Source organism: Simochromis diagramma, unplaced genomic scaffold, assembly GCF_900408965.1.
Source record: "Simochromis diagramma unplaced genomic scaffold, fSimDia1.1 OVJJ01000669.1, whole genome shotgun sequence".
Classification (NCBI taxonomy): Eukaryota; Metazoa; Chordata; class Actinopteri; order Cichliformes; family Cichlidae; genus Simochromis; species Simochromis diagramma.
This window is the reverse complement of record NW_024387458.1, coordinates 5,317,591-5,378,538: the sequence shown is the minus strand read 5'-3', so window position 1 is coordinate 5,378,538 and position 60,948 is coordinate 5,317,591. Positions and strand designations below refer to the sequence as shown.

Here is a 60,948-nt window from a genome sequence, read left to right as displayed (position 1 = left end):
AGTCAATTTTAGCAGGTTGAAGGCTGACAGCTTGTCGAACAGGCTTGCTTTTTCCCCCTTTAAATGAGTTGAGTTCTTTGATTTTTCACTCTATTTTCACTTTTGTGTTCACTTGCTGTTTAAGTTTAGGCATCAAATCAGTTTGGGTTAGTAAAAAGTCGGGGTTTGGGGCAAAAGATGGACTTCAAGAACACTAAAAAATTAAGGATTGGGAGTAATGAAACAATCTCTGTAATGCTAATACTCTCTTCTGCAAAAGGACAACTTGTGCATAAATGAACGACACCAGAAACACTGACAGAAAGATTTGAGTGATGTCTTGCGAATGTCCGGAGAATAGTCTGGGATTACTTGTGCATATGATGACCTCTTTGTATCAAACTTTGACCATTGCACCATTGTAACAGTGGTTATATGTGACAGAAAATAAGGAAAAGCTCAATAGGCAGACTTTACTGTTATAAGCACACACAGGTGTATGCACAACAGGGAGCTTCAGTTTTTGCTCAATGAGATCTGTTGTTGCCATGGCATTCTACTGCATCTGCTTATATTGCCATGGAAACGCAAAAGTGATGACTGGCATTGGGGCTGTAAGTGAAATGGGTCAAGAGCACCTGCGACGAGTCAAACAGTGAAACAAAATCGGGCTTTACGGGGCGACCACAGCAAACCCGGCTTAGCCTGAGCTCTGGAGTCACAGCTGGGAAAAACTCTTAACCTACTAACAAATAAAATGTGTGTCACATTAACGTGTTGCTCCACTAAAGCACTCACTTTAATGTTCAGATGTAATTCTGCTAGGTGACTTAGTGGTGACAGGAAACTCTGCATTGTAAACAAGTCAGACATATTCTCTGAAATAATTGGGGTGATGTGCATTTTGTTAAATCAAAGAAAACAGAGATGAATAATTGTCTGAGAAGCTTGTAATCAGCTGTGCTCAGCAAACATTTCCTCTCGAGTAATTTTAACTAAGTGAGATCAATCTTTTGTGGGCCACTGGCTGAACACGACTGAGTGCACCTGAATTGTTATGACTCATTAACCCACTTTAAAAAAAACGAGTCATTCACCGTCGCCACCAAGAGGTTACGAAGAAGAACAGCTCGGACTGCCAAGGCTGTGGATTTAAGCCCTCCAACTCTGCTGCAAACCTACTGAAACACAACAGATCATTTTCCATGGATAATTTACTTTTCACTGGTGTGCACTGTGTGTAATTATTGTTTGGATAAACAGCCCCCTTTCTGTGCCTCTGAAAACCCCAGGTTCTTGTATTTAAGAGTGCTGCATTAATAGCAAAGTAGCTCCATCTTGTGGTTCTGTGTGACCATTTGAATCAACGCTGTGCTTCAGTACAGTGCAATAAAAATTATATCTTGGGCTATCAAACCAAATAGATTTGCTTATGTTTTTTTCTTATTAACTTAAAATTCAGATCCTAAAATCACATACAGTTGAGCTGTTTCAGGTTTTACTTCAATTAGAAGGGACACATACATTAATAGGAGCTAAATATAGTCACAGATAGCCCCCCAGGGCTGCACAAACAGGCTGTTAAAAGCTCATGCTGACATCTAGGGGTGTGCTGAGCTAATACTTCTGTTAAGATGTGTCAGACATATTCATTTGGAGGATGGTTCGAAATAGCTGAAGATGTTATTACACCAAGACAGTAACTTTTCTGATCATATTATAATGATGGACACAACCTGTGCCAATAAAAAACTTAAAATACAATAAAATCAAACACAAAACAACAGAAAAAAAATCTCCATCAGATTAGAAGTACATGAATGAGTTTAAATAAACATAAAAATAAATAAAACAGAGAATATATAGTAGATGTTAAACAGGTGTTTCATTCTACACGATTATTGCAGTTATGAAAGACTTCTTGTGTCTGTTCTTGTGGCAATGGAGCTGAATCATCCTGTTAGAATTAGTCCTAATTGTTATTATCCCACATATAACAACACAGAGCAGCCACGCCTTCAAATGCACTGAAGAAATGGTTTTTAAAGGTAAAAAGTACTAATGTTTACCATCTCTGCAGAGTTAATGCTGATGTAGAAGGGAGCCAGGTCTGCACTTATCAAACATTAAACAGAACGCAAGGATTATTTCTGAAGTTGAAGGTGATTTCTTTAGTTTTGAGTGTGTTCAGTGGGCTGTTTTCTCAACTCTAAGCTGACAATTTCAGGTCCAAACACTGTAGTATCCTGACCACATTTGATTATGGTATTGTTGGGGTGGGCAGCACTATACAGGAAGTGTTTTGAGGAAGACAGAAATCAGTTCAGTAGTGAGAATAAGCAAAATTACATTCACAAACAACAAAAAAATAAATAAATAAGTAGAGCATAAGAAACACTGACTATTTCCACACTTTTCCAGTTTTGTGAGAGTTTGGACCACTTGAGTGTTCATAATTAGTAAGACTTTGACTTTTTGACATGGTTTCTTTCTTTCATGTTCATTTCAAAGGTGGTGTTAGCAAACTAGGTTTGTGTTAGAGTTATGGTAAGGGCCCGTTGTAGAGTATAGTAGAGCCTGGTTTCATGGCAACACATGAAATGGTCATTAAAAACAAAAATAATAACTAAAAATAATTACACAGTCACCGGGAAAGTGGACCTTTAAAAAGTCACAACCATTGTGTTTAACCCAATTCAGAATCTTTTTCTAATCCCAACCCTACCCAAGAAGATCCATGAAATGAGCCTCACTGCCCTCTGCCTCTTCTATGTGGATACTGACTACCTGTTTTAGGACGTTAATAGAAAAATATTTGGACCCTAAATTATATTCACATTTAGACTGTGTCCAGAAATCAATCATAAACTCATGTTAAGTATGGACAAGCGGTACTTGTAGTGCTTTGAAACTTGTTCAAAAAGGTTCTAAACTGATCTAGTTTTAGCATCTCACAAACCGTACTTGAAGGCAGCATCGTCTGCGCGTGCAACTATCATCATTCTCATATCCAGCTCCCGTCTGACCGCTGGCGGGGTGTGTCTCCTGGAGATAGCGGTGGCGAAATGAACCAGCGTCAAGTGAGCATCAAACAGACAAGATTGTACCGGAACTTGAACCTGTATTGATGAAAAATAAAAGTACTGGCTTGCCTTTAACTGTAATTAAACTTTTAAATAAATGAATTTGAACTGAAAGACATCGACAAATCTGCAGAGTGTGAGATCACAATTTAAACTAAACTTGTAAAAACTTAGATTTTTGTGCTACATGTGCATTAGAGTTCAGTACTTATTTTATAAGAACTCACATTTAATTGTTCTTTTCACTTGAAGGGTGTGTTTGAGGCCATTGCTCTATGCAGGACAGTCAGTTGTTACTGCCGAGACAGTGGAGATACGGCTTGAATTACTGTCCCTGCCAACTGCAACCTCTTCCTTTGGAGTACAACAAGGGTTATTAAGAGATCCTCATATCTTATTCTTTGCAGAAGTACGTTTCAGGATTTAATACTGTTGCACAAAAAATAAAATGAAACTGAAACCCTACTGCAGATTCTTTCAGAAAAATAGAATCTTCCAAAACTCCCACTAATATTCAAGATGTCCTTTTTTCTACATAGTTCTGTCTCAGTAATCAGGGTTCCTTGTTTCTGAAAGGTAAAGGCCATAATGGGCTGCAACTATCTGTTGATCTCCCCACCCAAGAAAAATTACATTTTAAATGAAGAAAAAATAAAACAATAAACATAAAAATAACATTTAATACAATGAAATGAGACCCAAAACTGAAAAAATACAGGGGGGGAGAGAGAAGAGTATTTTTTCATCCCCCAACTACATTTCTAAGAAATATTAAGTGGCCTGAAAAAGAACAATAAAAACTAAAAGACCACAAAAGAAAATGTAAAACTGAAAAAAGAAAAGCAAAAAACCACAAGCGACGATCAAACTGAAATAAATCTATAAATAAGAAACAATGAAGAAAAAAAAGATATTCAGTATAGGGTTATAATCTAAAATATATGCAATTGAAAAAAAATAACACAAGAAAATTAAATAATAACTTTCTAAATCTGGCATTTGATGCTGAAAAAAATGCACTGCAAAAAGTAAAGAACAAATCAGTTTTTAGTTTTTTTATTCAAAGGCATGTATCTTTTACTTTGAAAGTGTGACCAGAAGTCCTTCTAAAAACTGCTTCGCACTTGTCGCCGACGAAGTGTGAAGCTGTAGAGCTCGCGCCTCTTCAGACTCAGACACCTTGGAGACAAGAAGACAGCGCGAGCACGACTCACACGCGGACGTATAAAATGCTGTTGAACAACGAAACCAGTCTGACGAGTCGGGCTCTGGCTAAATTCTAACATTACTCTGCGAGCAGAAGAAGAGCCATGAAGAAACACCTGAGTCCTACGAAACAGCATCAACAGCCGCAGCCGCCACCACCGGCTGAAGTCCCGGTTCCAGCCTGCGAGGTGACCGTCCAGCAACTCAACGAGCTCCTGTCCGACGGCAACGGCTTTTACAGCCTACCGACACAGCACTTCAACGAGGTCTTTCCCAGGATATACATCGGTAACGCGTGAGTCATTCACCATTGAATCTAACACGTGATGCCGTTGTGACACTGACAGGTAGGGCAGCGTGTATTTCAGAGACACTCCCTACACATACTCCGACCAGACGCGACCATGACAACGGTGTCGCATGTCGGTTAGCACGCGCGCACGAGCGGTGGTCCTCCGCTGTCATCATCATGGAGGAAGCGACAGGCGGTTGTTGACAACAGATAACCCCGAAATACTAGCCTGATTTCAGGGAGAAGTCATTAGCCAGACAGTTGAATAACAGATAACACTGCAATATCACGACTATCTGTCAATATATAATATTATTGTTATTATTATTACAAATCTACGTGTGATCTTCTTTACCTTTAAAGCAGAGGAAACCAACGAATTCAGAACACGAAGGACGAAACTAAAGAGGTGTTTTTACTCAATGAACCCCTCTCTGTCATTAGTATCATTGCCATGTCTTCATCAAGCCGCTCCCCTTTCAGTCCCGCTGGGCTGCAGGAACACAGCAACCGTCACCACTCTTCCCCCACCCCCCATCTTTCATTCATTATATGAAAAGAAGAAAAACATTTTCTCGCAGAGCAAATTGTGGAAAAAAAGAGATGTGAATTCTTAGTCTAAATTGTGAAGATGCTCTTTAGACAGGAATAAACAGGAATCTAGTCAATTTATGCCATATATAAGTTAATTCAGCAGTGTCAAACACATTTTATCTCTTCCTATTAAAAAGGATTTCTTGCTCCCCACCATAACCAAGTGTTTGCTCATATGTCATTGTGTGATCTTTTGGAAACTCCTGCATATCTCTTTAGGCTGGCGCTATGTTAATAAAATTATATTGCATTAATTCCTTTGTTTACTTATAATGTTAACAAGTACACTCACCTAAGGCAAATGGAAACTGCAAATGACTGCAGCTAAGATACTAAAAGGAGGTCATGTGTCACATTCCTTGCAGAAAATGAATTCATATTTAATATTTTTCCTGCCAGGTAACTAATTAATCAGGTAATCTCCCATCTCTGTAAAGAAATGTGACGTATATATGTGTCTTTCTCACAAAACACAACACAAAATTATTTGCAAATACAAATCTGTGCATTAAATAGTTGATTGTAAACATCTATTGGAAAACGTCCAAGACTGAACACAGGCACAAACCAGACCAGTGCTTTCTTTGTGCATAATCAAATCATGGAACAAAGGTAATAGAATTAACTTGATAGCAGCAGTATGTTTTTTTTTTTAAATTTATTTCTTCCTGTAAGAGATGCTGTGCACACACACACACACAGACCCAGCGTATATGGAGTATAATGTATATTTGTTTATTAAACAGGTCCGCAGCTGAACCATAAATCCATGGTTGTTTGTTGTTTGCTATTGGCTTTGTAATGAACATGCTGACTGTTTAGGAATTTACTACCCAGTGTTCCAGTAAAGCCAGTTCAGATTGTGTATGAGATGTACTGTAAAATCTTCCCACTGAACCTAGAGATAAACAGAGACGGTCCTCGTCTCACTACTGGTATTGCTATTTTGGGCTTTTTCTTTGCCTGTAATAGCTCTTTTACAATAGATGCATCGCAGCTCTGAACTTTTCCAGACCTTATTCGACACAGCTGCATGTGGAACTGTTGAATTTACATTAATGTGTTTTAATCTGCCAGCTCTTTACTACAAATGTAAGTTACACTCTGGTGAATTTAAAATGAATGAGTAGAAATCATCTATTTTATATCTTACATGCTCTATCCTAAGAGCTCCCTTGCCTAAACCAGAGTATTTCCAGTAGTGATAAAGTGGACTGTCTCCTACTGTGTGCTGCATGTGAGAAAGAACAATATCAGATAATATTCTGAACTGATTCTTGCCAGTTGCATATGCACAGTTTATGAATATTTTATGCACAAATCTGTGATTCCCCAATGTTTTCTTACCTGATTTGGTTGTTTGCATGCTGTGAGGCAGTTATTAATACTATAACATCTCTTGTGGCAAAATTTTAATTTATTTACCAATAAAGCATTGTTACCTAGCAAGAAGTTCCTGAGTTCAATTACACCACCAGGCCTGGGTCTTTCTCTGTGGAGTTTGCACGTTCTCCCCATGTTTGCTTGGGTTCTCTCCGGATACTCTGGCTTCCTCCCACAGTCCAAAGACATGTAGTTAGTGAGATTGGGTTAATTGGTAACTCTAAATTGCCCATAGGTGTGAATGTGAGTGCGAATGGTTGTCTCGCTATGTGTTAGCCCTGCAACATAGTGGTGACCTGTCCAGGGTGTACCCCGCCTCTTGCCCTAAGACAGCTGGGATAGGCTCCAGCCCCCTGTGACCCTGACAAGGATAAGCGGAAGAGGATGAATGGATGGATGGATGAATGAATTGGTTAGCACCATCAACAAGGAGGTCCTGGGTTTGAATCCACCTGAACAGAAAGCTGGAACCTTTCTGTGTAAGGTTTGCATCCTCTCCCTCTGCATGTGTGGATTTTCTCCAGGTACCTCTGTAATTTGAAATTGGCTGTAGGCGTGAATTAGGGTTGGGCGATATGTAAAAAATTTTCCAACCGGCAATCGTCAGTCCAGTAATCGACAATGGGCGATATATTCGCGCATGCGCAGACTTGATGGGCGGAGCAATGTAATCATGGGGGGACTGATTTGCGCGTTTACAACACAGAAGAAGTCCAAACCTGGACGAACTAATTTCCCAAAAAATTAGGGCTGTCAGCATTAAGGCGTTAATGCAGCATTAACGCGGCTATCACGATTAACGCAATAAATTTTTTTTAACGTGCTCAACCCATCTGGAGCGCAGAACAAACAAACTTTGGACAAAATGCCCGAAATACGTTGACAGAGACATTTCAGAGATCCTGACTCAGTCTGCGCTCCAGATGTTAATTGTTAATTGCATTAGTCGTGATGACGGCGGGTTAACGCTGACCGCACTAAAAAAAATTATGAAGTCGCCAATTTGGGATTTCTTTGGCTTTAAACCAGATGAAAGAAGTAAACCTAAGGATCTAACCAAAGTGGAGTGCCGCTTGTGCAGACGTACACTGTGAGCAAAGGACTCTAAACACGACTAACTTGCATGGACATGTACATGTCCGCCATCCGCCTGAGTATGCTAGGCTATCACCAGCTTCTGCAGGTCCATCAACAAGCATTTGGGTGCACTCTGAGGAGGGTGCATTTGCTTGAAGATAAAAGAGGGTGCTGTTAAAATAGCGCTACTATTTTTTTTCTGTTTGACTGCTTCTATTAGCTCCATCATTATTAGCAAAGTTACTCTTAAACACCTTACTGTTGTTACTTTTATTCCTCGACTGGTTGGTGAGTGGTTGCTGGCAGTCTCTAGGTGAAACTGGTCACAATAATGGTCCTTTGGTCATTACCAGATTGCCACAGTTTTGTGTAGTTTGCATGGAAAACTGGGCTAATTTGCAAAAAACCTCTTTATGTGTTTAAAGTGTAATTTTGTTGCTATTAAAGAAACAAATTTAGTTTCTTTTGCATATATTTTGCTGTGTGGTAATGTATACCAGCTTTTACAGAGCAGCTCTTAATGCCACCTTTATGGATTTGTGGTAGAGAGAACAGATTCAGGGATGCCTCAAAGAAACTTGTGGGTTCAATCACTGCCAGTAGAGTGGTGGAGGAGCCGAGCCGGACAGAATACAAGCACATTACTGTAGCTCAGTGCTACAACACAATCAATCTGGATGTGCCAATCTGTCCGGCCAAGTCTCCAAACAAAGTGCTGGCAGACCTGCGCTCTGCTGAAGCTGATCAGAGAAAACTGTCAGCATGAAAGAGCGACTCTAAAGTGCTCTCAGCTTTATGATTTCTTTTGTCGAAGAGATTTTGATGTCTGATGAACAAACTAGGTTTGAGTTTTCGGTGGGGGGTAATTACTGAGCTATTTTATTTTAAAGCATATCTTAGAGCTTAGAAAAGCTTGAAAGGACAGTGTAACATAATGTGATATCACACATATCTCAGGCAGGGAGAGGTGGTATTGATTGTTGATTAAAGGCTGTGCCTTGTCCACAGTTTCCACCTCTGGGACCCAGTAATCCTCCCTGCTCATCTCATTAGTTGTACCTCGTTATAAATCAAATTATGTAGCTGGCCGGTAGAAATCCATTGGATGAAAACCAGTGCATCTATTAACACAAGACTAGCATGTGGTGCATCTCGCATACGCGTTTTTTACGGCGCTCGACTTAAATTAGAAAGTGATCTGTCCTTGAAAATGTTCATTAAACTTTCTTATCATAGGTACCCTCAGGAATTGGACCCATTAACCATTTTTAGGTTTTGATATACAGTTGCCTGTCAGATTTTAATTTTTTTAGGTCAAGACACAGTTTCATTTACACAATAACTGTTCATTTAAGATATACAGTAGTCACTCATGCTGACATTTGATGGGACAATGTACAGCATTGCTTTCCCTTCTTTATTTTCATTTAATAGAAAAATCAGGGATACTTATACAGCTGCCAAAAAACATCCCATTTTCGTACTCTGTAAGGATTTAACATTTTCAACAGACCATTAAATTGTAAGTTCATATTTTTTTTGTACATACATACATTCGCTCATTGTGCATCACTTTAAAGCTCACAGCTAGTCGCTTGGTTTCCTACTTAACCCTCTAACTTATTTATTACCTGTTCATTTGTCAATTAACAGTATTCCTCACTCTCATTGGTAGTTGCATTCAATTCTCAGATTCCGCCCACTTCACAATCACAAGAAATTATTTTGCCTGTAGTTACCTGCCAATTGCCCATTAATACAAGTTTTCTTAGTCTTTGAACTCAACTGGAGTGACAGTTCTTTCCTACGTTGGTGTTTTGACCACACATCTGCATTTGTTGAGTCTTTCTGCTGATTTATTCAGTTCTTTCACTTAAAATAATGTATACAGCAGACACTCAGTAAAAGTTTAAAGTCACTAATTCAATAAACAAGATGTTGACTAGAGCAGCACTTGTGTTTATTGAACTAGTCAATGTTTGCATCCATAAATGGATTATGAGTCTACTTTGCCAGCTTGCAATGTTTTCAGTTCAGTTGTAGTCAGCACTCTTAAACCACGGTGTGCAGCTCAGGGACTTAAGGTGTGGTTGTTTGCTTTGAGAAACGCTCTGGCTCTTTGTGAAGCTGGTCTTTAATAATGGATGTGTTGGGACTGCAGATCCCAGGGTAAGGAGGCCGGGACAGGCTCGGCAAATAGGAAGGAAGCCATCGGCTGTGAACCCAGTTGAACCTACTGTGCCTCTGCATTGTGTTGTGTAGAAGTACAGTATAGGCCTTTACACACTACTACCCTTTACACACAAAGAGATACGCATGCCTACGCTTTACTTGCTTCACTTTTTTTTGCATTGAAGTGCTCATAGTGTGCATGCATATTGAATCATTTATGAGCACTAGCTTAGTCTAAATATACACAGACTTTTTGTGAATGAAATGAAGATATTATTAATGTGTAGCCTGGATTTCTGAATCTCTGCCCTGTAGCTACGATGCTAGCAGACAGGCTGCTTCATCCCTCCTCCTTTGGTTGCAAAGTAACATTGTAGCAGAATTTCTTGTTAGGTGTTGCAGAGAGGGTTTTGCAGCCTCCACCTCTAGGGAGCTGCCCAGGGTCACCTCACCTCGCCTCCAGGCTCACGTTGACGTTAAGCCTGTATAGTAAAGCTTTGTCAGAGTGAACGATTTACAGATTCTTGAAAATGGTTTTTAAATAAAAAACAATACATATATAAACTTATATCATGAATAGTATTTGTAAGGCAGGCTACGAGGTCAAGCTGCAGTTAGTGATGGGTATCATTAGGAATTTAGCAACACTATCATTGATACTACAGTCTGTATAAGTCAGATTATTGCTGCTTCTGAGTTATTGCTATGCTCATTTATGTTTGTTTAATTTCAGAATTTAGAAAAAGCTACTCTCTCTTCATATATGTGCAATAAAAAATAGTAAATTTTAATTTCAGCTATAATCTTGGCTTCTATTATTGATCTTAATTAAATGATCTTGATAAAACTGTCACTCTTGTCCTATTTGCTATGGATCCCTCACTTTTCTATGTGTTATACATAAAGTACACCGCTTTCCTTTACAGTGTCAATTTCACCTCTTTCTAGAAGCACCTAAAAACATGCTTGTTGTTTAGTTCAGCTCCAGATGAGATAACTAAATGAGAGAATTCAATTAACAAGCTATGTCTAAAATCATAATGAGAAAACTTTATTGTCCATTGCAGTGTAGTAGAAATATGTCTTAAGCACAAGTGTATGCAAATAAAACTGCAGATATATGAACAAAAAACTTTATAAACAACACATACCAAGGCAGAATTATTACTCACAAAGTTTAATCTGTGGAGAATTGACTGGTGCCTTTATTTCTGGATTTCTCAGAGTCTCTCACCCATTTTCACTCCATTGTCACTGTGCAGATTTCCTAAGGCACGCGAGCTTTCTTTGCCCCCATCTGTAACTCCAGACATTTAGTGATGGCAGCAGGCTGGCAGGCGACAACTGTAACCTTTGTGTTTATAGCCATAAAAACACCACAATGTCAAGAACCACCTCTTTTTTTCCCCTTTTATTTGTTTTTAATTTTATTTGCATTTAAAAATAAGGTCAGGGTAAATGAAATTCAAGAACTGCATCAGGCTTATTAAGTTAATGATTATTCATGTCAAATTATCACCATAATATCAAACAAAGTAATCTTTAGCAGACTTATGACCAAAGAAAAATTATGTCTGGCCTCCAAAACAGCTCACACTAATTTCAAAGTATATTTGATATTATTTGTGGTAGTCTTCATGTTCCTCCAGGTAATTTCCTGTTTTACTTTGAAGTTTAGTTGTTTAGATGTGCCTTATTTTGGTTTTAATTCATGCATTTGTTCTTTTCCCTCTTTTGTGATTGTCATTACTTTCACCTGTTTGATTGCATCCACCTGTGTCCTGTTCCCACCTGTCTCTTAACATCATTCACCCTTGTGTACTTTTATAAACCTGGCTTTCCCTTTAACTTTGCCACATTTTCTTCTGGCTTCCTGTACCTATTTTTTGGACTTCTTTTTAGCTGTTGGACTTTCTGTATTTTTAGATTCTTGTATTAACTACTTTTTTCTCTTTTTGTTTTTTTTGCTACCCCGTGCCATGCACTTGAGTCCAAAATCAAAACTTCCTTAACACAAACATTTCTCTAAGAATCAATGAACATTGCATAAATACTTATACTGTAGCTGCAGTGTTTGTCCAGATGCTTACCAAAGCTTTGGTGTTATCAGCTCTCCTCATGTCCCATGCCTAGCTGTGATCTTGTTAGATCAGCTGCTCTCAGTGCCAGCTAACATAAGCTCATGGCTCAGCTGATAGGTTTCACTGCATCCCATTGACAAATCTAACATAAGATGTGCTATTTGCACTGCTTTGCTATGCCCATAGGTGCTGGTTCTTCTGCAAGCTACTTTGAAACCCACCTCCAACCACTCATCACTAAATCACCAAATACAAATGACTGCAGATAGAAATAGCAGTCATCTTATAAATATAGTAATCTTTAATGAAATATATTTTGCTTGCATCATAACTTTGCCATAATATGTACAACAGCTTTTATATACTTCCAGTTTTCTTCTCCATTTCTATTTCTTTCCTCTATTTTTTGTGTTTTCGATTATGTGCAATTTCTTTTGTTTTAAAAAATTATGTGCAATTAGTGGCACTAAATGTACCATAAACTTGGAATACAACTTATAACCTAAATACGCAAGGAGGTTTTTTGTTCAGAATCAATGGGCAGTGCCTTTGGCCAGGTTGGATGTGGATGCAGGCATTGGGCCAGGCAGGCTGGAGCAGCCAGAAGCTTGTACTGCTTTGTTATGGTTTGTTAGCTGTGTGGGACTGTTTGCTTTGTATGGGTCTAATGTGCAATAACACAGCTCTAAAAGGGGATGTGTATTAGAGCAGGAGGTAAGCAGAAAAAGATTCATTGTTTCCTGGAAGTAGGGTGAATGATGATGGAGGTGAAAATACTGGAGCAGAGCTGTCTGAGAATAGAGAGATTGTTCTTTTTGTCTGTTGTCCTACAAAAAATAAAATAAAAAAGACAAATACATCGGAGTCTGCAGACTGAAAAATAGACACCTTTATAGGTCCTCAGCAGTTTCAAATGGTGCCCATTAGAGCTGGATTGGACTTGTTGGTGAAGAGGGTAGTACACACTGCTGTATGAAAACCAACCATTACTGAGAAAAAAGACTTTTTTGGGGGGGGACTATAATCGAACTCACAATGGCTGATGCTTTAGGCACTCAAATAGCCAAATTTTCTTATTGTCAGCACAGTACAACAAGCTGTGCTTATGTGTTACAGACATAGGAGTAATGCTTACTGAAAATGAACCTTTACTTAGATATTCAAGAGAAATAAAGGCAAGGCAAGGCAAGTTTATTTGTATAGCACAATTCAACAACAAGGTGATTCAAAGTGCTTTAATAAATAAAATAAATGATCTAAATGATTCCAATATTCATTCAATTAAAACATTTCAGATATATTAATTGTATTAGAGCGCTTCATGCCCCCCACAGGCAGTATTTTAACATACACCCAAGGATGTTTAGCAGTTTGTTTGTTTTTTTTATCCATCAACTTGACTTCACTTTGTTTTAAACTGCTCAGTAGCTAGCCCAAGCCTAACACTGGTTTACATTACACTGACCAGGTCACTGTTGTGGTGATTACCTGAGAGTCTCATTCTGTAGTGTGGACTGCAGCCGGTAACAGGAGTCCTTGTTGTGATTCTGTAGGAAATCCTGAAATAAATGCGGTTATTTTTCAAAAACAATTATTCCAAACCTTCAAAATGTAGTGCAAGTCTGGCCACACAGTTTACGTTAGCTAGATGAATATATAGGGTAAGGGAAACGGTGTTACTTTAGTGTTTAATGAGCACATGTGCTACCGTTAACATGAATGATGGCATGTTAGTGAATTGTATTACATTATTAAATTAAATTTTTTAATTTTATTTTAAATTTATCACTGCATATTTGTTTTTCTTTTCTCACTTCTACCATCTGTAACCTTTGAAGCACTTTAACCCTATAATGCCCGTTGTATCATATTTGATATGAGTTTCTGAGACCTCTAGCTCATCAACATGATCAATACTTGACATAATTTCAAAATGTTATAGACAAAACTAAAATTAACACTGTTGTTAACAAAAAGTTGCAAAAAATGCCCAATGTATTCTATGCGATACAGAAAATATATAATAAATATACAATAAAAATATATCATACACAACATGATATAGCAAAATAAATTGTGGATTTTGTTATAAGGGTTAATAAACATCTCAGTTCCAAAAAAATCTGAATTTTCTGGCTAGTTTTTTGAAGGGTTGGGTCTTTCAGGGTTAAACTGGAAAAAAAGTTGCTGAGCGATTATAGGTTTGATTGATATTTGTAATTAGACCTCGAGTCATGAGAACTCTACTTTGGAAATAAGTTGAGACAAAAGGCACTTTAATGTGACTTTTGTTTGAAAAATCAGTACGAGGGAGCTGCTGTTGTCTCCCAGCAGATACTCAGTATTTGGCTGTTCATCAACAAATGCAGCGAAACACTGTGTGCTGCATGTGGTGTTATTGCGACCTGTTTGTCAAAATACCACTTTAAAAAAAAATTGTGCTGACACACTGCTTTGCTGTATCTGTCAGGTGCTGTTAGTACTGTTATTTGTCTCAGATGTCTTGTTCTGTGTCTGCACATTCATCATTTTATTTCAATTTCAGAGGCTCTGTGAGTTTAGTCCAGTGCCTCTAAATTGAAATTAAATTGTAGACTGGTAAGCATATTTGATCAGTTTTTTCATCTCTGATCATTAACCTCTTCTCGCCTTTGCAGGTTTGTCGCTCAGAATACAATGCGTCTGCAGAAACTTGGTGTGACACACGTCTTAAATGTAGCAGAGGGCACCTCCTTCATGCATGTCAACACCAGTGCGGATTTCTACGCTGGCACGGGCATCACCTATCATGGCATCCAGGCCAATGACACAGAGCAGTTCGACCTCAGTGCCTTCTTTGAGGAAGGGGCTGATTTTATCGACAAGGCCCTAGCGCACAATAATGGCAAAGGTGGGGTTATTTTGTCGTGTATGTTTTATCTATTGGACTAAGGAGCTAAATGTTAACTCTTGAAATACATGTATTCATTTTTAGTAGAATATTAAAATAATGGCCACCAAACTTTTGTGTGCAAGTGATCCACCACTTAGCAACAAGTGTACAAAGTGGTAGGACATCTTAACACTTTGCACATATAACGTTGTTGACATTTTTTGCTTGATTTGTAAAAGGGAAAAAAAAAAAAAAAGGACAGACTGTGGGATGTTTTTCTTACTTACGCTTATGTGCATTAAACTGTGGACTACAAGCTGTCCAGAGACCAAAGAACTTCCCGTTACAGTCTTGTGTAGCAAAGAAAAGCACCAAATTCTGTTAAATAGCTGTTTGCCAAATTTGTAGTCGGTTTCTTGAGAAAGCACAAAAATAATACATCATTTCTACATTCTTCAGACTATTTTTATTTAGTGAGGTCCTAAAAAGCTGTTCAGGAGCCATAACTAGAGATAACACCCACTCAATGTTTGAAAAAGCCCATTGTTTTCCCTCTATTGACTATATATGGTGCTAGGAAGTCTGTATGCTTATATATGCACAGGTAGAGAATAGATTGATTGACTATATTACATTACATCAGTATTAGTATGTGTTAGTACCCCAAAACTTGGGTAAAACTAGCACCTAAATATATCCAGCACCTCAAAGAAATGTATCCCTTATGCTGGATATTTATATTTATTTAACAAATGGGAGCACTATGCCTTTCTTACTTCAATAGCTCACACTTAAAAGTAATTTGCTCCAAAAGTTGAGACATGAAAACAAATTCCTCTTGTTGTTTGTCTAACAAGATCCAGTCTTAGTTCCAGTCTTAGTACTCCTCATTGTTGTGGATCTTAAAGCAACAACAGGAGATAATCACAGTGGCCCTGAACACCTCTCGCTAAATCTGACACACTCATGAGTCCTGCTCCATATTCCATTACCCGATCACATCCCTGCACATCAGCATCGTCACAATGTTTGATGTGTAGCACACCTGTAAGATGTTAAACGGGTGCTGTAATACTTTGGGACTGTGTAAAAGAACAGAACAAGTACTGCAGTAAAAAGTTGTAAGAAAGGGGAAGATACAGAAATCACTAGGGAACTGAGTCTTGACTTTCATACAACTTCTAGGTCAGGCATACTATACACCATTTCAGGTGTGCAAACTTTGAATTTTGAATAGTACGAATCAAAAAGCAGCTGTTTCAAATCTGAAACTGAGCATCTTAATTCCCCGAATGTTTTTTGTCACAACAGTGCTGTGGTAAATCAAGAATGAAGAGCTCCTGTGGAGAAGAGCGCATAAGAGATTTAGCATGTCTCATCTCTGCTTGGTGGTTTTGCCGCAGTTTGACATTTGTGCATTGTGCCACATTAAGTGTGACATTTTGTGACCCTCAGCTGTAAGCTTGGAAAAGGTCCAAGGTCCAGGATTTTAATGAGGAACTGCACTGATGCATTGCTCCTGTGAGTTTTCCATAATGAAGACACAAGGTTACAGTGTGCAGATCTGTGTATTTTCCTCCAATCAACAGAAAATCAACACATTAAAACCGCAATGATAAAAAGTAATTTAACGGCATCAACTGTGGTGATATGGAGAAATGGTTGGATTCATGATCTAGAATTAAAGGATGATAGATAATAATTTATGCTGGAATGTATATTTCAGACAAAATTTATATTTTTTAAATTAATTATTAATTTATTATTTATAGTTATTTAGCTTGACAAATTGAGGGCATGCAGGGGGTGGAGGGTGCTGCTCCGTCTGCGTAAGCAGCCATTGAGACTGTATCGGACATGCCTCCTTGCTTTGATTGGTTGTTTTTAATTTGGGTGTGGTAGTTTCTTGCAGATCACGTTTGAAGCACTGAGAGGAGCCTTAAGAGCCTGATGCCTTTTTTTTTTTCAGTGGCTCATGCAATGCAATGAAAATGTGTTGCTGCACCGAGCAAGTGGCAGGACATAGTTTAGGAGCTTTTTTTGAACACCATAGTTCAACAAATTTGGAGTGTGTTGCCAATAAAAAGGAGGCATCCTGCTGGAAAAACTTTTAAAAATTCTGCCTAATCGTTCTGTCCTCTGCAGCTCCATCAAACAGTACGCTGAACCTTTAAGGTCAAAATGATGGAATGAATACATGCCCATACTTCTGCACCATGCATGAATCAAGTGCCTGGATCCAGAAGGTTAGCTCAATCTGAATTCGTTTATATTTTCCTAAGAGCATCGGGATGAGTTTTTCTCATTTTAGTTTGATTTTTGAAGATATGCAAAATGTGGAAGTTTCTTCCCACGTCAAAATTCCTAGCTCCTGATATGATTTCAGATAAACTCCAGGAGTTGATCATTTCTTATTTGGGCCCTGAGAAATTGGTAGGCACATTTTTCCATAGAGCTGAGCATTGTCACTACAAACATAAAATTACTCTCATAAGTGGTGGAGGCATGCGTGGATAAATATACTGTGCATGTCCTCGTGGGGAACATGCACAGTTCCCCATGAGGAGCATTAACGTAAATATTTTTTTAATGTTGTAGTGAAGGGAACATGATTAGAAAACTGTTTAAATATTTTGTAATTAAATCGTATGTTGTTTCTGTAGATCCAGTGCCAACTGTCAATATGGTGGATGAATAGTATACAAATAGACAAAGAATGGGAGAAAGGGTCAGTCAGGGGGTGTAAAGTGTACATAGCTGTGCCAGTGCTGCAGTTCGGACTGGATGCTAATGCTGCTAGCTTGGTCTACAGGAGGACCGCAGCATTGAGAGAACGATGCTGACTGCACCCACTGACAACTCCTGTTGAGGAAAAGAGTGCCCAACAGTGGATAGAATTTAATGTTTTTCCAACAAATGCAGATAAGACTATTAAGTCTAATAAAACAATAAAATACAAGACACAGTAAAGACTGAGGGATATTGGAGCTGGACAGTGATGAAGCAAGTGAGTTGAGAGCCAAAGAGCGTGTGTGTCTAACAAGAGGATACAGTGGAATTAGAATTGATCTGTGGCAGACATGGTGATTTGGTATTGAAGAGGTCACGTCATTGGCATGGAAGTGTTCCCGGTCGAGTGTAAGAGAGGAGCCAGTCAAAGAAAAAGGAGAGAAGAGGGAGAGAGAGATGTTGGGGATAAAACTATAGTAGAGACAGAGAGAGGTGTTGGGTTTCAAATAAAGTGCAGAATCTGCAGATCTGACCTGAGCCGAGCACATCAGCTGCTCTGTGAAGGTTGCCAAGTTAAATCCCTTGTGGCGTTTTAGCCAGTCTGTAATGGAAGTGTAAGTTAGACAAAGGTACACCTTAAAAATGAACACAAACACACAAACTGGCATGAACATAAAAATACAGAACAGTAAACACACATGTATTTTGCACACACAAAGACGACATTGATTCTTTGCTGTGGTCGGGATGTGGGTTCACCTCAGCTGGTGGAAGATGATTGACTTTGCTGAGTCTGCAGCAAAGGTCATGTCTTATATATGCAGCTTCTAGAAGAGAAGCTGCTTTGCTGGACAATCTTGGTCACAGCATATGTTTTCCAACTACTCTAACAATCTCTTATTTTCTATTTATTTGTTTCTGCTTCATTTCCTCATTTTCTTCCACCTCCTACTTTTTGTCCTGCAGTCTCAAAATTACCACGAGGGAAAACTCCTGTTTGTGCTCTGGTGCTTTAAGGACACTGTATACTTGATACGAACCTGAAAAATCATGTTTTATTTCTGTGTTGAATGTTCACTTATCTTAATTTAATGCCCCACATGTGAGAAATAAAAAGAAATAGACACAATATATTTGATTTGATTAATGATTTGCATTAAAGGGGACTTTTTGTGTTAATTTCAAACTCCAAATGTGTATTCTTGGACTCGACTAGAGTAGCTTCGCATGATTCATGGTTTATTTTAATCCTTACTTATCTTGTGGTGGCCCTTTGTACTGACGTTTACTTCATTCTCTACCTGAATAACTATTTTGCCTCCTTTATGATTGGCTGTTCTTCACAATCTATATGTTTAAACAGTTAATGGGAGGGGCTTCATTTGTCACAGTCTGTGCCTACGGTGGCCATATAAGGGATAGCCATTCTCTTAAATCTCAAACTCACTTGCTGTTTAGTTTAGCTCAAGCAAAGATGGCCAAAAGAGTTTTCAGTCAAAAAGATCTATCTAGAGGAAGTTCAAAGAAATCCCAATCAAGACAATATACACAGATCAGTAAGTCCATGACTTCACGAATAATTGTCATAATTGTGATCATAGTTTTTGTGGCAGTCAAGCAGCCTTTAGCGTCTTCTGTAACAGCTGGTCATTGTTCATGAATAAAGATAGCCAGGGCAGTCCGACAAGTTTCATTTATATGCTTCTTCCAGTGTCATACCGGGAACAGATATTTTTGACGCTCTTACAGAGTGACAGTTACAGGATGTACTAGTTTATGCTTTTTCCTGTGCAGTGGATAACAGATAGCAGAGGAGCCACAATGAGGCCTGAGAAAACTCTTCTATGAAAACTATTTCTCTGTGGTGTGTGTGTGAAACCAGCCTCGCACCATAAACAGCTTTCATCTTATTGTTCTCTGTGTCCTCCAGGGAAGGTGTATGTACACTGCAGAGAAGGCTACAGCCGCTCCCCCACCATGGTTGTTGCTTACCTCATGCTGCGCCACAGAATGGATGCACGGCTGGCGGTGGCCACTGTGCGGCACAAGAGAGAGATCGGTCCTAACGACGGCTTCCTTCGCCAACTGTGCCAACTCAACGAGAAGCTGGCAAAGGAGGGCAAGCTGAACGGGGACCTGGGCAAATTAAAGGCCAAGTGAAAGCTGGAGAGGTGCTGCCCGTCTCCTCCGGCCCTGCCTTTGACTGGCTGCAGCTGCTCTGGTAGACTGACCCCACCCTGACCAAACCAGCACTCATCTAACACATCAGGGGTATTCTGAAGCATACATGCATTTATCTGTGGAATTATTCCTCGTGTTCACACACACTTGCACATGTACATGCTGTTCTGTTTGAATCTTTAGTCCATGTCTCTCACTGCTGTTCTACAAAGAGTGTGATCTCAAAAAAAACCCCATCCCCCTTTTTATAACTCCACACAGATTTTGCTGCTCATACCCTAAAGCTCTGAATTCCTCTCATTTCTGAGCTACTTAAAGCATTCCTTCAATTCCCACAACTTAGAAATTTGATATCTTTGCCCTGATTTTAAAATTTTACTTACAAACTTGTAGGAAATAGAAGATTATAGCACAATCATTCCATAGTTTACCACTGCCGGGAATGTCAGTGATGTCTCCGCCAGTAGGAGTACTCTAAATAATTCCAAATAAACTCCTAAATATTGAAAGTTGATGGCCACAAATGATGCAACACAGAGTGGATGAAGGAAAATCCCACATTCCATTAAATCTTAAAAAAAACAAAACAATGACGCCCAGTCGATTCCTAAAAATCCTTAATTCTTCCCTTTGGGAGAAAGATTTAATGCACAAACACAGATGACTCACACTCTAATGCACCCTAATACACAATGTAGCATTTCAGTTAACAGACTCAGGCCTCTTGTTTGACAGCGGTAGCATGAAATTTATCTGCAGCGCAAACGGTTGTCGACAGAGCCGCCGCTGCTGAGAACAGGAAAAGGTCGAGCCAATTAAAAATAATGAGCTGCGTGAGGCGTTCACGTAGCAGCCATATTTAGCCTCTGATATGATGAGTGTTCACTGCAGCTGGATAGTAGCTCAGTACAGTAGATGCAGAAATCTGAGGAGAACGCTGGATCAAATATCTGCTTAAAAACAGGAAATGCTTTGCCTTCAATTTGAAATTAGCTTATTGTCATTCCCAGTAATGGGCACACGTGAGTGGTTTTAAAGTATGTTTGTAGCCAGAGGACGGCTTTTCTTTTCTTTTCTTTAATAACATTTGTATTAAAAATAAGTTTAGGTTTGATAATCTTCAGATTTGTGAGACTGCAACAGCATGTTAGGGTCACTAAAGGTTAACAAAAAATAAAATTGAGGCTAATGTGACAAATTTACAAGAAAAAAACTTGTATCTGCCTTTGTTTCTCATGAATTTGTATGTTTTTGTAAAATAATAAATTGTCCTTTTTTCCTGAATTTATGAATATGATTATAATCTTGAAGATTTTGGACTTTTTCTCAGATTGTAAACATTCTTACCAAGCCCCTTACACACTCGCAGTGGCCCTAATACACTGTTGCTAAATGTTCTTAAAATACCATAATCAGTATGTTGTTTGTCAGTAACTCCTGCTTTGTCTTTCAGCACATTGCTTGCCTTTAAAAAATAGTTTACAAAGTGCTTTGACACAATACACATTAAAGTCACATACAAAGAAACGGGCGATAAACAAAACGATGACCAGAAGGGAATCCAGTTATGGAATCACACAAAAGCCAAAGTATAAAAATGTGTTTAAAGAAGTGATTCAATGCAGGTTGCATAATTTTCATGTATTGTTACATGTTAAGTCATCATCATGATCTCAATATGGAGAAAATAACTAACTGGGATTATGATTTTTTCCGAAACCCAGCAGCACGACCTCTTGTTCTTAGAGGAAAACCGTAACTTGCTTATCTTTATCAACAAGGCTAAAATACTCCCAAACAATTTACTAGTTATAGTTGCACTTGCCTCCTTTAAACTTGCTGAGCTGAAACGATAATTTCCCCTGTAGAGACTGCCCTCCGGTGGTGTTTCTCTGCATTACACATCAAGGCATGACCTCATTTCTGCACCTGTATCAGGAGCTTCTATTTTTTTGATAATATTTTTCTGGATAATATAAAGGTAACACACAAGGCTGTTGCATGTGAATGTAGGTTCTTCAGTTAAAGATGGCAAAATAGTTACTGTTGCACTTTGGGTTTGAGAAAGTGGGTTATGAATATTCTGCTCAGAGGTGTTTAAGATGTTGTTGTTTACTCTGCCACCTTCAAACTAGGGGCCTGTTGTTTTAACTGTCAAATGCATCAGCCAGATGGGATGCCACCCGCTTTCAACAGAAAGATCCAGCCATCACGCCACCAGAGAGTTGCACACTGCCAATTCCCTGACACAACCATTCACTCAGAATCCCAAAACCACTGTTTCATCCACACAGAGGTCCCCACACAACATGTCACTTATCTCACCTCTAAATGTGTGTGTCATACGCTAACTAATACACACACAGGGTCAAATTAGATCACAACGCCTTTTTTTGTTGTTTTTTGTTCTGTTTTGTGTGCACTAAAGCATTGCAATATATGTCAATACCCCATCCGATATATAGAATGTAATCACATTTATATGACTAACAAGGCAGTAGCTGTTACATATAGGCAACTTTAGTTCAGCAGTACATTTTGTATTTAATACTGGGCATAATACTGTAAACTAGACCTAGTGCCAGGAAGGATGGCGATGGAGTGAATTCTTGCACCACATGAGTCCTCGAGTTAGAGAAGTCGCACGAGCGAGATCAGACACGCATAGACTCGTGAACTAAATGTCATGTTGGCAGGATTGTTGTCACGCAAGAGAGGAAGAGGAAAACTAGGTTCTCACCTCATTAATGGCACTATTTATTCCTCCTTTGATATATCTGTATACATTTAAATATATACATGTATACTGTATATACATATTTAAGTGTTGACATATATGAATGTATGAGCAATGTGTCTATAACGTGTAGGTAATGTCAGTATCGTCTTTATATAACATGTTCTACTTGTATGTAGCGCTTTCATTCTTTCTGTTAATTACATGCACATTAATATTTGGATATGATGTGCATGTAAATTGTTCTGTGTAATTGTGGTAGTTCATATCGCAATTGTGCAAAACGTGCTTATGATGGCAGGGTTTTTTTTTTTTTCCTGGTGTAGCCAGGATACTGGGGCATGTAATCATTGTATCTAAGTAGCGTTTTGTACAGCGTAACGTCTTCATATCAGTGCAAATGGATTCATTAAATACAGCAAGATGCAGGTGGCATCATTAGACGCAAGTGACCATCACATCCAAGGATGGACTCATCCCATCACCCATTTCATTTGGCATTATTTCCATCTCTCGCTTCTGATGCTTTAGGATCGATATATGGGTTTGTTTGGATGAGAGTGTTAGTGAGAGGAATATTTTTAGTTGAAAGGAAATAACAGGATCACGTCTGGTGTCACTCAAACCACTCGTGCTTATGGAATGAAAAAAGAAAGAAAATGGAAAAAATATGACCAAAAATATTGCATAAAAGATCCATGTCCAGAAACTAAAGGGAGGTTTTGAAAAGTGACAAAAGGCATTTAATATAAAATTAAAGATCCACCTTGAGTGGCTGGACTTGGATATTTTATGGTCCTAGTTTTTCAGACGTTCAGACCTTGCAGATCTGTAGTCTTGTTGCTCTCTCCTCTTACGTAAAGCGAGCACAAAGCAGTCAAGCAAAGTGCGCCATTTAATAAGTCAGCTTTTACATTTATATTTTTCTTTATAATTGTAGGTACATTAAGCAGATCAAGATTAAAGTCTCACATTAAATGTTCATATTTCAAAGCAAGCAGTGGAAGTCTACCCAAATTAATCACTTACTTGTTTGAAAATGAAATTTTCAAGAAAGTATTTGACTGCTCCAGCACATTTTTTATGTCTTAAAGTAAAATATCTTCTGCTGTTGGACTGTTAATGATAATTTGGCTCTGGGAAATTACAAAGTTCGGTTTTCACTGTTTTTTTCAGAGGCTTTATTGACCAAATAACCTATTGATCAATCAGGAGAACAATTCTCAGATTGATTAATAATGAGGAAAAAGCACCTTCCTGCTCCATGTAGTGCAAGTAAAGAGTACATGAGTCTACAAATATACAGCCAGCAGAGACATTTTAAAGGCCATGTGTTTGTGCTGATTCCAAAACATACACTGAAATGTCCAGTGCTGCTCTGGCCTCTGACTCATTATTGGCCAGGAGGAAAAGTCAGAGAAGGTAATGTTCTCACAGGGAGTTAAAACCGAGGACAAACCCTGCAGAGCGAGAACATAAGTGCGCTTGTGATTGCGGTTCATGCGCAGGTTGTTCCAGTTGACTCTGAGCCCTCTCATTTGGCCATTTTTATACATGTGAAAATGTTTTAAGCAAAGCATTTGATTTCACATCTTGCAAACGCTGCTTCCTCTTGTGGCAAGATAAATCAGGTGCAGTAGTTCAAATTCCCGACCTTTAAGTATAATTTAGTAAATGCGTCATACCACTCATTCCCATCACCTCATCATGAACCCCACACCACCATTATTGTCAATGAAAAGGTAGTACAGATATACGGCTATATTATGTGTTTAAATTGTCAGTTCCAAGCGACATACGCGACAAAAACAATTTATATTATAGATAATTGGCTTTGCCATCATTCAGATGGCCTGGGGTTTCACTCATGCAACTGTTTGGATCTGCTCTATAATACTGCCCTCCTTCTGAATACACAAAAAGCAACAACAAGACACGGTTTGGTACCTCTTTAAATTTGGGAATTGGTATAAATGTCCTCAGCTCATTCCAGGATGAGGGTACGTACTTTAAAGCATCAACTGCCTACACCGACCTGCTTATCGGGTAACTCATGGAGGGTTTTCAAAGCACTCTGTGGTTGCCCAAACTGATTTTCTGATGCAACTGAAATGACTTTTTGGATGCAATGATGTGAACAGAGAGTTTTTATCATGGCAACACTGCTGGCTTAAACACTGTTCTGTAAAAGAAAAAAACACTGCCACCTGCTTGTTCAACAAATCTACTGGTTTGCACACCAATTTTAATTATTTAAAGTGGACCTATTATGCATATGTATTTTTACATTTTTTTTAGTACTATAACAATGATGCATGCTCATTTTACAACTTACAGTTAGGGAGCTAAAATGGCTCAGTGCAAACAGAAGACAAATGGAGGGGCTGCATCGAGGCTCAGTATGAAATAAATATGGACTGTTTTGAAGGAGAATTATGCAAAGCTAATCTACTAAATTTAGACTGTATTTATATAGCTACAGTTCACAGCAACAATTGTCTTGAGGTACTATATATATTAAGATGAATATTGGCTGCAATATTAGTGAGAGAGCCTCAACATTGAGCAGCAGCAATGGTGGGGAGAAAGAACTCCCTTTTAATAGGAAGAAACTGGCTCGTGGGGGGGGGAAGAGAGAAAACAGAACAAAACACAAAAGACAAAATCAAAATTAAAGTCATGCAGTTGTGGCGTGGAGACACACAGGACGTCGTTAAGGGTCACCTTATTCAATGCCAATTATCTTTCTCCAAAAGGAAACTTTGAAGAGAGGTCCTCTGTCTCCTGAATCCAATGTGCAGGTTCCTTAGCTGAATGGCTCCCATTCAACTTTTAGAAACTTTAGGGACCACAAATAACTGGGGATTTATGCTTCATCTTATCTGCAAATAATTCTGAAACCCTATGACATAACCTACACCCTAACCCTAAAAATGAGGCTACAAGTCCCATAAACATGGCCCACAACTACCACGATTGGCCTGTCCAGTACTGTTACCACTCAGCCGTAAAACGCCGATGGGATATTATCATCACCCTGCCAGGCAGGCGGTGTGGACACCCAAGTTTGCGAATGTAATAAGTTGAGAAAAAGGCAACCTAGGAGTTTCAAATTGATACCATAGATGTATCTGTTAAAAGTGTCAGACAAATTTAAATCTCAGTGATCTCAACCCCAAGATCAAGGTCAGAGGTCAAGTTTTCTGAAAATCTTCTAAATCCGATAACTCAAAAAGGACATCCAAGTATTTTGAAACTGATGCCACAGGTGCATCTGTATTTTAAAATTTGTCATTAAGAGAATAATAACCATTGCCTCAATATAAGGAATAATAATCATAGTATCAATATAAGGGCAAATATCAGCAAATTCCTGAAGGGGTACTGCCAAACCTGTTGGAATGGACATGAGGGAATGTACAGAGAAGTGGAAAAACTTGAGGGATAAATATGTTTGCCTTTGAAGAGAAAAAATACTGACCACAACAAAGAGTAGTGACGCCAGGAGGGAAAAATGCCGGATATTTTATTTGTTCCTATTGTGGCAGGCACTGCATTTAAAACACTGGGACACAACCACAAGGTAATTAACACACAACCATAAATGCTGCCAGCAATATCGGCCGCTGTCATGGCCTCTAAAAAGACTCACTGCAGAAGTCTAAATCAGATAATACTCAGATAATAATTCAGATATAAGATACCGTAGGATCTGATTGCGAATCCTAACCGTGATACTGAATGATTTTAAGGAGAAGGGAGCCAGTGAAGAGAAGCCAATATGGATCTGGAAATGAGCATAATAGGTCCACTTTAACACATCGTAAGTATTTATAATCCAGTCTCATGTTGTTTGTCTAGGTCTCTTTTCATTTTTATTTATTTTGCCCCTTATGTGAAACCCTGAATTGCCAATCTGAAGCACCCGTTTGTTTAAACAGTACCAGCATCATTTTGTGGGTAATAGAGTATGTGTTATGTATTATCGAAAATGTTGAAATGCCATTGATATTGATATATATGGTTCTATATTCTGAGTATGTAACAAAAGGCATTAAGACCGTTGTGAATTGCTGCATTTTACTGTAACTGGGGTGTTACAGTGTAAAGATAGGACATTGTTTGATATTGGGAGTTATTAAAAAAAAAGTTTGACTTATTTTCTCCTCAAAGTAACATTTAGTTTTTTAATCTAGATTAAAGTTTATTCTTAGTTTCATTAAAGAAGGCTGTTTGTTTGTTTTCATTTCAGAGGGTTTTTTCTATGGTAGGAAATGTGTGACCCACTTCTCCAGTGTAACCAGTGAGTTTATTATCCGTGTTGTTTTTGGATGAGTCACTCACATGTATAATGGTAGTCAGACTAGGGCCAGACTGTAATTGCAGCTCATTCATAGCGCCCGTTTTAAAACCAGAGAGGAGAGGAGGATGGAGGGTTGTTAAATTACTCGACTGGAGCCAGGTAGTTGTGTTTATTATTGCAGAAAAGTACCTTAAATTGACTTACAAATAATTTCCTGCGATTTTCACTCAAACTCGCTGTCCCGTGTGGCGTGTCTCTGTAAGGCAAGAAGCTGCCATGTTTAAGACCTCTGTGACTGACAGCCGATATCTTACATCATGGAAACTCATCTGGCTTCATGATGTAGTAAACTCCTTCCCTTCTCTTACCCTTCAGGGCGTTCAAACAAACACCGGAAATGACTTGCAAATACCATCTGGCGCAGGTAAGGCGCTGACATGCAGAGCTGTCATCATTTCTCTTCCACTTTGCACTCCCATCCTGATGAACAGCTTAAAGCAAGAGTTTTAGCACAAATGAGCCCACTGCCCGACTCCTCCTGGAGTCCATTACACAGTCTCGTCACATATTTCTGTTGTACAGATATGTACAGATGTTGCAAAGGATGTTGTTGGGATGATGTTGTATTGGCTGTTAATGGGTATATGCACATATATACTGATCGGTGGCAAATTAAAGGAAAAGTGAGGGGATCCAGTGGCTTTGTTGTGCTGTTGGAGGCATTTTGCAGGCATGGTTTGTCCCCTTAATGATATCGTCTCTTCCAGGATGACAGTAGCCCCATAAACGGGGCACAAAGAGTGGTTTGGAAATTATGTGAGGAAACTGTGGCTCATCATCATCCAAATGCCAGTGCCAAGGAGCATTGAAGCGACTCTTGCAGCTCATAGTCTTGCCACACCTTTAAAAGCCACTTTATGTTCTTATTTTTTCCTGTAATCTGTCACCTTTCTGTACATATATATTTGTCACCACCACTGTCATCTCAGCATAAGCATCACAACAGTAACGGCACTCGGCACCCAAAGCCTTACGGAAACGATCGATTCTTTACGATATGTTTTTGAGTTTTTTGTGTATCTCACTTCACACAGTAGGAAGGGACAGCTCCCTTATTATAGAGCGAGACATCGTTGAAGTGCACTTGATTTTAAATTGCAATGTTATTTTTCTTACCTTTGAGAAGTCCCTTCTTTCTTATGTTTAAGAAATAAATGGCTGAGGTAATAACGGCTTTGAGTGGTTTATTATTTTGTCAAACATAACACGATTATTTTAAAGTGACTTTGTTCTCTCCCGCGAGAGAAAAATCATCTGGGATCAAGAGACTGTTGCATCAAAACCAGACAGTGCTAATAATTTATATATAAAATATGAAATAAGCTAACATTGGTAAACAGTGGCCTAAAAAAAACCAACCCCACCAAAAAATAACAGTACTTGGATCATAGCTTCTAGGCCTGAAAGGTGAGGCCACAGAAGTGCCTTAAATCTGCATTTATCTTAACTGCCAGCTAGGGGGCGACTCCTGTGATTGTATACAAGTCTATAGGAAAACATTCCAGTTTCCTGATGACTTTATGGGCTTGGTCACTAGCTTCAGGTCTTGTTGTATTGTAATAAGAGCATTATTAAACTAAAGATTAAGGGATGGCCATTGGCTAACAACAGAGCCCTTATTGCTCTGTGTGTTGTACACAAGCAGTTTATTAATAGGCTTAACTGACAAAAGCACAAATTAGGTAATTTGTCCATCCATCCATCCATCTTCTTCCACTTTATCTGGGGCTGGGTCGCGGGGGCAGCAGCCTAAGCAGAGAAGCCCAGACCTCCCTCTCCCCAGCCACCTCTTCTAGCTTGTCCGGAGGAACACCAAGGTGTTCCCAGGCCAGCCGAGAGATAAAATCTCTCCAGCGTGTCTTGAGTCTGCCCCAGGGCCTCCTCCTGGTGGCACATGCCCGGAACACAGGAGGCGCCCAGGGGCATCCTTGTCAGATGCCCGAACCACCTCAACTGGCTCCTTTCGATGTGGTGGAGCAGCGGCTCTATTCTGAGCCCCTCCCGGATTGCTGAACTTCTCACCCTACCTCTAAGGGACAGGCCTTTAGACAGGGACCTTTTCCTAGGAAGCTCATTTCTGCTGCTTGTATCCGCGATCTCGTTCTTTCGGTCACTACCCACAGCTCGTAGCCATAGGTGAGGGTAGGGTCTCCCATGGCAAAGGCCGCCCCGAGGCCCGGCGGACTGATCCCCAGCTACCAAGACTAGATAATTTGCACATACTTCAAAATCAGCACAGGGGAAGGGTACAACATATTTATATGTTGAGTCAGTTTTGAGCTGATGAAATATTTATCAATAAATATTAAATATTTTTATTTCAGTTTTTATTTTACTTTAAGCACAAATCTTTTCTTTTTGGGACTACTTTGTTCTGTCACATTGTATTTTTTTTTCAGTTATTCTTCTTCATTTATTCCAAAAGCTATGAATAAATCCTTTTAGTCACAGCAGGTAAAATGTTAAACACAAAGTATAACAAAATAGACTAAACTTAGCTTGATGAAGAGCTGCAAAAACTTTAAAGCCACTTCTTAAACAACCCTTTGCAAATTGGAACTAAACCACCAGGAAGTGGCATTTTGAGAGTGGTTGTGAAGATGTGATTAGATGTTTATTTCTGTTCTTTAGGCTTCCTCAAGTTCTTTGAGAGGGTTTGACCTTAGCCAGACTTCTGCAATAAAGAATATTTTCTTGAAGAATTGGCTGGTTAAATAAAGGTTACGTTGACTCACTGGACCACCTTGTGGTACACATGGTAGAGCTTTAATCTGCATTAATGAATGACACAGCAAACTGTGTTCACAGGCCATGATTTCTGGGAGTGTTCCTGAGCCTATGCAGTGATTTCCACAGCAGCATGTTTGTAATGCACCATGTTTGAGTCTCTGAAGATCACAGCCATCCAATATTGATTTTCGGCTTTGTCCTTTGCATACCGATTGCCCCAGATTCATAGAATCTTTTGATGATATATTTACTGTAGAAGTCTTTGTACTTTAACATTAAGGAACATTATTCTGAAATGATTCCACAATTTGCAGATTTATTTATACAGATAATATTTTACGTAAATCAAATGTCCTGGTGTAAATGTTTCATATGTTTTATGTTCTTTTTGAATAAAATATGAGTGTACGAGATGTGCAAATCATTACATTCTGTTTTTATTTGTTTTACACAACATCCTGACTAGTTGGGTTTGTATTTAAGTGGTTACACTTTTAAAATACGAGACTGATGATTTTGTGCACTTTTCTTACCGTCAGTCTGTAGCTGTCGACTGCAAGCCAGCTCATTCCTACTGAAGTGGAAACCTTAAAAAAAATTAAGTGCGTCTCATTTGCCGGCAAATTTGTGTCTTTCAACAAGGCAATTCACAGTGTTTTAGTTAAGACGTAAGGCCATAAGAGAAGTAAAGGAACAACAGCCAACAGACCTTTTTCTCAGCAGCCACTTTGACATGAAATAGTGAACACAGATGTTACCAATCACATAAATTAAGGCTTTGCACCTAAATGGAACAGAAGCTTCAGTAATGTCCTTAGTCAGGTATTTGTTCACCTACTATTCTATCAGAAAAAAAGTCTGATTAAAGCTTAACAACTTTTCCTCTAAATATTAAAGATTTAAAGGTAATGGATTAAACTTAAATGTAAAATATAGACTACTGGAAACAAAATTGTGTTTTACAGTGATCCCACTCTAACATTTACATTTCCTTCGGGTTAGTTTGTGAGGTTGATGGAAACATCGTGCCTGAATCACCACCGAACTGCAGTCGAGGGATTTGTGTGCCTAGCTGATCCCAGCAGCTGTGGTCCTAGTGGTCAGTTTGACCCTATTGGAGTCTTTTATTGGGCAAATGGGCCAGACTAAGTGTCATTTAAATGTATAATGGCAACACAGGCTTTCAAAAACAATGGGGCCTCTACCTTAATTCCTTTAACTTTAACTTATTAGTAGTTTTTTAAACTTTACTTTTGAATTTTTTTCAACAAAAATACAGCCAATAAATCACATGATCATCAGGGCCAATAGAGAAAAACATAAGAGAGGAAAATCATAGACCAAAGTTCAGCAGTTCTTTTACCGTCCGTAATTATCCTTTATATGCAAAAGGCATTTGAGTCACATCTGTGAGGGCAATAGTGGAGGAAAGTAACGATCATTGAGATCCAGGTATTTGCTGTATTGGTTCTTTTTAAAAACTCGACGGGGAAAAGAAAAACAACTGACAGAAATGATTTTGTGAATTCAGAAAACTAAAATAAAAATAAACAAATTGATACTTAATATGTAAATTGTATCACTGAAACAAAAAATCCATTCTGGAAAGTAGCTGAAACTAAACGTCAATGGCTGGAAATAAATGAATGAATGAATAAATAAATAAAAACCAACTATATATATGAAAAACCCATAATAACTTTGGCTCAGCCACTGATCACCTTTTATGGGACAAATGTTGAGTGTGTGTTGTGGCATTTTGGGCCATATTTGACTGACACATCACTTCCCAGTGCTGTAACTGTAACAGATCACAGGTATCCTGGATTCTACCCAAATGAGTCAGCTATCCGGGAAGGAAACAGTATGCATGCATCAGACTGTGTTCATAAATCAAATCTTAGCTTTGCTGATGAATTATTTGCCGCTAGCAGGTTTGTGTGAGTGAAGTATATATTTCAAACACAAATAAAATCATAGAAAAAAAAGCACAAAAAATGTACAAAAAAGTGATTGCGTGAATGAGGCAAGTTGTGTATATACGAACCAGTCCATTTACCTTTAAAATAAAAAAATCAAAACATGCAGAAATAAATATCTGGGTCTATGGGTGTGCCTTGCATTTGTATCTCTGTAGCTGCTGCACAGTTTCACCACTGGGTGGAGGCAAACCGTTGTTCAAACTTCCTGATTTGACCCAGCAACGAGAACTAATGACAAAAATAGAGTAACAGATACAGAGGGAGAGAAGGAAAGAAAGTCCAGGGGGAAATTACATCAAGAATGGGAATACGATGACAGAGAGAGAATGAGCAAGCCTTCCAGGTCTGAGTCTCCAAGTGTTGATGCAAATGCTATTTTATGTTTCACAAGACTGCACAGACACACCTGGGATGGACCAGTAACACAGCATGACATCCATCAGGGTTACTGAGAAACCAATTCTCTGCCTTCTGCGCTGCTCTTCTCTTTCCACGGTCCCTTACACTGCAATTACAGCGGGCCAGCTGTGTGGTCCCTTTGGGGCCTCCAGTAACCCAGGGACCTCCTCCCTGCTCCGGCTGAATTCAAACTATCCCTGCAAGCTGAGGGTTTCAAATAGAAACCACAATTCCAGTGCTGCCGAAGCACAGAAAAGGTTAATTTTTTTGTAATTGTACTAAACGGATCCCAGACCTATTAGCCTACATCCAGTGTTTCTGATTTAGAAATATGCCAGGTACAGCACACACCGGGGAGAGCTGAGGGTCAGGAAGTAGCTCGAGCAAGAAAAGGAGGGATTAAGTGTTGCAGCAGGTTATAGGTCCCTCTCTGCTGCTTACTTGAAGGAATCCAGGATGCTTGTTTCCGAAATCTCATCAATAACGGCGCTGGGCTCTGTGTGATGAAGTGCCATTTATTCCAGCTATGTGCAGCGGCGGTCTGCGCAGAATGGAAATGTTTATAGCTGACGCCGGAATCAAAGCAGACACGAGTTCCTGTGCGTTTGGTGACACTTTAGTGACTTGCAGGAAGAGCGTGTTTACATTTGCGATGGATTTGATTTCTGCTTTTCAAATAAAGCAAATTAAAGGGCCGTGCTTTAGGTGGGAACCCGGAGATGAAAGCACGCGCTGATTCATTGTCTTCATACCTGATCTCATATGATCTCAGAGACACTCATCATGTTTGAACAATCTGGGTGGGGAGCTGATGTTTGATATTTGTTTATGGGGGAAATGATTCATTGGATTCACTGGTGAGAAACAGGATATCCAATCAACTCCAGATATTTCTGGCCTTAATGAACCCAAATTTTTCCTCATAATCTCACTAAATAAAGTTATCACTCGCCTTTGAAATTTTTTACTGCTTGTTGACTCATTTATCCTGTTTCCCTGGGGCTTTATGAACTCCGCTGATTCGAGTTTCAAACTTCCAAAGTCACTTACATTTTTCTTTTCTTTTATGTAGGATTCATCTTTCTACTTACGGCCCTGAAATACACTTTTCTTCACATGGACCCTTCAACTTTAATCTTTGTCCCCGGTTTTAATGACTCTATCAAATAGAAAGCATATGATGCTCACTTTAAATCCTAATAACCTGCATTCACATTCAGAGTATGAAGCTGGCGAAAAAGGGAGAAATGCACATCTGTGGCGCAGCACTAATTATAAGAAAATACTGAGGGAGAAAGAGAGATTGGGTTTTGGAACCGAGCAGTCCTCAGATCCTCTTCCAAGTGCCTGTGCCCATGTTGGTGTTGCTTGTTTCATCTACGTCTCTCAACTCCTTTTCTTTTTAGTGCTCTCGTTGTGCTGTACGTTGATCCTGCGGGTCCAGCTTTTGTAGATCAAACCCTTAGACTGATGTGACGATAAAACTGCCAAAGAAGATAAAAAGAGCAAACAAAAGACACTGCAGAAGTACTTTCGAGACAGTTTTTTTTTTTTAAACAATAACAGAAACATGTTTAGAGAAGATGGATGTAGCTTCCAGGTCGGAAAATTTAAGCCAGCGCCAGAGTGACTGTATATAAAAGAAGGAGATAGATAAGAGGCTATCAGTTGGTTAGTGAAGTACTGTTACCCATCCATCCATCGTCTTCTGCTTATACAGTTCAGAGTAGCGTGGCTACCTCAGCCTGCACAGGGATTGAGGCAGGGTCTACCCTAGGCAGGGCACCAGTCTGTCACACGGCTAATGAAAGTCCTGTTACGCTAGGTGTTTTTGCTGTCGCCATCCTGTGATGAATGAAGGGTGGAACAAACTTTGGCTAATCCTCCTTTCTGACTCTAAATACCATAACTAACCTGAAACTAGCAAGTGAGCCCACTCATTCTTTAAGAAAGTGTTTACTAAGGTACCAGAGAAAGGAAGCAGAACTATGCAATAATAAGTGTTCTTGCATCTAGAGGAGTCACCTTCCACTGGCAATTAAACAGAATGTAGGTTTAAGGAAATTCCACATTGGCTCCAGTTTTCACGCCAGAACCTCCAGTATATCAATCTGTTATGCAGTCTGTACATAAACCTGCATTTTTTTTGTTGAATACCTAGCAAGGTGCAACACTTCTGGTTACAAAGGAAGTCCAATTGCACAGAAGTCTAGGAGAAAATTACACTGCCTTTGCTAACTTGATCTGTTACCTCCAGCAAAACATTTTGTTGAGGGCCATGATATAAATTATAATCCTATAAGTAAATAAAAAAGAGATAATAGAATTGGGTATGTTTTAAGAAATTGATGTCTCTCAGTCAGTTTGGGAATTTTTGGCATAAAGTAAGAAGATCTGAAGGCAATGGATCGAGAAAATGAATAGGTTGATGGATTCTTGAAAGAGTTCGTACTGTGTGATTGACATGACAAGACCTGACATGGCACAAGTTCCTGTGAGCATTTGTGACAACATATCCTGCCAGTCACTTCAAAAAATGTAAATAAAGCTATGCTTATTGGGAGTTTCTGGCAATTACCAGAGCTAACACAGCAACACACAACACCTTAAGCGATATCTACACAGGAAGCGGTTCTCAGCAATGAGGAGATCTTAGAAAGCCAAAGGCATTTGACAACTTCAAGTAACCGCAGATCAAACATCCGCTGGCGGCATGAAGGAGGTAAGTGCCAAGTTAAACTTTTCTCAACCTCGAGGCAAGTGACTTAAGCGATAATTGAGATAAGACAGCAATACACAAGTCTTTTCACTCGGCAGCTATCTTGAAGCATGTGAACCGCTTAAAGAAAAATTGCACTAAAAGAACGTTTAAGTTATACTTATAAGCACCATCTTTGCTGTCATGAGGTCAGAGATGCAAACCACTGTGTGTATGAACACAATACTCATTTGCGGTGAACGGTAAAGAGATATATTTCTTAACGATGATGGAAAACACTTAATAAGAACCACTTGCTTTGGGAGAACCGTTATCCTTGTCCATAAACACAAACATCTTTATGAAGAGCTGTTGGTTGTAGATTGACATTTAATAGTCGTGGAAAGTAGCTGGATGACATTGTTGAAACACAGGCCTCCTTCTCAGCTTGAAAACAGATTTCGCAGCCACACTAACTGCAAAGGAGAGCTGCACATCATCAACCGGTTGTGTAACCAGGAGTGAAACATTTCACTGCACAATGGAAAAATGAGGTATTCCCCTGAACCTTAAATCTGTTTGTTATAAGCACATAAATACAATACACCGGCTTAGGTACTGCGTCTGTATCCTTGTGACTGCGCCTGTCCGGTTACAGGAATTGTATCTGAGTGATACATTTTCCTTAATCGGCTCCAGATGGACTGCACCACTCAATTAGTATCACCTGCTCAATGTTAACAGGCTCATATTCTTCATGCAGTCTCTTTAAACCCCATATTGTAGAGGTACACACTGACTTTTTCCTCTTCCAGGCATGGTTTTGGATTTTAGTACCCTCATTCAAGTCCTTTGTGTTTGTTTGTGTGCACGCAGCTTTTTAGGTTTCAGAGGAAGTCAAGTGATATCCTGTTCATGAGAAAGCACGAAAACATCTTTAAGACCTGAAAAAATATTTGCGCGCCAATGCACCTTACATCACATTGAGTATTTGCTGGCTGTGACAGGACTCTCGTGTGGAAAGCATCTGCCCTGTTTATGCAGAAATTTGCCTCAGAAGCGCGGCCAATAAATACTCTTTCAGCTGTACCATGACTGTGATCATATCTCCAGTGCATGCAGCCGTTTCAGTCACAAATAACCCGTGTGCGGTCATACTTTGTGAAGAGGTGCAGGAAAGCAACATTTCTGCTTAAAAAACAAAGGCTGGACTTTGTCAGGAAGCTGCACAGTGGGTGGGCTTGGAGCTGACAGCAAGCTGCAGCACCTTTACATGATGAGCTGAAGCCCAGCCTCATTTAAAATCTCTGCTTATAATTAGCTTTATTGGATTAAAAACAAGAGCTGCAGATTAAATTCACATGCTTGTTATCTAGTTTTATTAATCTTGTAAAAAAAACCAAACAAACTAAAGTTATGAACGGTTCTCTGAGCCCTATATCCGTCTCTGTGCTGGCGGAGGCTTGGCTGCTGAGCCTGCTTGTACTTTCATGCTTAATTAGCACACCTCGCAAAGGACTCTGGGAGATTTTGACAGTGGGGAAGAATGTGCAGCCCCAGAACCAGATTTTTCATTCAACATCTACGTATATCACAGCAGGCTTATACCGATATTTATATGAACTCAGTGAGATCTTTTTTTCCTTCTTGTCAGTCATTACTTGGCACTTAATACTGAAGCTTGCACATCATATATTATCACAAGGGAGCATTACAGCATGTGAATAATGACTTGAGCGCCACATAAATTGAAGTTTAAAGGTTCAGTCTGTCTGGATTTCTAGCACACACAATTTATAGAGCTATTTTTGGCATATCCAATTATTAGCTTTGGTACTTAAAGTGACATAAACACACCAGGATTTCCAATTTTATGCATGAAGTATGAAACAATGACGTGATTACTCTATCACAGCTTAAATACTGAAAGCAAAGAAAACCAATGAACTTTATGATAGGTGTAGCCCATGTAATATTACCAGTTAGCCTGTGTACTAACGTTTTGATCACATAACATTTCTGGAGCTACAAAATTTCCATATTTGTATTAAGATAACTGAATGCTAAGCTACCAGCATTTTTAGGAAGTTGCATCCATAGACTTTAACGGTGGATTGCACAGATGCAGGTATCTCCTAATTAGTGCTAACATATACATGGCAGAATTTTACATGGCTGAAACATGCTCCAAAATGCACAGACACCGGCCACAACTCTTAGTAAGTTTAAATAACTCTCCTAGTCTCCATCACAAGCCACAACTACAGGGATAAAAAATGAAGGCAATGCGAAAATACCAAAAACTGCTGTTTTGCTCACTTCCCATTCCCATTAGATGCCATGATGAAATATACTGGGGTGACCATATTTTGATTTCCAAAAAAGAGGACACTTGGCCCAGTCATAAAGAACTTTAATACTGTTTGCTTAAAGAAAATTTAGACATATTTAAACGATGCCTTCTATGTGCGGTTAATGAATGGTGAAATAAAAAAATGTCATATAGGCTTTTATGAGTCAACAAGTGCAAAAAAATAACTTAAAAACCTCTGGAATTAAATAATGGTACAGAAATAAGGGCTCATCTGTATAAAAAAATTACCAGTACCAGGACGGTACGAGGGAAATTTCTTTTGCAGTTTGTGTGAAAAGCTGCACTTGTGCTTTGGCATCTTTTAAACGTCATCGGGCACATTGCTGCGCGCTGTCTGTCCCGTCTGTGAGCGCAGAACAACCAGTCCATTTATAAAGTGGTGTCCACTTTATAAATGGACACCACTTCCTAACCAGGTAACTTAGCACTCAACGCTCCACAGAACATGGACAAAAATGCTGGCTTTGAGGATTCAACTATTGGGTTAAACTTGTGTAAATGTATTGCCTACAGTGAGGTTTTCCTTATGACAGGTTAAAAATGACTCCCAGCATGTAATGCTGTACATACATATACACAAACCATTTCTGGTTAGGACTTATGGTAGCTTTTATATGTTAAGACAGTGCACTGTAATCATTGCAGAGACAACAGTCCTTTATCTCTATGACAATAGCTGCTGTGTTAATTACAGTCCGTGCTTCTCTGACTACTCCACAGGTTATAGTTAGAGATTTTATAGCACTGCTCTTTTATACTATACAGTTTAGATTGAAGGGAAGGTGCAATATGGGAAGCAGACATGAATCAGCAGAATGGTTCTGACTCATAGCGCCTTTGAAAAAGACACCAGTAATACAGGCTGGTGAACATGCACATTTAATTTAACACAGCAAAGTTGATGTTGTCAATCAAGGATGAGTAACCACCTTGTAAACAAAGGGTTGTATTTTCTGTGGATATAACAGATCCTTCAAAACAAATGTATTTATATAGTTTTTGTGTTCTTCAGCCATGTGAAACACAATCGGATGCAGGTTTCCTAAGAAACTACACGTTTAGATCCAAAAAAGCAAGAAAGGGAAGGGTTTGGCAATTTAGGGAATAGAGAAAAACAATGACAACAGTAATGGTTGTCCTACACTGACATAAAAACTTGATCTTATGTCAGTGTAACTCATGCACTCACCCTTAGTACATGTACACATAATATGAATAGCACAAAGGAAAACACAAAATCCAGTTTTTCCCTTGAAACTACCTGACCTTGTACAATTTTCAAATTTGGTACTTTCTTATGTAGGTAGTGTTAGAAAGTGTCTCTTCCTTTATAAGGACAGGTATAGGTAATTAATGTCTCTCTCTGTTTTTCTTTCTTTGAAGTTTCAGTGTTTGGCAGAACTACTTTGACCAGAATTATGTTTTGGCTGATATTTTTAGCATACATTTTATTAGGTTCTGACAAAAAACAACAACAAAAAAACTGAGAGGAAAAATTCCCAGCAGCCCAAACCACTCAGCCCAAAAAATGCAACATCACAAAACAAAATAGTCCAGCAATGAAAAGAATTACTGTAAACTTGTAGTTCAATTAAAAAGAATAATATTTGAAAAATGTAAAAAAGAAAAAGAAAAGAAAGAGAACGAATAAGTAGATTTATTTATTCATATCCATTCACCAAAGCCACAGTTATTTGGGCGACCCTGTCTGTGAAGTCAGTCACACATATTAGAGTAACAAAACAAAGAGAGTTTAAAACGCTAGCAAGTCAGCAAGTTAGGGTTAGCATGGTATGTTTAGTATCAAGAAATATATCCACATTAGAAGCCAAAATAATGTTGGCCAAAAGACGCCTAAATGCCAATTTGACAAGTGTCAAATCAGCTCAACATCATTCATGTAGGTAACATTAGTTTTTTTCTGGATCACAATGCAGCTGACTTTTGCTCTTCTGGTCAGTGTTAGCTAACACTAACATGGCTGTTAACTGCAAAATGTCTTATGTAGCAAAACATGTTCTTGACTAGATAAGGTTTGCTAAATTATAAGATATCTTGCATGCACACACTATCCTCTATTCCCCATCTACGAGCAAAATCACATTAAATCTTGCTAAATGACTTCACCAGGTAGTGTAAGACTAACTCAGTGTATTACTATATTATTTGTTTATGTGCTCATTTCAGCCATCAGTATGTGATGTAATGGCACAAAAGAAAGCTGTATAACTAGCTTTGTTTTTCTACGTTAACAGGTGGGTTATTGAGCTGTGTTTTTACTAGCCAATATGCATCTGACATTAGAAGCTTTGTTAATTTCAAGTCAATGTCAATCTCTCTCACTCTCAGCTGGTCCACAACATTCATGAAATACATACATACAGCAGTGCATCGTAATAGTGCAGGACAGTCTTGTGTATGTCTCATCACTGTTGTTTCCAATGCCAGCCTGCAGGTGGTGTGCAGTGAGGAGTTGCACAGTAATTACTGTCATCCATTTCAAGGCTGTGGATGCCTTTAATAACAATGGTTTCCTGAAGTTATGCAGAGCTCCTTAAATTCTGGAGTAATAAAGTTGCCTCCTGGTCAAAATCTGGCCCAAAAATAACCTCAGCTGGTTGACAGCTAAAGCTAAATGACACTGACAACAACTGTGTTCATGTGTGACACAAAAAGAGACTCACACAGGGAGATAGTGGTCTACCATGTATAGTGAATAATTTGTTGGGTAATTTCTCTTGCTGCTAAGAATAGTACCTGTGGTTGGCCGGCAGGCAGCGTGCCGGTGGCAAGCGGTGCGCTGAGAGGCTCACAGTGGTTAGCAACCAGTTTTGTGTGGTCTCCGAGGTCCAGCCAGACTAGTTCCCACAGTTCCTACGTCTTGGCTTCAAGGCTGCACTTTCTATTTTGATGATTCTCTGAAAAGGCAAACAATGGAAATGGCTGGAGTCTGATTTATAACAGCCAGGGTTAAATGTCCCGTGTTCCTGCGTGGAAACCACATAAAAGATCAGTGAGGAAGAAGAATTCCACTTTGGACTTAAAGGCTTATCTTAGAGCTCGCCTGGAGCAGTCAGTCACCTCGTGGTGACCTCCTGCTCTACTGAAGTAACCAATCATGGCTGCAAGTGGACAACAGATTCCTCTCGCTCTCTCTCATCTTATAAAAAACAAGGCAAATTTCTTGTTTAATATCTTCTATGATATATTTTTTTCATTATAGGACATTGTAGCAATATGGCTTGGAAAAAACTAAAGGAAGAGCTGATAAATCAATTGTCCGGGTTGTCGGAAAGCGCTGAGAGGAGTGGCTCTGATGTACAGTGATGTACACAAAGTGATGCTGAGCAGAGCCACCCTCAATAACAAAACACTTTCAAAGGAGTCCAAGGTCAGTTTACAGCAATTTATCATTTTGAGCCATGAATACGTCTTTGTTGTCATGAATGATTTTTTAATTATTTACATGTGTTTAAACGATGACAGCAATGAAAATGCAAAGTGCAAGCACACAGTTGTTTCTGAGCACTTTATCCCAGCGACATTGTCATTTCAGCATCCTCGGCTTAATTTAAAATTAAGGGAGTTCTGATAGTAAGATTGGTTCAAAGTTTGGAATGACCGATATTTCTGCGCTGACTACTCATAAAATGTGGTCTGATCTTTATCTAAGTCGCATTTACTGAGTAATATAATCTGACTAAGCTAATAAAACATAAACAGCTGTACTTCTCTTCTCATCTTCATTGAACACAGTAATCGCTCACAGCCCAGGCGGGAAAAGGAAATGAACCTTTGCGTTAGAAAGTTCTCCAAAACTAATTTGTTTCAATTAGGAGATGAGAACGGAAGTCTGAAGGTGTCCCTCCCCATAAATCTCTTACAAGTCAAGTTACTGATGAAATCAGCTTTTCTCAAGAAAGCCTCATTGGGGTGAACAATGAGTGAATCACACTACTTTTAAAGAACCTTACAAGAAACGTTATAGAGAAGCACAACATTGGAAAAGAATACAAAAGCATTACTATAAACTCAGGTTTTCACTGTTTCCCTACTTTAACTCTTTACAAATGGATGACAGTAGTAACTTTGTTACAACTCTTGTTGCAACAAGAGGACAATATGCACTACTCAAAGAGGTGGGAAAGCCTACCAAGGGTAAATCTACTTAAAATCTGTCAGTATGTGTCTACTATAGGAAAAACACTAGTAAAAGCGATGTTAATGGAAGGACACCACTGCTCTCTAAAAACAGATCTGGGACAAAAATTTGGTAAAAAGTTGGAATCAAGATTCTTTTAGGCAAAGATGTCAGCTGCTGTATTTCGAAGGGTTGAAACAAAGGACTGCACACTAGTTTCAAAAACCTTATCCCAACTTTATGAAGCTCATGTGTAAGTTCAATGACTATGGTGTTGCCAGTTATGCTTCACATCACTTCCGCTTTCCCACACTGTCAGCTGTTTGTGACATCACCGGTCTATTCCAATCATCTTTCTCTTGGCCTTGTTCAGGCCAATCAGCATTCACGCCGCGTACTTTAAACCTGCGCATCTATCGTTCTCCTTTGCAGACGTCTTCGTGCTACCCACCTCCTCCCCATAACTCATTGTGGCTCCATTCAAGCCTCCATCTTTGTCTCCACCAACAGCGACTCTGAGGGGTCCTGCTCTAATCCCTGTGACCGCTGGGGTTCCGTTACACCGAGACGGGCCATCGGAGTCTAACCGCCACATACCTTTATCTAATGTCTGTACGTCAATAAATCATGTTAATTTCTTTTTAATGATCTCTCCTTATTGAACTACTGTTACCAGTACAAAACTGGTGACAGTAGCTGACGTTGTAAAGTAATGTTTAATATAGTGTAATATATCATGTGAAAAAAATTCTCAAGTTCTCAAGGACATATTGAAAAATGATCTGGTCCTTATCAAATGTTAAAATTAGATAAATATAACCTAAGATGAAAAACAGCATATAATGTATAACACTTTGTAATCATTTATTTAACAAAAACTAAGCAAAAATACAGCAGATACAGTTATGTGAAAAACAAAATCCACCCCTACTGCTTCCAGGGTGAGTATCAAGCAAACACTACTAATCAAATGCACTTGACTAACTTATCAGCAAGGGTGAAAAAATATCAGTAATGATCTTAGAGAAGCAGTTGTTGCTGATCGTCAATCTGGGAAGGACTATAAGGCTATTCCCAAACAATCTAAAGTCCATATTTCAGCACTGAGAAAGATAATTCACAAGTAGAAAATATTCAACACATCCGTCACCCTAAGGTCAGACATGCAAAGCGCAGAGAAACTGCAAAAAGCTCAAGAGCTACATGTCAAACTCTACAGGCCTAAATTTGCAATTTGAAAGTTAGAGTTCATAATAAGAAAATTGGAAAAAGACTGTTGTAAAGGGTTAACAGGAGAAAGCCTCTTTAAAAACAAGATTGTAGGTTTAAAAAGTTACATGTGAACAAACCACAAGACTTCTGGAACAACATCCTGTAGACATATGAGACCAAAGCATAATGTTCAACACCATGTTTGAAAAAAACGAATGAATAAATCTTCTTTTTTTTGGAACCGGTACTGGTTTTATTTTGTTGTATTTGTCCGCGACACCTTAAAGGCCGTGAAAATATTGTCGGACATAAACTGGTCCGTGGCGCAAAAAAGGTTGCGGACCGCTGCCTTAACCACATCAACAAATCCAGGAAAGAATGGCTGAAAATGAAAAAAATAAAGTGTTGCGGTGGTCCAGTCAGAGTTGAGACCTCAGCTCAGCCGAAATCTGGGACCTTAAGAGAGCTGTGGAAGAATGAATGCCTGAAAGCCTCAGTGAACTGAAGCAATGTCGTTAAGAACTGTGGGTAAAAAAAAATTTCCAGTAAGAAAAAACTCTTTCCAATACACCTGCCATCTTCAGTTATAGCTCCATTGACAGACTTCTTTCCTCTGTCCTTCACAGGCAGGAGGACAGAGGAGATAGAGAAGGACATGTTACGGAAAATGAAGCGGACACCAACATAGTTCAGAGTTGGTTTGAGCACTTTGCAGTCAAAAAGAGAACAATAGCTTCAAAAATCTGGAAAATATTAGGGCAGCAGAAGCTGAAGCTTAAGGTTGGCTGATTCAACGCGAAGATCCACAGCACAAGAGAACATAGATAACTGAAGAAGATAGGGCCAAGTTAGAAAGTCCTGGCATTAAAACAATTGGGATGCTCTGGCTGGAGCTGGAGGGAGCATTTCAATCAAGACATCCCAGAAACATTGATGAGCTGAAACAGTTTTGTAGCGATGACTAACCCAAAATTCCTCAACCTTTTTGCGCAAGTCTCACAAGCAGCTAAAGGAAACTTCCCTCCTTGTGACTTCACATATGTTTTACTGACTGTGTTCAATAAAGACATGAAAAGTACAGCTAATACATGAAAAGCACAACCTTGTATGTTATTAATTTAGTCAGATTGTATCTGTATTTGTGATTTAGATGAGAATCAGGCCAAATTTTACGAGTAATCAGTGCAGAAATCCAACTAACTCCGAAGGGTTAAGAGGCTTTGTCTCGTAGCTCTACATTATTCATAAAATCTGCATCATTATTAGTTGCGAAAGCTGCTCTCATAAACCGCAACTGATTTTAAAGTGGAAACAAATCACGCGGTGACATTAAACGTAGATCGGTAATGGTTCACGTAGTCTATTTAAAAACAGAGCTAAATGTATCCAGATGTGCAGCTTCTTGAATTGTAAATATGATCGATATCTGAAATGCAAAAACACTTGGACACACTGATAAATATCTGCATATGTATGATCGCAGATGTTCCAGAGAGGTCTGCTCTGTAACTTTATCTGCGCTCAGATTTGTTATGTCACAAATGATACATTCGTGCACTCTTGATTTTGTAAGCAGGAATCGGTCCAATTTGTTCTTAGATATACAGAGTATGACAGCGTTTCAAGTGGGCTAACGTTCAGGAATGTTTTAAACCACGGAGAAACATCAGCGTATTTATCATTGATCCACATCTAAAGAGAACAAACCAGCGCATTTGTTTAATAGCAGACAGCATAAATATATGTGTTTGTTAGCACGTTACATTGTCAGCAGATTGTGGTACATTTCTTATCTTGTTTTGAGATTCTTGTGTTTTATGAAAGCAATTATATTGTATTTGATGTGGTAAGCTTAAACTGTGAGTCTTGAGAAACTTGAGAAATGTTTGAATAAATTCCACCAACCAGTAGTACATTGTTTATCTCAGTGTAGTACTTTCACAAAGCCAGCCATCAGAAGATAGATACACTGTCCATCAAGACAGGCTGTTGTGTTTCGACGATGCTCAGTCGGTCCTAAGGGGCTCAAAGTGTGCCAAGAACATATCCCCTACATCACCGCCAGACTGAAAAGTTGATACAAGGCAGGATGGAGCCATGCTTTCATGTTGTTTACGCCGGATTCTGACCCTATAATGGAGACTCACCACCAATCTTCCATTGTCCTATTTTCTTCTTCTTCTATTTTGGTGAGCCTTTGTGCGGAGCGGCTCCTACAGTCACTCCTGTCAGGAGCAGCAGACCACAGACAAGCTGAAATGGAACCAGCTTCTTGTTTGGATTCAGGAGACAGGCACTCTCTTTACTTTGAAGTTCAGGCTTAAAACGTTTCTTTTTGACAAAACTTATAGTTTGGACTAAATCAGGTGACCCTGAACCATCCCTTAGTTATGCTGCAATAGGCTTGCGCTGCTGCGAGGTTTCCCATGATGCATTGAGCATTTCTTCTTCACTTACGTCTCACTCTCTTTGTGTTTATACACTGTAAGAAAAAGTCCTAATATAAAAGTATTTTACTGTGTATTTTACGGTTTTGTTCTGTTCTTCTAGAATATCATTAAATTTACATCAATAGACTGTGATTTCACATTTCAAATGTAAATTAATGTAAAATCACTGTAATGTAATAAAACATAATTTCCTTGTTTTTTAAATGTATTTGTCTGTACATATGCATATTTAGATTGTTAAAATACATTCACAAATGTATCATGATTGCACAAATATTTGTCCGTTAAGTGAAGGATTGAACTGTTAAATTCAAATGTAGTGCTATGGAAAAATATATAACATGATTCCTATAAACTTTGTTTACATCAAATAATTATTACTATTATTGCTATTTAGGGCGATCGTGGCTCAAGAGTTGGCAGTTCGCCTTGTAATCAGAAGGTTGCCGGTTTGAGCCCCAGCTCGGGCAGTCTCGGTCGTTGTGTCCTTGGTCAAGACACTTCACCTGCAGCCTACTGGTGATGGCCAGAGGGGCCGATGGTGCGATATGGCAGCCTCGCTTCTGTCAGTCTGTCCCAGGGCATGCAATCCATTATTATTTAAACCAACTGTTAACTGTATATTTCTGTACATTTAAGTATTATTATTCATATTGCCAAATTCATTGACCTTGTTTATAGGTAATTTCATTGTTTGATCACATTAAAATGTTCCTAATTTAATGTTTAAAAGCACTTGAAAAAGGCAAAATCCCATGTAAAATTAGGGCAACAAACTGTATTGTCATTACTGAAAATAACTGTATTTTTATGGGAAAGTTATTTTCTGTTATTTCATGGTATTATTTTGGCGCCCCAGCTGCCGGAATATTACTGTTTTTCTGGGATTTTTTTTTTAACAGTGTATTTCACTACTGCATTTAGTCATTAGTCATTGTTAAACTCTAGTCTTTTGTCATTTCTCTCCTTGCTCTCTTCTCTTTGTGCACTTTGTGGTTTATTTCTAATACTGTAAGATCTCTAGCCTATATAAAACACTTTGAGGCATCTGTTGTGAATCGGTGATTTATAAGTAAAAGTGAATTAAACTGAAAATTTAAAGTCAAATAAGTCACCTCACTTCCCCATTCTCATGCGCAATTTGAGCTCCAGCAATTCATCTTGATGATGTGAAGTTGCTGCTATTTGATTGGCTGATGAGCTGTTTGCTAAGACAAAAATTTAAAGAGATAACAAAGTGGCTAGTGAGTTTATATGAAAGATGTGTTTCAGTCGGCATCAAAACAACGCTGGATATCAATCCTTACTTAGTCTCAAGGTATGAAAACCTCTTTTCTTTTCCAAATGAGTGGCTGCAGATCATTCGGATAATATGATGCAGTCGTAGTCACAAAGTGAGCATGGTGAATTTGACTTTTTAATAAATTGCTGGGACAAAGTTGATACTTTACCAGCATTTTCATCAGGGAAAAAAGAAACACAGTTTTTCTTGATTTCTGGGACTGTGTGCACGTAATTTCATTCCACCTCATGTAAACATGTATAAAGCTCTTTGAATCCTTGAAACCTCTACACGCCCACAAAGACCTGAGTGTAATATCTTTGAGGTTGTAGATGAGAGAAGCCAAGCAGCCAAATTTTGACCTACTTTGCATAATTGTTGTGGACACATGATGAATAATTCCCTCAGTCAAACCCTCAGTGAGGGTCGCAAACAGGTGACACAGCCCTTCTTTGCTATCACTGGCCCGTAATTGTGTTACGGAAATGACAAATTTCCTTCTAAACTTGGTGAGAAAGCAGTTAAGAAGCATGCACAGTGAATCACATTACCAAACACTGGGCACAAGGAGCTGCAACAGTTTGTTTATGAACTAAAAACACAGTTTTTCTTCATTTCCATAAAAATTATGCTCCACCACGCTCTGCATTGCTGGAGGCGTTCTTGCAATCTGGTGAGCATCTGATTGTTATTTGGGCCTCATTGTACTGTTATCATGATAAAAACACTGTGCTGGGGCCCAAGGGCTCTATAAAGAAACCCAGAGAGGTCTAAATTGAGACTGTGACTGGCATCCGTCGCAATGTCGGCGAGAAGTCTGTAATCAGAGTTGGCTTAGTGTAGACAGTGGGACCATCAATCCCCCACTAGGACAAAAAAAATCTGGCACAGCCTCAGAGCTGGAGGGTTACACACAATAGGAAGACAAGGCTGTCTGCTCGGTCTACTTTAGAACCCCTTGGATTATAAAATGAGAATCATGCTTGATGTCAAAATTCATAAATGTTACAAAAGAAGCAGCGTCGGTGCTGGGGCAAAACATGATGTACTCCAATACAGAGTTCTTACCTGTAATTATATTATATTACCAATGGATACCATTGCAAAAGATCACCCTCTGGTTCAAATTTTTTTATTTTTGGCACAGGTCTGCCAAACTCCCCTGTTAGCATCTTTCACAATACTCTTGTTCATCAGATTTCACGTTGTTCTTGCTGCCAATCTGCAGTTTTTGGGAAAAAGCGAACACTTTGAATTTGATGCAAAGTTCAGTGCAATAAAGTTTTATACTCTATCCGTTGTAGCCAGTAGAAGACTCCTATATTACACATTGCACCTTGGCGGCATGGCGGCGCAGTGCTTAGCCTCGTCCAAGCAAGTGTTCACGTTCTCCCTGCGCCTGCGTAGATTCTCTTCAGGTGCTCCAACTTCCTCCCACAGTCCAAAGACATGCACGTTAGGCTGGAATGTGAATGGTTGTTTGCTCCTCTGTACAACAGACTAGAGCATTTACCTGACCTGTCGCCCTATGACAGCTGGGATACGCTCAAGTTCCACCTTGAACCGGAATTAAATAAGCTAGAGAAAAAATGGATGCATGGATAAAAACACTGTTTAGCCCAAGTGTGGCAAACTCATTTTTATTAATTCGACCAATTCTTACAAGTTTGCACTTAAGAAGTAAAACCATGTTTTAAATAAATTACATTTTAAAAATGAACAACAATTTTTTCCCGCTTTTAAGGTGTGAATTTTAGTTTCTGATAGCACCAAACAGCTGCTAAATATAGTGCCGCATTTTAACAGCAAAGATGAAAATGTAAGTGAAAATTGGAAATGGCCAGAAATACCACTGCAGTGTTGCTCTTTATGTGTTAAATGTGTCACTATCACTTTTTATCGATATTTATGGTTATGCCATAAATATTTTCCTCTACTTACACATTTTGGCAAAATTACAGAAAATGTAGGCATCTCAACAGCTTTTGATTTTTGTACATTTTAATTTATTTCAACAATCATAAAAATGATCCCAGCATTTTTTATTCTGAATTTATCTTTGGTTCACTTGATATTTTGGGGGCATTTAGATGCCAAAATATAAAATATATATTATTTAAATGCACTGAAAATACATTCAGTCTAAAAGGGTTTTATAGAATAAACTCCTCCATGTTATGAATATCATAAATTATAACAGAAACCATGCAAACACATGAGATAGCCAGTGCATAACTGTGTTTTTACTGGCAAATATGCATCTATATGAAATGCACTATATGCACTCAGAAAAGTTGAGGTTAGTTGGTGCAAATAGGCGGTAAATTTATCATATTGTCTGATAAAAAAGATAAAAATGTAAGATTATGGCTGTTGAACAAGTTTCTTTTCCTTCTTAAACTATGTATTGACATCAGCTTTTGTGCAGTTTCCCATCATCACATCAAACAGTCATGTGAATAATGCTTTACAGAACATTTGAACAGCCGACTTTTAGAACAACACTGTCTGGACATGATGAATTGCTTCAGGAGTCTTTGTGTTGATGGCCCTTTGTTAGCTAGGACCACACAAACCACACATCCACAACGATCATAATCTAAACACGACATACCTAAAACAGGCATAACAACACTTCTACATTAATGAGTTGAATGACTTGAGTCATTCTGTTAAGCTCAGATGAGCAGACGGTCAACAATTACAGTATTTATCCGCACACACGCACAAAAAATGCTAAATTACTGCAAAAACTGTTTTGTGTTTTCACAGCAATGTGTCCTGATGTTTGACGCTGTACTGCGGTTGCACAGAAAGTATCAAAATTTCTCTTTATGCACTTTTTTGAAAGTAAAAAGTGTTTTTCAGCTCTGACGTGATTATTGCTTAAGGAGCAGCTTCACTATTGTGAACAACAGAGTTACAGATCCAGGTGCTTTTTAAATCTTTTTAACTACATTTAATATTCAGGGCTCGTAAAACCCATTTAAAGACTGTTTTCTCTTGTTGTTTGAAAGTTCCATGTTCTTATCTTCATTTCTGCTCAGTGTTTTTGCTGTGTTGTGTTTTTTTTACTTCACTTTTAATGCAGATTTGGTTTTAGCCCCAAGAAAAAAAAACTTGTTCTTTCTAAACCAACATTTGACATTTTTTTTAATTCCATCAAATCAAGTAGCAGCTGTAAAACAACACTAGTACATACCTACAGTCGATGCAGGGACGTTAACACAAGAAAGGACTGTTATACTCCTAAAGGCTGGACTGAAAATGCAAATTTGAAAGATAATTGGATTTGACACTCAAGAAGAGTGGCCCCTATACGAGGCTTTTAGAAATGATGAAAAGCTCTGTTGTTACTTGCTCTTCAGAAGAAAATGTTTTTGACTGGATGATGTTATTCAAAACTCCTTAACAATAAATTTAATTTAATCTTATCCCCATTATGTTCACCACTTTAAATTGTGATGGATGGGCCAGTTGGCCAAAGCTTCAAACCCTCATTTGAGGCTTGTGTAAAACTAGAAAGACCATGAGGGGGGGGGTGTATGATTATGGAAGCACATCGGTGCCTCAATGAGCGGTTAGAGTGATGCAATACTGACCGAGAGAACCACTTTAGAGTTTAAGAGATAAAAACCAAAGATCTGCATGCCTGTACCCATCAGTAGAGCCGGACAGTGTCATGCAAAACTTGTTTAGTCTCCCTCAAGAGGGCAGTGTTTGAATGGAAGAGCCTCCATCTGTCAGCACTCATCAAATCACTGGGATATGAGGGGTGCCAAGAACTCACAGTCTATAACATTTCATTTAAAACAGATATGTGGATATGGAATATTGGATTGTCATGGCAAACATTTAAATTGTGCTCAGAACACATGTTGATGTGCTCATACGTTTTTAGATTTTCACATCTCGTTATATTAAGTGTCTCTGCTGAGAGGTGTAATGATGGGTAATTAATGTGAAGGATCAAATGATTAATTTGTGTACAGCCTTGAGTCAAAGACAGGGTAAAAACGTGTCTCGGGAGGAGTGCGTGTGGCGCATGTTTGCAGCAGCAGTGGAACAAGTTGCACCCTGCGATGCAGTCCAAAATAAACCCCCTTGAAAAAAAAAAAAGATGCTTTTTGAGACACGTAATGCTGCGGAAGTTGTTAAAGAAGGGGGAGGAGAAGATGCACCGGTGCACTTAAATCCAGTAACAACAACAGCGGCACAGAGCGATGTGCAGATGAGCTGCCTCACTCAACACTCTCCGACATAAGTAAGCTCCTCTCCAGTATCTCTCTCTCTCTTTTTATTTCTCTGTCCTTTCAACCCTTTCCTTTGGCGTTCATCCCCCTTATTTTACCTCTTTTTACTCCCATTTCCTCCACTCTCCTTTGACCTTTCCCTCTCTTCTCCTTTTTCAGTCTCATCTCACACCCAAGGGTGTGTTTAGAGCAATGGCACAGGGTGGCACCAGCCCAGAATTATTAGACTTATAATCCCCAACACCAGTGGATAAGGACATGGATAAGTGGTAGAGCATAACTTCAGAATTTTATTCAAGCATTTAACTGACCAATGCAGACATTGGTCTGGTTACTTATTATTTTGTATGTAAAGGTGATTAAAATGACATGTACATTAATGAATCAATTTTTATGATTGAATAGCATAATGAGTACTGTGAAGCATTTAAAGATCAAAAAAAGAAGAAAATGTTACTTTTATTGCGTGTAGATGGAAATATCACCACACTGTTGCTCTAAATGGCCAAAACACATTGACCCAAAACACATTAGCTGTAAGATTATGGCTTTTACTTCAGTAAAGGGTCTAAATATTTGACAAAATGATTTTCAGGCACTTGTGCAGACACTTTTCATATAAAACACATGTACTGTGTGAAGGCACAAGGCTGCACACAAGCCTGGAAATCTTCGCCAATATCCTCTACACTCTTTTTATTTCTGATCAAATATTCTGAATAACTATTTTAAAAATAAGTAAATAAATAATGGAAGCACTCCTGCTCATATCTGTATTTTCCTTCACTGCGGTCTCTTCTTCCTTGATCTTCTCAGTTTTCTATTACTTTTCTTCTTCTCTCTCCTCTCTCTGTTACTCCTCTCCTGCTCTCTCCTCTCTCTGCGCATTCATCCAAACCTCTCCCCTCCTCCTTTCTCAATGAATCTCTCGGCCAGGTTCAATCCCTCCCACTTTGTGTAAGCGCCTAATTGTCAGCCCTGACGAAAACTTGCGCAGGGCTTAAATACCGCATTCGCCTCTTGCGTTGAGAGTGCAAGTGACCAGCCTGTTCAGAAGGACATCTCTTGTGTATGTGTGTGTATGTGTGTGTGTGTTTTTTTAAATTGTAACTAATATTTTTTATTTTATTTTATTTTTTTAAATCTCCTTGTGTGATTTATTCCTGCTGACCGACAAGCATGCAGGTGTCTGTGGCCCTCCTCGTCTCCAGTTCGGCTTTCCTGCTGCTCCAGGGATGCTGCACCGCTGTGAAGGGATGGAAGGTCTTAAAAAATGATGGCACGGAGATTTTACCAGAACGTAGAGAAAATACGCGGACGCCGCTGGAGGCAATACTACAGCCGTCCAACAGCAACAATAACAACAACAACAACAGCAACGCTATGAATAACAGGGCAAAAAACGGCGGACGGGCGGCAAACGCAGTTTCCTACAGTAAGTATGATAAAGATGACAGAACAAATGCTAAATATTTAATTTTACAAGAATTAAACGGTAAAGATCAGTAAGTAAATCGACACAATGCTTAAAGTTTAAATACTGAAGTGATTTAATTGGAGGCTCTTGTGCGTAAAATTAACCATCCGTCAGAGCTTTATAAAAACTCATTAAAAGGCTTAAATTTAGAAAACTTTCGGGTTTATCGCCTAAAACCTATTTCCAGCTTGTATGAGAACAAGCAGGAAGGAGCATAAATGCTTATTTATTTGATTTTAGGTCCCCATTTCCAATTAGTGCACGTTTATAAAGAATAAACGTGGACCCAACTGCGCTGTACACCCAACCTTTTACTTAATACACAAAAATGTGATATAAATTAGGAAAGTTTACTTCTCGTAATATTTTCCACATTTAAGAATTTTAAACTTTAATTCAACTTTTTCTTTGGCTTAAAACAACAATTTAAAATCTTGTGTCAAAAATATTCAGTGTATGTGGAAAATGTAGGCTCTCCAAATTAATGTGGCTTTTTAGAAACTGCTCTAAAACACCCTGCCTCTACATCGGGCTTCATTATCACATCAATTCCCTGATTAAGAAGAGTGTAAAAGATCTGGTTTAATCCAGAGGTGAGGGTGATGAGAGCGGCGCAGACGCACATTCCTGTGGTTTCTTCCCCTACACACAGCATTCAGTGAGACATCGGGGCTTTTTCACATTGTCTTCCAGGTTGTTTCCTTCTCTCTTTATACTATTAGTCAAGCTCTACTTCCACCATAACTATTTGATTGCAACAACATGTCTCCCAAACAGAAAAAAGCCCACAGTTTGCTCTTCGGGGAGATGTCTTTGGGGGGGGTTAGAAATTGCTTTTTAAATGCAACACTGCCTTTGACAATGATTCCCACCTGTGGCCGGTAACGGTTGTGTGTTCTGATTAAGTGGCGCATGCAGGATAATCTCATGCTTGGTCTCATGGATTCGAGATGGGTGGTGCAACATTTTTGTTCAATTATGGCCCCTTGATTTGGAGATCAGAGGAGGTGATTGATTAGATTAGAAGAGCAACAGCTGACAAGAAGTGATTATTAAGTCGAGGAGAGTTAATGTGACTCATTTTGTTGTCTTAAAGGGTAAAAAAAAGGAAAAAAAAAAAATCACACGCCAAGCAACAGCTCCAGAAGATCTCATTTAACAGGAATTTATTCGTTATTAGCAGGGATGGAAAATGCATCTCTTGCTTTTACAGTGAATGTGCAGTTTATGGAGGCAGAACTCTCCTGGATTATTTTCTTCAGCCATATCTTAATTCTCAAATTATCCCTTCCCCTGTGGGGTCACAAAAGAGGCTGTGACCACTGCCTGGCCTCCCTCCAGTCTTCCCCAGAGGCTTGTCTCCCACAGCTGAGGGAAAAGAACAGCTCACGCAACTCTACAGTAGTCTAGTGTGTAATCATGAAAATTTCAGGCTCATTAGTAATTTTAAAACCAGGGTGGAGAATTGAAAATGTTAGGCTGGATTAAAACACATCCTGGTGCTTCATAAATAAGACAACCTGTCTGTTTTGGCATATGGTGGTAACTGGTGCAAACCGCCACCCGGTGTACGCTGTAGGCGTTGTATACTTCTGCGGTCGCCTTCACCAGCAGCCGCAGAATAACACTAGATCATGTTCTCGTGAGGAGGGAAAAAAAGGAAGTCACCTCACATAAATCCTTTGTTCAGCCCTTTTTGCAAAGAAAGCCACAGAGGAAAACAGATCCTTCTCCGAGTGTATCATTTCTTAACCAACAGTTCTTTTGCCTCCTCGTTTTCCCTTTTTTTTGAACATGCAGCTTGTAAGAAAAAAGAAAAAGAAACACAGGACAATAACTCATGCGTACGGCTGTTAAAAAGCTGCAGCTGAAATATAGGATTACAGCCTGAGTGTGCTGTCTCGAATCAGCCTGGCAGATGTCCAGTTTATTCAGAAGTGTACAGTTGTAGCGCTGCCTTAAAATAACCAGACAGCTATTTACTCTTCCATCACCACATACATTTCCTGAGGGCCAACGGTGAATGCCAGCTTTTTCCTTCCAGACCAAACCTCCGTTCGGTTTGATTGAGCTTTTTAATGGCCCTCTGGTCTGGATTTGCTATCAGCTGATTGCTGCCAGCTGGATTTCTTCGTCAGGCCCAGTTGTCAGCTAATGATCAGACCATAAATCAAATTCAGAAACTCTGATCTCATTGGCTTAAGCCTCCAGTTAAAAGTAAAAAATTACTGTATTAGGCTGAATTTAGAAAAGTGGATTTTTCAGCTGCTCTTTTGTGTCTCGTAATGTGTCGGAGCTGAAATGTAACGATGACTCCGGTTCAGACTTTATTGGCCTTATGTTGTTTGTTTTTCACATAAATAACGCCACACGTGAAGTCAGAAACAGACCGAGGCAAATGATCACACACTGAAATAAAACACAGCTGCAGTCGCCCTGCAGAAAGTCCGCAGCACTGTGCGTGTTTGTGCTGGACTCGATCCATGAGTGTTAACTGTTATCTCCTCTCTTCAACCCAGGTGCCTCGGAGGTGAGCTGCAGGGAGCTGCGTTCGACCCGTTACATCACCGACGGCTCTTGCCGCAGTGCCAAGCCTATCCGAGAGCTGGTGTGCTCGGGTCAGTGCCTGCCGGCGCACCTCATGCCGAACTCCATCCTCCGTGGCAAGTGGTGGAGAAGCAGCGCCTCAGACTACCGCTGCATCCCGGCGCACTCCCGGACACGCAGGGTCCAGCTGCAGTGTCCCAACGGCAACACTCGGACGTACAAAATCCGCGTGGTCACCTCCTGCAAGTGCAAGCGTTTTAGGCCGCATCACAACCAGTCGGTGGCCAAGGAGGTCCCTAAGACGCAACGCAGCAAGAAGCACAGTCGTTTGCCTCAAGATCGGAGCAAGAACAACACGCCTTTGACGGGGAACTCATATTGATCCTCCCCCTTGGCATCCCGGGACAGAGGACAGATATACTCATACTCACGCACACGTTACACAACACATCAACCAACATATCTCCTTCAAATAGCGAGGAGATACAATTTCAAAGACTGCAAATCCATAAGCTAAAATGCTGGACTGATTTAAGTCGTCAGTCCATATATTGTTCAGCCACCTGTCTGCATATTTGTGAACTTGGCTTTTTTGCATGACAAAATGAGTCAGTGCCAGGGCTTGCCATGAAGATGAATGGTGTTTGATAACCCCAACAGCTCAGACTTCCACTCCAACAGCTTTTCTTTATGAAAAATAAGAACTCCTCCCCGAGGTTTCAAACCCATCTGTACAAACATCCAGCAGATGCAGACCTACGCTCGGTGCAGCTCTGTTAAAAGCTGAAAAAAGGTGTATCTTTGCTCCAGAGTGGTTGTAATCCATCTCCTTTCAGCTGTGTGTGGAGAGGAGAAGGCGGCAGTTCTGGGGTCTCTGATGGAGGCATGTTGACAGGTTTTGAGAGGCCCTGGTCTATACTGCGGTCCAGGCGGTTCTTTGACAGCCCGCTAAAGGCCTCACTCATCAGGACAGACCTACAGCACTCTCCACGCTGCTGAAGCCCTGACCAGCCCTGTCAGTTACGGTAGTGCTTTCCCCACAAGTACACGCAAAGAAACAGAGAAGTAGAGGAGAAAGCAGCACTAACACCGGGCACCGGGCCTTCCTGTGGCTCCTCTTAATCACTAAATGAGCCCATTCCTGTGCTGGGATTTGAGTCATAAAAAAAGCCTCTTCCTGTCGTCATAGCCGGTTCCCGTTTGCTGGAATCACACACAAAAAAGTGCACATGGTGTGTAGGAGGCATCAGAAAATGTGCGTGGTTGTGTTGTTACCTAGGGGCAAAGCGCTCTCCAGCACACCCACACTGGAATTCTTTTGCAACGGGCCAAACAGAGCAGTGAGCGAGCCAAAATCCATCTGCCGTGTTAGCCTGCTGGTTGCAAGACACCTCCACTCCTCTCCGCTCTCAATCTGTAAATAGCTCAGACAGGAAAGATAGGAATAAAAATAACACAATAAAAACAATAATTGGGTTTTTATGATTAAATCCAGCAAGGAAGAGGAACCCAGTGTGTCACTGCCGACAGAGCGAGCTCCTTCCTCCTGAACTCATGAAGAATAGTCACAGTGTTTCCACATTTTGTCAGCTCTGCTCAAACTGCTTTCTGATTTGGTTGTCCAGTCTATGCTGACTATGTTTGCTTCTTTTTCCAACTGTGTGTTTGAAAGAGCAACTGGAAGGGGCTTGTTATGTTAGCCGAGAGCTGCGATGCATAGCGCGATTGTACATATCATACCTGTGTGGTCTTCTGCCCTCACATGACAAGGTGTTACAGAGAAGCAGGGAAGGCCGTTTTTCTACAGACACAACGAAGGACTGTTATAAAAAAAACAAAGAATGAACTGCATATTTATTTTTTATTTCCACATTTAAATTATTTATGCAACCTTTTGTAGTAAATGATAGCCATTATTGTCATATAGTATAACAAAGACTTTGGAAGTGAAAAACTGTACAGTACATGAATAAAGTAAAGCCAGATATATTTGAAAGAAACGGCTTTTTTGGTATCATTTGTCTTCCAAGGTGTTAACTGGCAACGTGTCAGCTTGCTCTCATTCATAAGTAGTATATAATAAATGACTTGCAGGCTATAACAAAGACTTTGCAAGCAGATATGAATGCATTTGTCAACTCCCTTTGCAAAAGTGAAGGCTGGTACTTGAGCACAGCAGGTTTCTTGGATATCTTTGAGCATGTATTCAAAGGCACTCAAATCATTAATCTTAAGCATTTTAATACCAGTTAAGCAATCTCTATAAAAAGTCTTTAACTGTCATATCCAATAAGTACACTAAACCCACCTTTTAACACTCTGTTAACAAGTTCTACAATAAGCTATTATGCGATTTTAGCCTGTATTAAACAGGATAGTAAAGACTGTAAACTGACACATAGAATTAGGCCTGGGATAGCCTTGAGCCCTGCAGTGGCCTTCCCAAGTCTTGGAAAAAAAAAAAAAACCCAAACACTCACATAAAGTTAATTTTTCCCCCAAAGAAGCCTTTTTTTTTTTTTTTCAATTTCCAGAATATAGATTTAGGTAACTTGGGTACTTAGCAAGAAACAAACAGTAACACTGAACATTTTAGAATCTTTTGATTGCATTTCTGATATTTCTGTATAAAATCACAAAACAATTGGTAACATCTATTCCTTTATTATCTTGAAAATAATGTATCAAACATGTCTCACATTAATATGCTTGCTGAACAGCTGCAAACTGGGAACCTCACAAATAGTCTGCATATTTAAAGGATAATAACCAGTTTTCCTTAGTAGTCAGAGGCTTTTTTTTTCTGTCTCATTATTATTATTATTTGTTACAGATTAACATGGAAAGCAAAATCTTCATAAGATTATAGCTGACAGTTATCTGATGCATTTCAGCACATACTACTCCCCTTGGACTAAACACCAGAAACCTCCCGGTGTCAAAAATGTTAAGACCAGCCTAAATATCCTACACAATCATATACAGAATCTGTTTACAGAGGTTAGCATTATTGGGCACTAAGTAATTTATACTGGCAGTGACTCAAATCAAGGGCGTGGAATCATAGTCTTCAAATATTCCCAGACAAAAACTGCCCACGTGTTACTGTGCAGCTGTGACAAGAGAGCCTACATAAGCAAATTTTCATTAGCATCATACATCAACTTGCTGCGATTGCTAACGAGGATATGTTTGTTTTAATGTCCTCAACCGAACCACAAAAACCAAACCGCGGGTGTCCCGAACCTTTAATAGCTGCTGTTTTTCTTCAGATTTAGTTGTCCTGAGTTGGTCTCAAATTTTTTTCAGAGTAGCAGTTAAAAAAAAAAACCTGTTGAATCTAACATCTGACATTGAGGTGTAAGCTGCAAAGACCGCTGCACAAATGAAAAATACAGCTTTAATGACAGGAGAATGTATAAATCAAGAAAAATACTGTAAATTTACAAAAACATAACATTTCTTCCTCTTCTATGTGCTACAATATGATATAAATAAATGCTGAATATTGAAGGTTAAAGTGTTCTCTCTGAGCGTACATGCTTTGCTGTGTGTGGAAAGAAATTCAGGCGCTTAAGAAGTTGAGGTTTGCTTGTCTGCACAACTTTACAAAAGAAGACATTCTCGACATCTCAGTCACAACACCAACGCTTCTCTGTGTGTGCGGGTGGCTATAGCCGTCATTCAACATTACTCCTCTCCACCTCTCTTCCCTCGAGGCTCTGAGCTCGATGTGCTGCGAGCTTTTAATGGACGCTTGTCGTAGCCCATCCAAACTTGCCAGCAATACTACCCAAGCTCACCGAATCTTTGCACTTATGCAATGCAAGCATTGAAAATCTAGCCAGCCTAAATGAAGTATTTATTTTTAATTGGCAGCACAAGAGCTCCCTTAAATGGCCAAATAAACTTAAGTGCAAACACAAAACAGAAAGTCACTGTGGTAACTGTGACTGAGAGCTTGTCCTCAGTTGTGCCAAGGCAGAACAGTAGATATTCAATTTCACTACATCATCTATAATGTGCTGTCATTATGTCATTTCCAAGCCCTCTTTTCCAGGAGAGATATGCCATGCCAGGCAACTAGCATGGAAAAGTTTCCTAAGAAATTCAATAACACATCCTTAAGAATTGTATATAAACAGTATATAAATATATCGATGGTGACAAAGCATCTGCCCCGTGTTACCGTTTGCACACACAGCGACCTGCAAGTAACCCATACAGACCTGGGAAATACAGAGGTGCATGAGAAGCCAAACATGATTTATGTTCAGCAAGCGATGCAAGTGTACGACGCTTCGGTCAGGCCCCGGCGCAAGTGTCATCGGTGAAGTTTTGAATACCAGGTGCAGAAGTCCCTGAGGGTCCCTCCTCTGTTACGAGTGTAAGAACTGGATTCAGTTTGGTACACACAACAGCAAGAGTTCACAAACAGTTCCTAGTTGAGTCATGGCCTCTATAAGGAATATTTATAGAACCGACACACAGGCCACAGCAAATGATTACCGACTTCCTTTGTCCAAATGTGGGTGAATAAATGATAGGATTGCACTACGGCAGGGATGTCAAACATAGGGCCCAGGAGCCAGACCGGGCCCGAGACATGGGTCCAATCTCGTCCTGTGGATGGCTTTGCAAAGTGTGCAAAATTTAGAAAAGTTATTATGAATTTTTGCACTATTCCTGGTGTGAGAATGCGAGGAGAGGAAGGTAAAAGTACAAAGGTGAGTAAAAAGTATTTTTAGAAACAACCTGTGGAGAATAAAGAAAATCCCTTAAAGTGATTCATTCAAAATGCCATTTTTACTAAAACGTGCCAAATCACAGCATCAGTGTTAGTACTTCAATTATCGATGTCGCTACATTACACAGTAATAAAATCTTTTTACAGTCACTCAAAAACAGCAAGTTCTCTGAAGCAGAAGTTATTTCACGTATTGTTTACTTGTTAAACTGCTGTCATATTTGTTCATAACACAGTTAGCAGCACTTTCCAAATCTGTCATAGGCTACGTCCACACGTTTTAAAAAATAATCCCGTCCACACGTAAATGCAAAAATGAAGGAAAACACTGCTAGGAACATGCCAAAGCAACAGGTAGCGATATAATCATAACCGTGTAGAAATGTTGGCCAATCAGAAATCTAGAAGCCTCGGTGGGAAATAGTAAACAAAGATGGGGCTTAGAAGCAGAACCGAGTCGTATGTGTGGAGGGACAGTAACTGTGTGTGTATATGTAAGCATTTAAACACTGCAGAGAGTACAATTAACAGTAACAGTATTTTGTCTAAGTCCCCATTGTAGAAATTAATTTCACCGAAGCAATAACGTGGCGCACAGTGTGACGTCAAAAAAAGGCGCACACCTTTGACGCTGCGTTTTCTCCGTTTTTCTCGTCCACACGTAAACGCAAAAACAGAGTTTTCGAAAATATCCACCCTGGCCGGAGTTTTTAAAAATCTCAGTTTTCAGTGACCGAAAACGCAGTTTACGTGTGAACGAAAGGTGCAAACGCATAGATACCCGGGTACGTGTGGACGTACATTACATTCACATCTTGTTCCAGGACACAGTTGTCAAGCACAAGGCCCACCAAAGGGGCCGAAAACTGTACAGAAGTTATATAATTCAAATTTTTCAATGAGGATGTAGCACATGAGTGAAAATGTAAGGAAAGTTGAGAGCATTTGTACATCTCAACAGGTTGTTTGAATCGTAATGAGGAATATATTCATTAGGCACACCTGTTCAGCAGCTCACTAATGCAAATACCTAATCAGCCAGTTACGTCCATTTATAGCCACAATGTGCCCATCTTCTGATGACTGCTTTTAACAGGATAATGCATCATGTCACAAAGCTCAAATCAAACTGGTTTCTTGAACATGACATTGAGTAATTGTACTCAAACGGCCTCCACAGTCACCAGATCTCCAATACAACAACTTTGGGTTGCTATAGGTGACAAATCTGTAACAAATCTGGTTAGTATGGACCAAAATCTCGAAGAAATCTTTATAGCACCTTGTTGAATGTGTGCCAGGAATAAACATTTTTATATATCTCATCACAGCGGCACATATAAATATGAGGCAGGGGGTCATAAATAACAACAGTCACTTGACGGTGAAGGTACTATTTGTCAGGGATTTTAAAATCAGACTATGTGGCCTGTGTTGCACAAGTAGGTTACTACCTCTGCATCATAGGAATAAAAATGATGCTGGATCTTCAGTTTTCTATGTGTTAAACTCATCTTTCAACTCACACATACTCACAGCTTTCCAGATATCCTGCTCTCGCTGCAGTGCGATCATCGACCCGTCTCCATCTCGCCACGTCTTCAGTGCAAGTTTACATGCAGCAAATGTTGAGACGCTGCTTCCAAATGCATATTTAGGTGGTTTTGAAGTCACACGATGCTATGGTAAAATATCTAATTTCAGCTCTGTGCCGCACAGGCTTCTTGTTTATCGCATCGTCAGAACATTGTCTAAAAAGCAGCCACTTGAATGGCTTAGGCACTGTCAACACAGACTTAGTTGATGTTCTGCCAAGTGCACAAGAGACAGTCAAATAAAATAGACTGTATATCATCTGCAAATAAAGAGATGCTTGACTGGTGCTTGTTTTTGCCAGTGGAATCCA

General features: G+C 39.3%; 2 protein-coding genes and 1 long non-coding RNA gene across 4 annotated transcripts; 2 read left to right on the top strand and 1 right to left on the bottom strand.

Moving 5' to 3' along the window:
- Positions 1 to 2,501: 2,501 nt before the first annotated feature.
- On the bottom strand, positions 2,502 to 5,025 carry LOC120722878. The gene is made up of 3 exons (XR_005693627.1): positions 4,916 to 5,025; positions 3,290 to 3,416; positions 2,502 to 3,098 (listed from the first exon to the last, which is right to left on the bottom strand). It is a non-coding gene; the product is annotated as an uncharacterized LOC120722878 (long non-coding RNA).
- On the top strand, positions 4,172 to 27,916 carry dusp3a (dual specificity phosphatase 3a). The gene is made up of 3 exons (XM_040014022.1): positions 4,172 to 4,563; positions 14,525 to 14,757; positions 19,400 to 27,916. Exons 1-3 carry the CDS (start codon positions 4,373 to 4,375, stop codon positions 19,627 to 19,629), a joined length of 654 nt encoding a protein of 217 aa, XP_039869956.1. The 5' UTR covers positions 4,172 to 4,372; the 3' UTR covers positions 19,630 to 27,916.
- Positions 27,917 to 51,229: 23,313 nt separating this feature from the next.
- On the top strand, positions 51,230 to 55,511 carry sost (sclerostin). Of its 2 annotated transcripts, XM_040014021.1 has the most exons (3): positions 51,230 to 51,340; positions 51,450 to 51,706; positions 54,268 to 55,511. In XM_040014021.1, the coding sequence occupies exons 2-3, from the start codon at positions 51,451 to 51,453 to the stop codon at positions 54,675 to 54,677; spliced, it is 666 nt and encodes a 221-aa protein (XP_039869955.1). In that variant the 5' UTR covers positions 51,230 to 51,340; position 51,450; the 3' UTR covers positions 54,678 to 55,511. The 2 variants fall into 2 exon arrangements, with proteins under 2 accessions (XP_039869955.1, XP_039869954.1); XM_040014020.1 differs by having other exon boundaries at positions 51,292 to 51,706.
- The last annotated feature ends 5,437 nt before the right edge of the window (positions 55,512 to 60,948 follow it).

Bases quoted from the DNA above. Each gene is read 5' to 3' on its own strand.
- dusp3a (XM_040014022.1), top strand. From the start codon at position 4,373: ATGAAGAAACACCTGAGTCCTACGAAACAGCATCAACAGCCGCAGCCG. The intron at 4,564-14,524 runs GTGAGTCATTCA...TCGCCTTTGCAG, and splicing joins AGGATATACATCGGTAACGC to GTTTGTCGCTCAGAATACAA. The intron at 14,758-19,399 runs GTGGGGTTATTT...TGTGTCCTCCAG, and splicing joins AGCGCACAATAATGGCAAAG to GGAAGGTGTATGTACACTGC.
- sost (XM_040014021.1), top strand. From the start codon at position 51,451: ATGCAGGTGTCTGTGGCCCTCCTCGTCTCCAGTTCGGCTTTCCTGCTG. The intron at 51,707-54,267 runs GTAAGTATGATA...TCTTCAACCCAG, and splicing joins GGCAAACGCAGTTTCCTACA to GTGCCTCGGAGGTGAGCTGC.